The 72089-nt window shown below is 41.1% G+C and overlaps 4 non-coding genes across 4 annotated transcripts; 1 reads left to right on the top strand and 3 right to left on the bottom strand.

Annotated features, from left to right (window-relative positions):
• The first annotated feature begins 18863 nt into the window (after positions 1-18863).
• Positions 18864-18971, top strand: LOC120268798. The gene has a single exon (XR_005539036.1). It is a non-coding gene; the product is annotated as a small nucleolar RNA R71 (small nucleolar RNA).
• A 14175-nt stretch (positions 18972-33146) lies between these two features.
• Positions 33147-33253, bottom strand: LOC120265909. The gene has a single exon (XR_005537801.1). It is a non-coding gene; the product is annotated as a small nucleolar RNA R71 (small nucleolar RNA).
• A 5736-nt stretch (positions 33254-38989) lies between these two features.
• On the bottom strand, positions 38990-39095 carry LOC120267335. Its single transcript, XR_005538441.1, has one exon. It is a non-coding gene; the product is annotated as a small nucleolar RNA R71 (small nucleolar RNA).
• A 15269-nt stretch (positions 39096-54364) lies between these two features.
• On the bottom strand, positions 54365-54471 carry LOC120267742. The gene has a single exon (XR_005538553.1). It is a non-coding gene; the product is annotated as a small nucleolar RNA R71 (small nucleolar RNA).
• Positions 54472-72089: the final 17618 nt, after the last annotated feature.

Here is a 72089-nt window from a genome sequence, read left to right as displayed (position 1 = left end):
AATAAAAAGGTTCAATGAAACGATTATATCGTACGATTCACAAATACCCAAGCACCCACTACGGGGTTTAGCTCTCCATGGAGCTAATTACAATCAATGAAATCAAATGTACAAAGAATCCATAGAAAACCCCCTCGGTGTTCATGGCAATGGTCTCGTGGAGAGTCCTCTACTCGTCCAAGGGTCCCTTTGTCCGGCCTAGGATACACCTCGCCAGATCGGTGCCGACGAAAGCTCTCCCACTAACCTTCTTCCAAACAGAGCGCGATGTCAGAGCCGTAGAACCTCTCCCAATCCTTAGCCAATACCTCTCTAAACCCTAGCCGCCACGTGAAATTTCCAGAGGTCCGTGTGGGTACCCGTGTGTATTTTTCACACGGCCGTTAGGGAAAAGACAGAGAAAAGAATCCTGAAATCGGGGCTGAAATCAGTCTTAAATAAGGCTGGAATCGGGAATCCAAACGCCCATGTGGGTACATGTGTGTATTTTTCACATGGCAGTGTGGAATTTCCAGAGGTCCGTGTGGATTCTCTGTTTTCATCCTTCTTCGGCCGACTGTGAATAGTACCTGCTGCAATGTTCTGCTACAGTGTTATGCTACTGCATCATCCACGAAACACTCCGAATCCATACTTTCATCGAAAGTAACATAAGCGGGCACTGCGTTTATGTCATAGATCGCTTTGCTTCTTCAACAATGCACATGTTGGTGGATATCTTACTATACATGCACATGCCTGAATGCTTGATGTGATTGCCTTGTGCCACTCCAAATCGTTATTCTAACTTGAATACAAGGAGGTTGGCACACATTTCTATATTTCAAACCCGACTTATGTTGTCGCGTTTGAACCTTCTCAAGATTTTCTCCAAATGGTTCATTTACGATCCACATTGGCTTCTTTCTCTAATACTTGGCCTCACAACCCTATCTGCATGAAAGTAACATAAATACACACATATTAGCATTAAAATCCAATAAAAGTATTGCTCATCATAAGGAAAGAACACTTCATATTCTTATCGAAGAAGCACTTATCACGGACAAGTACATTCTTTCTGTAGACTTTGCAGTGTTGGACGTCGATGAGGATGCGGATGTACCACTACATGAAAGTAGCAATTTACCCACGGACAATTTTGTCGGTAACACTATAAAAATCCCTGGGTAAATCTGTTTACACAGGAAATACGCAGGGATTTGATGCCTTAGCTAAATCGCTCGTGGGTAAAACATTACCCACGAAATTTCATATCCCTAGGTAAATTACTCACAGATCAATCTCTGGGTGCATAATTGATATCCCTAGCTAATTAATTCCTGGTATTTAATAAAATAGTAGGAATTACCCATGGATTAATCCCTGGGGAATCGCTGGGTAAATGTTCCCACGAAACATCCCTGGGTAACTACTAGGTAAATATATCGTTAATAATAGAAAATCCCTGGATAAACACTAGGTAAATATCCTATTAATAATATAAAATCCCTGGGTAATCCCTAGGTAACGGTTTTGTGAATTATATAGATTCCCTGTGTAATACCTGGGTAATTCTAATGTTAAAATTTTAAAATTCCTGGGAATTCGATGAGCAATTAATTGAACCTACATCCATTCAATCCCAAATTCAATATAATTTAAAAATAGCAATCTCCAATATTTTTATAAATTATACTATTAATAAAATATAGGAATCTATAAGTATTTAGGATATCAATAATACCACTACATAAGAATGTAAGACATCAACAACAAGTAACAATACAAAGAAATACCAAAAGTTAGACAAGCAAAAAAAAAAGTAGCAATTAAAGCACTAATATTTATAAAAGTCAAGGATCTTCACCACCATCTCCATCTCCATCTCTTGTGCCTTCACTCTCCTTTGGTTGATTGTTACTTGCATTTTGTGTTCCATGTAGAGGAGGCATACCGATGTGATTACACAACATCTCAATTGTTCTTTTCAAATCAACTATCAAATTATCTTGAGCCTCTATCTTCTTCTTCATAATTGCCAACTCATTTTGAAGCTTTTCTTGATTTTGTGATTCAAAAGAGCTAGTACTTGATTTGCTTGCATTTGTATTACCACCACAATAATAAGATGCTTGAATTCCAAGACCATACACCCTTCTCTTTTTTTCACAACCAACTGTCTCATAATAAAGTGCAACCTCATCTATTGGTTGAGAATTATCATTTCTAGATCCAGAAATTGTTTGAGGTGCCTCTCTCAAGCTCAATACTTTATCCTATATGCATAATATAAAATATGTAAATAAATAATTACAAATAAACTATGGAAAATGAAAAATCTTAATGATTTAAAAGACTTTAAAAACTTACATTGAGTGATTTTGATTTTTCATCAATAAAAGTTTGCCCATCATGCTTCTTAGTATGAGTAAAAAGAAACAACTCATGTGGTGTAGGCATACGGCCTAATGAAGATGCCTATTACATAAACAAAATATACGCTTTAGCTATGATTATTTAGTTAAGAATAAAAACATATGAAATTTTAGACATTAATAAAAAAGAAATATGTAAACAAGGTTTGTCCATCATGCTTTTTAGTAGTAATAAATGATAAAAAAAAATAACCACTCATGGTGTGAACACATTCATCCTAATGAAGATGCTTATAACATTGACAACATATACATTTTGACTAGATATAATCATTTAGTTAACAATAAAAGCAAATGTAATTTTAGACATAAATAAAAATAAAGTACTTTACCTTATACTACAACAATTGTAAACTCATATAACATGCAAGTTAATTTTATTATATTGCCATGTTCAACATTTGATATTGACCCTCCAGTATGAGATGATGGTCCTCGCAATGCTCCTTCGGGTTATTTGAATTTTCTCGTTTCATCTTAAATTCAGGTTTTATCCCAAGAGGCTTTCCAATGTCTCCAAACATCATTATACATGTATTCTGGTTTCTTTTCAGAATTTCTTATATCTCACAAAAAATCACTGTATCATTGTGAAGCTTTCACAACCCATGCCACCTTCACTTGAGCCTCCATTGAAGAATTCCACACACAATGCTTCTACAAAACAATAAACTTATTGATATTCCACAATGAAAATGGAATGAAATAAATAACTTGAATTCAAAATAAAAATACCCTAAACTCCTCAAAATAAAAATCTTTTGTAGCTTGTGAAATTGTTTTCCATATGTAGCCATTAGTGTCCACCTTTTGCTTGAATACCTTTGTTACCACACGTGAACATTTGCTAGAGGGTTCTAACCTGATTATAATTATAAACATGTAAATGTGTTCATATATTATAACATATAATCATATTTGAAAAAAAAGAATACTTACAATCCATTCACAACCACGATGCGAAGTCTACCTCCATTAGCTATTGCATCAAATGGATCATTACTAACTTGGGATATAGTAGGAGTTGAAATTATATGGTGTCACAATAATAGGCCAACAAGAATATTGCTTTCCTGATTGCCCAAATGGTTGAAATCCATCACGTACATAATCCAGCTCTTACATTTCGAGCCTCTAATGCAAAAAGACGGATTTGTTCGATCAAAAATGTTTCCATGCCTCGCAGTCGAGATGGATGGCATATAGCACCATCTTTTTTATTGTGTTCATCATGCCACCTCATATACTTAGCTGTAACTTCTGAAGCATACAATCTTTGTAGTCTGGGTGTAAGAGGAAAATAGTACATATTTTGATATGGTATATCAATTTTCTGTCTTGGAGATGCTCTTTGTCTATTTTTATATCGAGGATGATCACAAAACTTGCAAATTCTTCTATCAATATCGCTATTCCAGTATATCATGCATCCATTAATACAACAATGAATCTTCTCACAAGGAAGACCTAACTCTGAAGCAAACTTCTTAGTTTCATAAAAACTACCAACCAATTTATTATCCGTTGGTAATTCTTCATTCATTAATTGCAATACTGCATCATAACAGTTCTCAAACATATGAAACTCAGATTTGATATTCAACAATCTTGTCATAGCTGACAACTGTGAGTGCTTAGAACAACCTGCCCACAATGGCTCGTCGGCTGCTTGAAGCATGGCATATAATCTTTGAAATTTTGGATCTGGTGTTTCCTCCTCATTTTCATCATAATTTGGGTCAAAATTAGAACCAATGGCACCCATGACCATGTTGCGATATAGATTTGATCCTTCTACTTCTCCTGTAAAAGATGAATTACATTGTGTTTGCATAGGATTTGATATATCTAAAGGTTCCCCATGGTAAACCCATTCATAGTAATCCTTGACAAATCCATCTCTAGTAAGATGCAACTTGACTTCATCAGTTAAAAGATACCTTCGGTTTTGACATTTACAATAGGGACACCTTATTTTATCACAATCCATAAATGCTGGTTGATGACAAGCATATTCAACAAATGTCTCAACTCCAACCAAAAATTCAGGATTAATGTATCTATGCCCATCTACAAGTCTGTTATACATTAAGTCTTGATCAGTTCTCATTTTATTTCCTCTACAAATAGGGCAAAAATCAACATAACATTAGTAAATTCCATCCTAATAATGAAAAATAGTCCTTATGTAAATCATCTAAAGATAGATGCCAAAAATACATGAACATAGCATTAATTAGTACCACTTTGATTATAATAAAAAGCACATTTATTAAAAGAGGTCAAAAGAATGAACAAAGAAGAGGCTGGGTTTTTCATATAAAACCCTGTAAATGGATTAATACCCTGTAAAAATGGGTATTTTGCCTACTTACACTCTTACACTTGTTTGTAAAATAATTGTTTTTCCATGGGTTAAAGTGCAAACTTTTGTAAAAACATAAAAATTAAATAAAAGATCAAATCTTTTTGGAAGAACTCCAAATATTTCTCCGGAATTTAAGATCAGAATTTTTTTTTCAAATTTTAAAGTCATTGGAAAAAATATAATATAATATCAAGTTAAAAAAAATCTCATACCTTTTCTTTTACTACAAAATTGTTACAATTCAATGTTCACACACGCACTCATATAATATTATGTAAAATATTAAAAACTATATGAATGTATATATTTAATATATATTATGTAAAATATATTCGTGATTTGAGTGCAATTGCAATTGAAATTCTGAATTCTTTTTGGATGAACTTTTAGGATGTTACCAAACTGGTTGTATTATGGGCAGTGAAGATGCTTGACAATACCCATAAGAAGAGGCTGGAATTAGAATACTGAGAAAAGGAAAGGCAAAATGTTGAAAAGTGATATAAAGAAGCCATGGGACCTGTGTTTGTGTGTATGTCCTTGATCCATTTAATGGGGATCAAACCTTAGAATAAAGTGGAACCTCTAGTGCTTTCCCAATTCAACTTGCAGAAAAGGATGCCACTTCTTTACTATAAAGAAAGTGAATTGTTTTGTCACACTAAACTTTGGAAAAATATAAAAGTTTGGATAAATAAATAAAAAAAACAACAACAAAAAATAATAATAATAATTAATAAATAAACATCTAGAACAAATTGGACATTAAGCTCACTAGGCAGCCATTAATCTGGTAGGCACTCCTATATAGTTGCCTAATCTTTCTCTTGTAGATGCCTTCAAGCATGTAAATCATGTTTTAGCAATGACACTCCTAAGATAAGATATAAGATAAGTAGGATTCAAAAAATCATTAAAGATTTAAGAGTATCTAGAAGATAGGTAAAAGATAATAAAGAGTCTATTTGAAATAATAAAGAAAATTGATAAAAAAAGTATAAAGAAGATTGATAAAGATTTAAAAAGATAAAGAAAAAAATTAAAGAAATGTTCAGAATTAATCAAGTTAAATAAATGCTATTGATTGGTTCTCACAAATCCAGTCATCCATTTCGCTTTTCTTTCCTTTTCCCTCAACTTATTTTAATATTATATTCAAATCCATTACATCATAGCTAGGATACAACCAATGAAACTAAAGTATTAACAAATATAAAACCCCAAATGAAATGAAAAATCCTTTAAAAAGAGATGATGATTTGTCCTTTATTTCATTCCTATGTTAAATCAAAACCTAAGGTACCAATCTATGGTTTATCAATATTTAATATCAAAACTAAAAGATGAAGATTATCTCACCAATCTCAATTAATTAAATATAATAATAAACATTAAATAACACCATCATTAATTATAAAATATAGATTTACTTTTTAAAAATATTTTAAATTAATACCAACTCAATCAAAATCATATGATACTTTTCTTCGAAAAACAAATTCAACCGACCAATTGAAAAACCTATTTAACCAGATCAAAAAAAAAAGCATGAGAAAAATTTAGTGATTTGCCTCACAATAATATGAAGCGATATAGTTTTAAGTTCATGTGATGGTAAAACTATATTTATATATGAAACGTATATTATAATATATTTATTATGATATATATCATAATAATATGAAATGTATACCACCAATTTAACCAGATCAAAAATATATTTTTTCTTTGTTATTGGTCAGTGATGTTAAATACTAATCAAACAAATACTTTTCTTGGTTTACTTGTTATCGGCCACCACTTCCAAGTCCCAAGGTGGGAAATGGAACCCTATGCAAGTAAAGAAAAAGCTGTTCCACACTTGGTCCTCTCTTCCTAGACATTCATTCGTAAGTTTGGTAAATTAAACCAGTTTAATGTTCACTCAAAGATATAGACATCTAGCTAATCATATCATCACTTTGCCTTTCATCATCACCATCATGTAAAAGAAACAAAAGTAAAAACAAATATTTTCTTTCTTAAAATTTCAAAATACAACGAAAACATGTTAAAGAATTTTAGTAGGTCAGGTATTGCAATTTGGGGTTAAGATGATTGATTTTATATGGGAATTCCAAATTGGATTTAAATTGATATATAAAAAGAGCAGCAGGTTTATATCATAATCTGACACGTACAAAAGCCTTATTAAGGCTAATCAATTTAGTTTCACTACATCTCAAGCTTGGATGAATGAAATCCTTGCTTGGATATGTATATTTGAGAAGTTCAGTACAGGCATTGTTATTGGGGTTGGATCTACGCTAGCTATTACATTGTTAGAATGAAAATACAATTTCAAAAACTCAGGTTATGAATCAGAATGATAGAGAAAAAAAAAGGATGTATTAATATCGAGTAGCATGATGTGATAATACCTGCTATTGAACCTAGTGCTTTTGTAGCTTCATGTTTGACCATGGGGTGCTCATTTGCATTTCTGAGGATCTCGGATAATGCAGCAGAAGCAGCCTTGTTCTGCAATTGACCTAATACATATGCTACCTGCATATGAAGACAAGAATGTATCAATATATTTGATTTTTGTTACAGGACTAATCTCAAAAGTGAGACAAAACAATAGTATATGGGCACAATGAATCTTCCGTTAACACTGAAAACTTCAGTCTAGAGAATATTCTGAATTTTATAGACAAGTGTCTCGATATCGTCAACTATGCACATGCAAGTACTAAGCGATATCTCATAAAGTACAAATGTTTACTGCCAGACATTTGGCAACTGAGTAGATGAATTGAGTTCTATAAAACAATTAAAGCAATTGAAATCCATGAACTTTGTAGAACAGAAGAAACTTTACTAAAACAAATCCATGATTTCTCTTTGCTTGTTATCTTGGCAAGGATATTTTGCATTGACAAGTTGATCTCAAGCCGAATAGGTAAAGAAAGAAGAGAAATGGGAGTTAGCATAACAATTTTATGGTTAAGATATTGAGGAGGGAGCATGAGTTGTTTCCTTCTTAGAGGTAATTACTACTTGCTCATATTACAGGCCTACCTAATTTGAATTTTACTCTACTTGTTTAGATGCTAGAAAGATTACAGGTGTAAATTACAGTTGTGGTCATTCTAATTCTTAGGTTACCTGCTCAGATTACAGGTATATCTGCATTAATTCTCATGTTACCCTCCTAGAGATGTCCATTATCCGCCTGTCAGCTATGCCAAGTACTTGTTCAAATTGTGTATGTGTCCACTAAGAATCATGCATATATTTAGAAGATAAGAATAGTGGGTTCAAATATATAAACATTTAATTTTACTCATCACAAATAGTTGAAATGTTGGGTATCATCATCCAATCATGGTTCAGATCTCCGCAGTAACCATGACACTGACAACGTTTAAGACCTATTAAAAAATCCACCTCAACCATGACCTCCTACTTCCAAGTGATTTTAGAAGTGGGGCACCATTTATGATTTTTTAAATCCTAAGCAGACAATTACTCTACTACCATAATTTAGTCACAAATGAGATCTAAAAATATAAGTATTTTCTTGATCTGTTGATTTACTCGTGTCAATCGTGCATGACATGGGCAGCCATAAAACTAGTATAATATGTTTGATTTTGCATGTGCAATTTATTATGACCAAATGGTCAAAGACCGATAGACTAATGATTGGGTGTGTATTATGGAATTCTTTTGCAAGAGTTGAGATCTGTAGGTGGAGAATCTTCATGGTATTCTTATTTAAGCACTGCAAATTGTACATCTGAGAGTGTTTTCTTTATCCATGCACTCTCTCCATTCTCTGTGTCACTAATGATTCAATTGTCATGTATACATTGCAACTTTTTTATAATTTAATAAAAAGACTTGCAACCGAACAAGGTAAATATGTGGGTTGATCTTGCTTGAAAGCATTACGACAAGTTATCGACAGTTAGGCGTGAGCACTTCTATTTACTATTTAGAAGTATGTTATTTGTCACCTCCGGACCAACACCGAAATTACTCCTATAATTCTCAAAAGTGTCTTTCTCCATATTAAGCTTTATTTTATGTTTGACCTTCCGAGTAAGTTTTTATGGTTTAATTTGGATCATTAAACTATATGTAAATGATTTTCTGTTAGTCTTTATGAAGCCTACTAGATTATATGCTTCAGAATCCTTCCATATGATAATTAGAGTGCAATCAAAATACTAAAAACCAACATTTGAAACAGCCGTTGTTATGGTACAAAAAGTTTTTTTATGAAACAAAGAAAAATGGCTGCGAAGAAGCTATAGATTTATAATGTGTGTATATGTATATTAGAAACAAATAACCTTGTATCCTTGATTCCGAGCAACTTGAATTATACTTTTTCTTGTGATTCTAGGCAAGATTGTCCCAAGAAGCTCTGGAGTTGAAATAACATTGCCCTGTAATAAAATAAACCCAGAAATTTATTTCTTTGCAAATCTAAAAGGGAACAATAAACATATTTCCTTTCCAACAAAAATGACAAAATTTATGAAAAACGCAACTTCAACAAGCTGTACAATGAAATAAAGAATTCAGCTTGAAGTTAAAAAAAAAAATAAGAACAAATAAAGAGACTTGCTATTGACTGTTATCATAATGTTTACAGTCATTTTGATAGCATTGTTAGCACATTGGTGAGAGGATTTGAGCTTTCTTGACTTTTTTCTATCTAGCAATTGTTAGAATCGATAGTTAATTATGAAAAATTTTCTTTTAAAAATAAAGATTAGAGGATTGTTGTGGCATGTGTCCTATTTCTATGCACCATAGCACATGAAAAAGCCATTCAAGAACTAATGAAATGTTTAGCATGAGGAAAATGTTTTGAAAAAAGTCCTGAAAAAGCTTAAAGTGGCCAGAAGTCTTAAAAAAATTTATCTTCAATTGCGTATTGGAATATAATCTAGAAATTTTTTAAGGAGACCATATCACTTGGTAAAAAGATTTATACAAAGTAAAGATTGACTGCATTATACATTTCAGTAACCCTTTTGGTAAATCCATATACTAAAAATATAATGAGAAAACATGAGAAAATATTCCCTAAGTATATAAATTTTGGAAGATTATGATGAAATCAATCCATGAAGAATGATTGTTTTTACAGAATAGACAGGAGATTTTTCTTTAAAAGTAAAGCTAGAAGGATCACTATGTCATGTGGCCTGTTTTTGTGCATCATAGCATATAAAATTGTTATTCACGGGCTAGTAAAATGTTTACTTTTAAAGGAAAATCCTCCATAGTTAAATGTGTTGACTATGTATAAAAGTGGTCTTCATGGACTAATTAGACCATAGTCTCCCTAAATTATTTACCTAGAGAAGTTATACTTATGCCTTAGTTGTATACAAAATAGACAGGAGATTTTTCTTTAAAAGTAAAGCTAGAAGGATCACTATGTCATGTGTCCTATTTTTGTGCATCATAAGATAATAATTGAAGTTAAATAAACTAAGCTTTCTCATATCATATTAATTAATAATCATATAAAAAATATGTCCCAAAAAACACTAAATTTTGCATCATGGAAAGAATAGTTGAAGATAAACAGACAGTGAAGTGATTCATGTACAAAAACAATTGTGCCTATGCATCAGCAAATTAGCAAATTGAATACCATCATCTTCATTCATTATTGATAAAGAACATTGCTTTTCCAAAATCTCCATTGTATTATATGAATTAAAACATCAAGAAAACAACTACAGTAGAAACTACTAGCTCTGTTCATCCATTAAAAACATATGAATATTCCACTAAGCAGACGCAAGTCACACAACCAATGAACATAAATCATACTAGCAACAAATAATCAGGTCACATTGCTAGAATGTCGGAAACAAACTATCTTAAATCAACCCAAAATTCAAGAAAGAACTTTCTATTCTTTAATATAACACAACAAAGCTGAACTTTTCATCAAGCCAAAGTTGAGTGGTTTCTCAATCGGGTCAAGTTCTCGTATCGAAAAATGAACAATAGCAAGTAAAGGGAACAAACATCAAACAGATAAACTTCATAATCGAAAAAATTAACAATTAATAGTAGAGCATGAAAATATTCAATGAAAAAATCAAACAGATATACTACAACTAGTCCCTTTAACATCGAACATGAGTTTCCAAACGAGTTTAAAGAGTGAATAGTGCACTGAGTGTAAATCGGGCAAAAATTCCTAGAAATTGAAGCAAAACTAGAGCATGAAAATATTCAATGTTAAAAATTCTCCTAAACATAAGAATATGATCATTGCAACTAGGGTGAACCGCCATTTGCTATGTGAGCATATTTCAATCAAGAACAATAGAAAAGATGTGTGCACTATGAAACTCCCCCCCACACTTAAGATGTACATTGTCCTCAATGTACACATGCAAGCTCACTCACAATGTATATCATTCAAAAGCAAATGTGGGAGAAGCAATCAAAACAATACTCCCCTGACTCCTAGTGTTGCGTTTGATGAAGCTAATTCCATTGGAGTGGTGTTCCGAAGGGTTGTGAAGCTCACACGGCCAAGTGCCTAAGCACCTTGGCCGTGCCCATGACTAACTCTCAATTCCAATGATGACAAGACCATCTGCACGCATACACGAGGGGGTTCAGTGAAGTTCAATAAAAACAAAAACAACTCGAGTACATATAAAAGATAGACAATGAATACAACTCAAGATGCAAAATGAAAATAAACTCAGAAGAAAAATCCTTTCTGAGTGAAAAAGTCCGAAATAAAATGCAAAATAAAGAAAAATAAAGTCAAGTCAAGTGTCGGTGTCGCCCTCGGGCTCCGGTGCTGCTGCTGGTGAAGACGCACATGGTGGGTTGACACGTCCGAATATGCGTGCGTAAACCGCAAGTGTACGGGTGTCGAAGTAATAATTACCCGGTGAGTCGGGTAGTCGAATCCACAGGGAACAGGGCTACTAGTACTAACTTCTTCTCTGCTATCTAGCCTAATGATAATGGGATAGTGTGGTGATCTAATGTGCGAAGAGATGAACACCGGAGACGAATATGCAAGGGTAAAATGGAAGAAGAATCTCAATCAGTAAAAGTGGGGCATTCGGGCATTGCTCCCCCTAGGATTCAGGTATTAGGTACCGGATAAGCAAAGTGTTTCTATGATGAGTAAGTTAAGTCGTGGAAATCCAAACATAATCGGGTCTATCTCTAGATCACCGATACTAGTCCCCTACGAGGTCCCGGTGGAGAAATCGCTCAATCTCAACACCTCACACCACATATGACCGCAAAGCACTCTAGGGATTCCAAATTGTGTATCCAATTCCTAAAGATTGATCCAACCCTAATTCCCGGCGAAGGATCCTAACCCCCTACAAGGTCCCGGCGGAGAAATCGAGCAATCTCACGCCTCACACCAAATATGGTTGCATAGAGCTTAGGGAATGGAGATAGAATACACCAATCGGAGGGGAAAGGGGATACTTCACTATCTCATGATTTACCCTCTCAACCCTCTTCAATCTTGAGGTTCTAACCCTAATGGAGATCTCTCTCCCACCAAGGCAACAAATCATGCAAATCCAATCAACCACAAGGATTAATTAAACAAGCAAGCAATGAGAATACAAGATTAAAACTTAATCAAACTCGGATTAAATAGAAACACAAAGCAAATCCACAAAAGATGAGAATCCTAGGGTTCACAAGCCCAAATACCCTCTAGGGTTTTAGCCCTCCATGGAGCAACATACAAAAACACACCATCAATGAATGAAAGTACATTAAAACCATAGAAATAAACCCCTTATATATGAACCGATGGCCTTGATGGAGAGCTTCGACGCCTTGAAGGACCCACTCGAAGCTAGGTTCACCGGTGGCTTCCTTGATGCTATGACGGAGGAGGAATCGATCAAAGTTGGTGATGAAGCGCCTCCAAAGCCGCAAAGACCTCCTCTCCAAACCCTAGCCGCTCTCACCCTCAAGAGCCGCACAAAAGATGAGAAAGAATAGGGCAAAACGGCTATTTATAGGCCTTAGATCGCATCTGTCACGTGCCCTCACGCGCCCGTGTGGATTTTCCACGCGCTCGCGTGGGTCGCAAGAACTTTCCACGCGCCGCGTGAGCATGAATCTCGCTACGGATTGATACGAGTGAAATTGCTACGAGTACTTTTCACAAACCGCGATCCGAACACTCTTCTCTTAAGGCCACATGTCCGGGCACACGTCCATGTGGTAGGCTATAAAACTTTTCTTCATCGACGTATCTTTGAGAGGTCTTGCAATCTTCACAAAGAGAAGGAATATGAAGATGTGGCTGCCTTTGTGCCCTTCCAAATGGTTAATTGACTTGAATCTTCTTGAAAGTTGGCACACATCTCCACGTTTATGAACTGCTCTCGTGTCTTGGTCCTTGAATTGAACAAGAACTCCCAACATTGTGTCTTTATAGCCTATCTTTGCTTCCTTTTTACTCTTCAAGGCATTCACAACCTATATGCATAAAAGAACACCAAATACACAATATGAGACATAAACCACAGTAAAAATGATGCTCAATGCCTGTAAAACATATATAAAAATATGTCTACTCAAGCACTTATCATGGGTCCACCGGTCCCGGGGTAGAGGATGGGGGTGCAGTAGATGCCGAGGGTCTGGATCTCAATAGATCTCATAGAAAGTCGAAACGGGCCATCAGATCTGTATACTGAGCTGACTGTATAGCGCGGAGCTCCGCTATCTCGGTCTGAATCTCTCTCACAATGCTCTTAAGCCTCTCAATACGGTCATAAGCTCGAGGACCCTGTGCTGCGGGGGGTCTGGGACTCTGCTGAGAATCCTACGCAGTATCTCCTCCGCTCGTGGCGCTCTTTGGGGTAGCTGTAGCAAGAATATAGACCCCTGGCCCACATCTCCAGACCAACCCCATCATCCTGATCATCTCAAACGCAAGAGGAGTAGGCAGAACTGTCCTCTCAGCACAACGTAAAGCATCCCCCAAACCCATTCCCAAGATGAGCCTGGTGATGTAAGGGCCATCAAATAATAAACCCACTCTCACAGACTGACCCTGGTGTCTCAGAATATCCGCTAATATGCACCCCAAGTGAGTCGGCACATTGCGGGCCATGGAGTATAAAAAGAACAAATCCTGCTTGGTCAGAGCAGTTGTGCTATCAGCTTGACCTGACACAGACCTGATGATAACCGCGTATAAATACCTGTAGCTCAACCAGGATAGGCTAGTGGCCTTCGACATCCCCACTTCATACTCCCCATCTCCACACAGAATCCTATACGCATGATGTGGAGTCACTGATACCGGAAAATCCGCAGGTAAACATCCATACTCCACTGTACCTGTATATGCGACATCGTACATGCCCATCTGAATCGAAAACTCAGTGACAGTCATGGAAAATGGATGTCTGAATGCCCGAAACTGTATAGGCTCCATAGTGTCAAATCTCCCATGCATTAAATGAAACTCAAAAGAAGCTAAAACCTCAAGCGTCAATGCGCGGTAAGCTGGCTCACTGATCGTCAGTAGCCTCTTCATGCTTCCTACTGCTAGCATCTCATCAATCTCATTAGCTAGCTCGTCACCCCACTGAATATCTCTCAACACTTGCAAATCCGCGAAACAAGTCTGACCAAAACCAAGTGCTGAAAGTCTCTCAAATCGAGCTTGATGCTCGGGATTTGAGAATTCCATGTGTATTGTGATATGTGTTTAAATGTAGATATTTTCATGTATATATCATATTCACTTTGCATGTATTTCGTGAGGTTTAATGCCTGTTTTGTGCTTAATCATCTATTATTTGCTTTGTAGGGCATAAGGAAACCATGGAGAACAAGAAGATATCATTTGGGCGAAAAGAGAAGAAAACAGGAATTTAATACTACCCCCATACTACCCAATATGGGGTCGTATGCACTGTAACAGCGGAATGATTTGGAGTGTCTGCCCAGATTTCCATACTACCCAGTATGGGAGCCGTATGCACCCCATATGGATTGCGAATCTAGGGTTTTTGAGTGCCATACGACCCCCATACGACCCCCATACGATCCGTATGCCTCGGGGGGTATAAATACCAACTTTTAGGCCAGGACAAGGACTTTTCGGTGGACCTTTTCTTGGCCAACTTTGGGGAGATCACATGGGAGATTTTGGGCGACCTTGGGAAGGAGAAGAAGGCAAGGAAGCTAGAATATCATTCAAGCCCAAGGTCCAAGACTCTCAAGGCAAGAAGGCAACATCATTCAAGAGGAGATTTAACACGATTTGAATGAAAGAGACCCGCGGCTAGAAAAAGCATCATTTGGCACTCCTTTGGTGGGGAAAGCATCATTCGGCACATTCTTCACCTCCTCCTTCACTATTTCATCTAGGGAGTGTCATTTATGCTTTTCTTTCATGTCTTGTTTGTTTGTATTGCTTGTTGTGGGATGATGACACACTAGACCTCCAAGGCCACCGGGTGTTAGTGAACCTTGGGGGGTTTTATCATGTATGTTGGATGATAATTTGTTAATTCCATGCTTGGGTAATTTTGAGATTTAATCCATTGTTTCATGATAAGTGCTACACTAAGGAGAAATCCGTAGCTCTTTTATGAATGATGCATGTAGATGTAACTTGCTCGCATGTATTAGGTCATGAATGGATTAAAAGGGGATGCTTGTATCATCACGCCGAGAAATTGGGTGTTTGGTAGCCCTCCATGTAGGTTTAATCCGAAGAAGAGTAGGTTTAATCCTAAGTTAGATTTCGTCGTACTTAATGCAATCGTAAGAATGTGGATTTGGAAGAAATTCCTATCCATGTTCGTATGGGATTAGGGTTCAATCGCCGAAAAATTGGGGTTGTTCTAATCTTGGAATCTCATGGTCCATTTTACCCTTGCATCTTTAGATCATCATCCATGTTGTATGATAACACCTCAAGGGGATCCTCATCCATAGGCCTTTGCACCTCATTGATTATCTTGCTTGCTTATTTCTTGTTCTCTCTAATTTGGTCATATTCTCATTTTAGCTTTAATTACATTTAGTAGAGTAAAAATCCATCACTTGAGATCTTAGGCTAGATAATAGCTCGAGAAGGAGTAATAGGAGATCTTAGACTGGAGATGAAGAATGAGACAGATCACATGGTTTTTAAAGAAAAAATCGCGTCTCATGGAATTCTGTGCATTCACACGGGCGTGTGGAAATTACCCACACCCGTGCGCCTCATTACAAGAGAACCACAGGGGCGCACTACACGCCTGCGCCCGGAAAAACTCTCAATCGACTTTGAACGATCTCACACGCAGGCGATGGAAAAATAATACCCACGCCTGTGCGCTCGGGCCCGGAGGGCGCCCTGCACGCCCGTGGCTTCTCTGGACATCCAAGAAAAATACCAAGTTTTCTACACGCCCGTACAGAAATTTCGCACGGGCGTGGATATACACATGCCCAACTCACAAGGGCAGCCACACGCCCCTGTGTCTTCTCGGGATGGAGAGAACTCCTCTGCAGAGTTTCGCTCGGGTGTGTGGAAATTACCCACGCCCGTGCGGTTTTCACAAGGTCGCCCACAGGGGTGAGTCAACGCCCCTGTGTGCTCTCGGGATAATCTCGCTCAACTCGCAGAATTCACACGCCGCGCTGGGAAATTACCCACAGCGTGTGAGGCCGTGATGGTCGCTCACGAGGGGCCGTCGACGCCCCTATGCCTTCTCGGATGAGCTCATGCAGGCAAATCCACCGGCGCATGGAAATTTCCCCACACCCGCAGTGTTTTCTCTCGGATGCTCTTAGAGAAGTCTCGGGCAGCTCGCAGAAAAATCTCCGAACATGTTTATACACTCGAGCCCCGCCCCTATTATGCAAATTTTACTAGTGAAAAACATGAAAATAGAGCTCAAACGACCAAACTTCGCCAATTCCACATGAAAACACACGATGAATACTCAAAGCACACAAGAAAATCTCAGCACAAGCATCCAAAAATCAAGACACCAACACTTAATAGATTATTCATGCAAACAAACTAAACTAAAAGCTAAGAAAATAGTAAACACTTGGGTTGCCTCCCAAGAACCGCTTGTTTAACATCACTAAGCTTGACGTACCTTGTCTTACCTCACGAGTGTTCATAGATGAAGTTTGCCCTCTTACCCATGACTTGAAAGAATGATGAGCACAATCTCTTGAAAGTAGAGGGTGTAATATTGGGCTTGGGACCACCTAGCAATGGTTCATCCAACTCTTTCCGTTCACGGACGTCTCCAACAGCCTTGGAGTGTTTTCGGTGGCGTTTCCTAGCCATCTTCATTTTCCGGAGCATCTTCTTCAAGATCCCCGGGGTAGACGGTACTTCTTCCGTCAATCCAAGCATCATTACATTTTCATGTCCCTCCTCTTGGTCGAACAAACCTTCATACGGATCCGGATTGAACATTTCCTGCATGTATTCATCAACAATTTCATCAGTAATTTCTAGAAAGTATAAAGTATAATCGAAATCAAGAGAATGCCGCATGGCTTCTGCAAGGCGGTATGTGAGCTTGTCATCTCCAACTCTCAATGTGAGCTCTCCGTCGTCCATGTCAATCAATGCTTTGGAAGTCCGCAAGAACGCTCTCCCAAGGGTACATCTGCATCCTCATCGACATCTAGCGCTACAAAGTCAATCGAAAAAATGTACTTGTCAATCTTGACAAGCACGTCTTTAATGATGCCTCTCGGATGTCGCACTGTTCAGTCCACTAGTTGCAAAGTCATCCGAGTAGGCCTAGGCTCGCCCAATCCTAGCTTTTGAAAGAAAGTGTATGGCATAATGTTGATACTAGCCCCTGAGTCCGCCAATGCCATTTCCTCACCTAAATTGCCAATATTACACGGAATGATGAAGCTTCTCGGGTCTTTCTTCTTGTTTGACATATTCTTTTGCAACACCGCCGAGCATGAAGCATCTAGAATCACTAAAGCACTCTCCTCCAACTTCCTCTTGTTAGTCAACAAGTCTTTTAAGAACTTGGCATACTTAGGCATTTGGGCCAATGCCTCAACAAAAGGAATATTGATGTGGAGTTGCTTGAACAAACTCAGGAACTTCTTGTACTGTTCATGCCCTTGGTCATTTTTCAATATAGAGGGATAAGGGATTCTTGGCTTGAAAGGTGGGGGTGCCACCTCTTTCTCTTTGCCTGTCCCCTCTTCTACCTCTATAACCTCGGGTGCGTGTTCTTTTGGCTTCTCACTCGGAAGCCTACCTTCAACCTCATGACCACTTCTCAAAGTGATCGCCTTCACATGCTCTCTAGGGTTTGTCTCTGTATTGCTCGACAAGCTTCCATGTAGCCTTTCGGAGAGAGACTTCGCAATTTGCCCCACCTGATTTTCAAGGTTATGCAAAGAGGCGGTGTGGTTGCGAAGTGTAGCATCGACTAATTCAAACCTTGTATTTGCAGATTGCACAAATCTAGCCAAGTGCTTCTCTAAGTTAGTCATTCGGGTTTCCAAACCTGAGACTCTGTTTTCCACTTGAGGGGCTTGTTGTTGCTGTTGGAAACTTGGTGACCCCATGGCCTTTTGTGGACCCTGATTACTCCATAAGAAATTGGGATGATTCTTCCAACCCGAATTGTAGGTATTGCTATATGGGTTTCCTTGAGTTCTCATGCCATTACCTACAAAATCAAAATTCTCTACCGAAGAACCATCACAAATAGAAATCGGGCAATCGGAAGGAGCATGTCCTCCACCACACCAATTGCAATTAGTCACGCCTGCCACTCTATTTGAAGTGAGAAGATCTAACTTCTTACTCAAACTCTCCACTTGAGCCGCCAATGAAGTTACCGCATCTATCTCATGGAGACCGGCCACTTTCTTCTTCTCCCTAGCATTCCATTGGTAGTTGTTTAACCGCATTTCTTCAATCAACTGACGGGCCTCATCGGGGGTCTTGCTACCTAAGGTACCTCCTGCTGCCGCATCCAAGAGTTGCCTTGTACTCGGGTTCAAACCATTATAAAAATGTCTGAACAATCATCCACTCCGGGAATCCGTGTTGCGGGTAATTTCTCGGGGAGCTCCTTGAACCTTTCCCATGTCTCGAATAGAGACTCCAATTCCAACCGAACAAAGGATGAGATCTCATTCCTAAAGCTTTGCGGATTTTCCGGGGAGGAAAATAACGGGTAAGAAAAAGCTTCTACCATCTCCTCCCATGTGGTGATCGATGCTCTAGGTAATGAGTGTAACCATCGCCCGCTCTCCCCTTTAGGGAAAAATGGGAAGGCTCTCAACTTGATGGCATCATCCGTTACTCCGTTTATCTTCGAGATATCACACACCTCGAGAAAAACTCTCTAAATGACTGCTTTGGAACCCTCATCGGCCAAACCGTTGAACCGTGTGGATTGTCGCAACATGTGGATGAATGCCGGCTTCAACTCAAAGTTCTGAGCTGTAATCGGGGAACGCACGATACTCGATTGTGTCCCCAACACTGAATGTATGGCATAATTGGATAATGTTCGTTGTTGCTCTTTCTGTTCTGACATGTTTTCAGATCCTTCCACATCCAAATCAGCTAAATTAGATTGTTCTTGCACAGGCTCTTTCCCTTTTCTTCTAAGTGTACATTCAAGCTCAGGATCTCCTTCAATCAATATTAAGTGATTCTCTCAGGTCATAACCTGGAGCTGCACCCAAAAAGAAAGAAAAAGAAATCAGAACAATGATAGAATAAGAAGATAGGAAATAGAATGTATGGTGAAATAGCAAAGAAAACAAAGTGCAAAGTATCTCTAAACGCCTACTTCCTGACAACGGCGCCAAAAACTTGACAAGGTCCCCTTGCGTATATCCTGCAAGTGCACGGGTTTGTCGAAGTAATAATCCTGGATGAGCGGGTATCGAATCCACAGGGAGTAGGGAATAGAAAACACTTAATTCGCTTCTTAGCTATGTAAAAAATCAATAGTGATAAGTGTGACAATGATTCAATTCTCAAAGGTAAAAGCAACAAGTAAGAGAGCACGAGTAAAGGAGAAGGTAAGGCAATCGATAAAGATGGGGTACTCGGATAATGCTCCACCTAGGACGATAGCTTCAAGTGCAAGAACCCTCTATTAGTTCTCTTGTGCACTTGTGAGAGTCTTGCTAGCGTAATAGATCGGTTGAAATTGCTTGCTTCTTCTCTGACCCAAGACCGCTCCCACTGCATAATCACTAGCATCACACATTACTTCGAATGGCTCATCCCACTTCGATGTTGTCAGGATTGGTGCTTGCACTTATTTTTCTTTCAGCACATTAAATGCATTCAGACAGTCATTACCGAAATCAAAAGGGGTATCCTTCTCCAAGAGTTTTGTTAACGGTTGGGAGATCTTCTAAAAGTCCACAATGAACCTTCTGTAAAAACCTGCATGACCCAAGAAACTGCGGATCCCTTTTACATTCGTAGGCGGAGGAAGCTTTTCAATTATCTCAATCTTCGCCTTATACACCTCCATACCTGCCTGGGAAATCTCATGTCCAAGGACAATACCTTCTTGTACCATAAAGTGACACTTCTCCCAGTTGAGGATGAGATTCGTCTCTTCACATCTCACTAAAACTCTTTCCAAATTATTTAAGCAAGCATCGAAAGAGTCCCCTGAACACTTTGAAAAAAATCATCCATGAAAAACTTCCATAATATCTTCGAGAAAGTCATCAAAAAAATGGCCGTCATGCAGTATTTGGAATGTTGCGAGGAGCGTTACACGACCCGAAAGCCATTCTTCTATAAGCAAAAAGTACCATAAGGGCAAGTAAATGTGGTTTTCTCCTAATCTTTCCGGAGCTATTGGGATTTGAAAGTATCTCGACATGCCATCAAGGAAAGCAGTAGAAATGATGCCCCGCTAGTTGTTCCAACATTTGGTCAATAAATGGCAAAGGAAAGTGATCTTTCCGGCGTGGCGTCATCGGTCTCCTATAGTCAATGCAAACTCGCCAACCCAAGAATGCGTCCTAGTGGGCATTAACTCATTCTTTTTCATTCTTCACTCATCGCTATTCATCCTTTTTTCGGGATAACTTGGGTCAGGCTCACCCACTTGCTATCTAATATGGGATAGATGATTCCTGCATCCAAAAGTTTTATTACTTCCGCCTTAACAACTTCCTTCATATTCGGGTTCAATCTTCGCTGAGGTTGGATCACAGATTTGTAGTCATCCTCCATTAGGATCTTATGAGTGCAGAATGATGGGTTTATACCCCTAATGTCGGAGATCTTCCATGCAATAGCTGATTTGTGCTTTTTCAACATGCTAACAAGCTTATCCTTCTGCTCCGCCGACAAGTTTGAAGCTACAATCACAGGGAGTTTAGAGTCCTCCATTAAGAATGTATATTCCAAATGTGTTGGAAGAGTTTTAAGCTCAAGTTCTGGTGGTTCAACAATTGATGGGTGCAAGCCGCCCTCCTTCAATTTATCAATCTCCTCGAAATCATTTGCCTCATGTTCACAGTTATTCTCCTCCTGTTCTAACTGGGTACCTATTTCTTTACAATCGGCAACAGATATCAACGTGTCCATTCCATATAGTTCTACTTTTGAAATAGCAACCCCAACTGAAAAGAGTTCCTGCCTCTGGTCTTGATAGGTAGAATCAAACTGAGCAAGTATTCTTTCTACACTTTCCTGTAACTGGTCGCTCATTGACGCCGACGTGGATTCCTCAAACTGCTTTATCACATTATCTAATTCACTGTTTTGCCCTTGAATCCTGGCGATGTACTCTTCAACTGATTTTTCTACTGGCTGTTGAGTTGTACATTGCCCATGGTGAGAATAACACGGCATGTCATGCCATGTAATTGTTTGAACATTCTGCTCCACGTGTTCAAACATTCTCATGATAGTGTCAAATGATTCAAACATGTTAGTCATTTCCTAGAATAAAAAGAATAAGGAAAAGTCAGAACAATGATAGAATAAGAAGATAGGAAATAGAATATATGGTGAAATAGCTAATAAAACAAAGTGCAAAGTATCTCTAAACGCCTAATCCCCGGCAACGGCGCCAAAAACTTGACAAGATCCCCTTGCGTATATCCCGCAAGTGCACGGGTTTGTCGAAGTAATAATCCCGGGTGAGCGGGTATCGAATCCACAGGGAGTAGGGAATAAAAATACTTAATTCCATTCTTAGCTATGTAAAAGATCAATGATACGGAGTGTGACAATGATTCAATTCTCAACAGTAAAAGCAACAAGAGAGCAAAAGTAAAGAAGGGGGTAAGGCAATCGATAAAGATGGGGTACCCGGATAATTCTCCGCCTAGGATAATTGTTTCAAGTGCAAGAACCCTCTATTATTCTTCCTAATTAATGCAACGGTGAGTCGTGGAAATCCATAATTACATAGTCCCAAATCTAAGGTCAACTATGCCTAACTCTATACATGTCCCGGAGGAGAAATCGAACAATCTCAACACCTCGCACTCGCATAGAGTTATAATGAGCTCTAGGGATCCCAAGTGATAAATCTCTTCCTTATTATAGACCTAACCCTTTGGTCTAGGTGGAAGGTCCCTAACCACAATTGAGCCCTAGATACTAAAATCACCTCAACGCTTCACTCCGTTGCACGCGCAACTAAGCCCCAGCGGAAGTTCATCCCTTAGACCATTCACTCTATTATGACAGCAAAAAACTCGAGGAACGGAGGTAGAATCTATCACGCCGGAGGGGAAAGGGGACGCTCTTGTACCTCTCGACTCACCCTCTCAACCCTCTCCAACCTAGCTTTGTCTAACGCTCGTGGTGTGTCATTCACTCACAAGGTTACCAACAAGAACTCTCAACCCTAGTGTCACTCGAGGGGAAATGTTCACACCATCAAGTATTCAAGGTTGGAACTCACAATAAACATCAATTTATTGACAGCATAATAAAGAGGTTCAAAGAAACAAATACATCCTAGGGTTCACAATACCCGAGTACCCACTAGGGGTTTAGCTCTCCATGGAGCTAAGTACAATCAAAGAAATAGAATGTAAAAGCAATGAATCTATAAAGAAACCCCCTCGATAGTCGTGTCGATGGTCTTGTGGAAAGTCCTCTACTCATCGTCCAAGGATTCCCTCGTCCGGTATAGGATACGCCTCGACGGAAGCTCCCCTACCAACCTTCTTCTTAAGGAATGACGATGTCGGAGCCATAGAACCTCTCCAAAACTTTGGCCAATACCCCTCAAAACCCTAGCTGAAGCCATCTCTCAAGTTGGGGAAAAGATGGAGAAACAAATCTTGAAATCGGGGCTGAATCGGCTTTAAATAGGGATGGAATCGGGCGATTGCATGGCCGTGGATGCTTCACGCGCCCGTGGGGAATTTCCACACGGGCGTGGATAATTTCCATACGCCCGTGTGGATTCTCTGAACTCCTATTTTTTCGGCCGGCTGTGAGCGGTCTTGCGTCACGATGACTCGCGGCCCGTGTTGCTGCGATGCTTTCTGCTATATTATCTGGCCTGAATAGCTTCCCGAATCCATACTTTCATTGGAGTAACGCAAATGGGCACATGTTCACGTCGTGGATCACTTGCTTCTTCAATGATAGGCGAGTTGGTGGAGCTCCTATTCTATGTGCATAAGTCGGAATGCCCGAGTGTGACTGCCTTTGTGCACCTACAAATGGATGTGCCAAACTCAAATACGAGGAGGTTGGCACACACTCTAGCATCTCACAACGATCTATGTCTTCGCGTTTGAACCTTATCAAGATTTCCTCCAAAATCGCTTCATTGTAATCCACATTGGCTTATTTCTTTAATACTCAGCCTCATAACCCTACCTGCACGAAAGTAACATAAAAACACACATATTAGTGTAAAAACCTGAGAAAAGTAATGCTCAACATAACGAATGAACGCTTCGCATTCTTATTGTACAAGCACTTATCAAATACGAAAAGTGAAATGAACTATAAACTAAAATACGAAAAATGAAAGAAAACACCACCGAAGGCTTGGTTTGCCTCCCAAGAAGCGCTTGTTTAACGTCACAAGCCTGATGTACCTCATTCCTTACATCATGGGGGCTCAAAGAGTTTGAAGCCACCCCCGGTTTCTCTTGTAGTGTTGTTATTGAAGTATAATTTCAGTAATTGCCCATTGACCTTAAAAGTGCCATTATCCGGGTGGGTTACCTCAACCGCCCCATATGGGAAGACTTGAGTGACCTTGTATGCACCTGACCAACATGATCTTAACTTCCCTGGAAATAATTTCAACCTAGAGTTGAACAGTAGGACTTGATCTCCCTCACGAAATTGTTGAGGGGTGCTTGATGCGTGCAGTCGTGGTACTCTTTTTACTTTTTCTTTATAGAGCTTCGAACTCTCATATGCTATGGAGCGCCACTCATCAAGTTCATTTAGTTGGAGTTTTCTCTTGCAACTTGCAAGAGAAGAATTGAGATTTAAAAACTTGATAGCCCAATAAAGCTTTTATGCTCAAGCTCAGCAGGGTACATGGCAAGCTTTTCCATAGACTAGCCTATACGGAGTGATTCCAATAGGAGTCTTGTAAAGGCGTTACTGCAGAGCCCGGAGGGCATCATCTAGTTGTTCCGCTAATCTCTTGGGATTCGAGATCACGATTTTCTCCAAGATTCATTTTAAGTCCCTATTGGACACTTCTACTTTCGAGCTAGTTTGTGGATGGTATGGTGTTGCCATTTTATGGGAGACTCCATAGCGCTTCACAATTTTTGCAAATTGGGTGTTACAGAAATGAGTGCCCCTGTCACTAATGATCGCACGTGGTGCACTGAACCTGGAATATAATTTCTTTAAGAATTTCATGACTACCCTCGCATCATTTTTTTGCAAGGCTTGAGCCTCCACCCATTTAGACACATAATCGACTGCCACGAGTATGAACTTGTATTCATGGGAGCTCGGGAAGGGTCCCATAAAATCAATTCCCCACACATCAAAAACTTCACAGGCTTGGCTCCAATTTTGGGGCATCTCGTCCTGGCGAGATATGTTGCCAGACCCAGCTGACATCTATCACAAGCTTGAATGAATTTTTGGGTGTCTTGGGAACTATCGATGGTCAATAGAAACCTGCATCAAGAATTTTCTTTGTTGTTCTATTTGCATCATAATGGCCACCAGTGGGTCCTAAGTGGCAATGCCTCAAAATGCATACACCCTCTGCCGTAGAAACATATCTTCGAGCAACCTCATCGCAACAAACTCTGAATAGGTATGGGTCTTCACATATGTAGTGCTTAAGGTATGAAAAGAATTTCTTCCTTTGTTGATACCTAAACCATTTCGGGATGACCACCCCCAACCAAGTAATTAGCAAAACTGGCAAACTAGGGTGGTTCCTTCTCTTCCACTACCAGGATATTTTACAAGTGTTCTTCAGGGAATGAGTCGTTAATGTCCTGTTCTCTTATAGTGTTTGTGTCGGAGCCCTCTAAACGAGATAAGTGATCAGTTGTGAGATTCTCTGCTCCCCGCTTGTCCTTAATCTCAAGGTCAAATTCTTGAAGTAATAAAACAGACCTTATCAAACGTGATTTGGCATCTGATTTGCTAAGTAAGTTCCTCAAAGCCGAATGATCGGTGTACACCACCATTTAAGAAAGAACAAAATATGACAAGAATTTATCAAAGGCAAACACCACGGCAAGTAGTTCCTTTTCAGTTGTAGTGTAGTTCTCTTGGGCTCCCATTAGAGTCTTACTTGCGTAGTAAATGGGATGGAAATGTTTGTCTGTCCGCTGACCAAGCACCGCCCCAACTAAAAAGTCACTCGCATCGCACATCAATTCGAATAGGGTGTCCCAATTTGGAGCTACCATGATGGGTGCTTGAATTAGTTTCTCCTTGAGTGTCATGAAGGACGTCATGCAATCATTATCGAACTCGAATGGGACATCCTTTTCCAACAACCTTGTAAGGGGTCTAGCAATTTTAGAAAAATCTTTGATGAATCTTCTATAAAACCTGGCATGTCCCAATAAACTTCTTATGGCCTTCACAGAATTTGGAGCTGGTAACTTTTCGATGGTGGAAATCTTTGCCTTGTGGGCCTCAATTCTTTCTTTCAAAATTTTGTGATCCAAGACTATCCCCTCTTGGACCATGAAATGGCATTTCTCCCAACTTAGCACAAGATTAGTCTCTTCACATCGAATGAGGACCCGCTCAAGGTTATTGAGGCACACATCGAATGAATCACCAAAGACGGAGAAATAATCCATGAACACTTCCATAAAATCTTCCACCATGTCCTCAAAAATTTCCGTCATGCATCTCTCAAAGGTAGCCGGGCCGTTACATAGCCCGAAAGGTATGCGGCGATAAGCAAATGTGCCATACGGACTAGTGAACGTAGTCTTCTCTTGATCTTTGGGGGCGATGGGAATTTGGAAATAACCAGAGAACCCATCCAGAAAGCAATAGTAGGCATGTCCAGTTAGTCTCTCCAGCATCTGGTCAATGAATGGTAGGGGAAAATGATCTTTTCGGGTGGCATCATTTAATTTCCTATAGTCGATGCATACCCTCCACCCGGTAGTTGTAGTAGTTGGGATTAATTCATTTTTTTCATTGGTGATCACAGTATTTCCTCCCTTCTTTGGAACCACTTGCACGAGGCTTACCCACTCACTGTCTGATATCAGGTAGATAATGCCCGCATCGAGAAGCTTAGTGATTTTTGTCCGAACCACTTCCTTCATATTTGGATTGAGTCTTCTTTGCGGCAAGCTTTGGGTCTGTGTTCATCTGTCATTAGAATTTTGTGAGTGCAAACAGAGGGGTTTATCCCGTTTATGTCAGCAATCTTCCAAGCAATCACTCTCTTATGCCTTTTTAGAACATCCACCAATCCTTTCTTTTGTTCAACTGTTAGGTTTGAAGAGATGATGACTATAAGATGTGTACCTTCTCCCAAAAAGGTGTACTCAAAGTGTTTAGGTAGTGTTTTCAACTCCAAATCTGGTGCTTCCTCAGTTGATGGCATCAAACCTCTGTTCCAAATCCCATCACCCTGTTCGCACCGCATTCTCATCGGAACTGTTGTCTATACCATGGACAAGAAACTCAAAACATTCGACATGATATCCTAGACCTGCATGTAGCCCATACTGATGCTCCAAGCCAGCCTCCTATACCTTTGCTAACATCTGGCCCATTTCAACATGGTCCTCTAGGGTGAGATTCATAGTAGCAGACTGTCGGTCCTCGGTAGTCAAAACAAACTATTCAATTGGTGATCCGTTTCCTCCTCCTACTGACGGTGTTCCACTTTCCATAAAGGCCTCAAACATTGTGTGGCAGCTGCCACCGTCATAAGATATGCTAGAACCACCTGATAGTAAAAGTGTATATAAATATTTGCCTGGAGGGTGTGAAAAATGTTGCTGAGTTTGACAATTAATCCAGCCTTCAAATCTGTGTACATAACCTTCCAACTTGATGTTCGGATTTGCTATGTTGCACTCACAAGATGAACTATACAGAAAGGAATAGAGAATGAATTCAATTATTAAGATCAAAGGAAAATAAAAATAACAATAACAAATGAGTAAAGAATTGAATGGCTAGAGTAATAATCTAAAAGTTTCCTAGAATTCCTTAAATGTTCCCTGCAACGGCGCCAAAAACTTGATTGCTTCCCCTCAAGTGTACACGATCGCAAAGTAATACCTCGTGTGAAGACACGAGGATCGTATTCCACAGGCCTAAGGATCTCCTATTACTCCTTCTTGAGCTATTATCTAGCCTAAGATCTCAAGTGAGGGAACTTACTCTACTAGGTGCAATTAAAACTAAAACAAGATTATCAACACATTAGAGAGAACAAGCAATAAGCAAGCAAGAAACTCAATGTAATGCAAAAGCCTATGGATGAGGATCCCCTTGAGGGGTTATCATGAAACATGGATGATGAATAAAAGATGCAAGGGTAAAATGGCCCATGAGTTTCCAATATTAGAACAACCCCAATTTCTCGGCAATTGAACCCTAACCCCATACGAACATAGATAGGAATTTCTTCCAAATCCACATTCTCACTTAGGAGTAAGCCTACTCTTCTTCGGCTTAAACCTACATGGAGGGCTACCAAACACCCGATTTCTCGACGTAATGATACAAGTATCCCCTTCTAATCTATTCATGATCTAATACATGTGAGCAAGTCACATCTACATATATCAATCATAAAAGAGCTACTGATTTCTCCATAGTGTAGCACTTAGCATGAAAACGATGGATTAAATCTCAAAATTACCCAAGCATGGAATTAACAAGTAATCATCCAAAATACATGATAAAACCACCCAAGGTTCACCAACACCCGGTGGCCTTAGGGGTCTAGTGTGTCATCATCCCACAACAAGCAATATAATCAAGTGAAACACAAAAGAAAAGTATAAGTGACACTCCCTAGATGAAATGGTGGAGGAGGAGGTAGAATATATGCCGAATGACGCTTCCCCCACCACAGGAATGCCGAATGATGCTTCCTCTAGCCGCGGGTCTCCTACCTTCCAATCGTGGTAGATCTCCCTTTGAATGATGTTGCCTTCTTGCCTTAAGAGTCTTGGACCTTGGCCTTGAATGACCTCCTAGCTTCCTTACCCTTCTTCTCCTTCCCAAGGTCCTCCTAAAGCCTCTCAAGTGGTCTCCCAAAATAAGCCCAGGAAAAAGCCCCTTGTTATGCCCTAAAAGTCAGTATTTATACCCCCCACGACATACGAGCCATATAAGGGTCGTGTGGGGGTCGTATAGCACTCAAAAACCCTAGATTCACGTTTCATACGGGGTGCATATGGCCTCCATACGACCCCATATACTGGGTAGTATGGAAATCTGGGCAGAAAACTCCAAATCATTCTGCTGCTACAGTGCATACGGCCCCCATACTGGGTAGTATGGGGAGTGGTATGAAAATCCTGTTTTCTTGTCTTTTCGACTAATGATATCTTCTTATTCTCCATGGCTTCCTTATGCCCTACAAAGCAAATAGTAGATGATTAAGCATAAAACAGGTATCAAACCTCACAAAATACATACAAAATGAATACGATATATATACGAAAACACCTACATTTAGACAATTATCAATATCGAGACACGTTATTACTTCTGTGTGGTTCAAGACATGTGTTGTGTGAACCTCAGCTAAATTTGAATATAGTACCCCACAGCACCACTAGAGGCTCTCAAAATGATGATGGGCTCAACTCGGCAAAAAATACACACTGGAGGAGGCTCCTGTGTTGTTGGGGGTGCCTCGGTCTCCACCTGCTTAGGCTATAACCTCTCTGCTTTCTCTCTCTCCCTCTTGGTTGTCTCTGGGGGGCATGATCATCACATAGACACTGTCTCTGTACCTCTAGATTATGATCATGAGTCTCATCATCTCAAGTATGAGGGGAGATCATACAATCGTCTTCTCGGCACCTCTATTCGCATCTAATAGACGCATATCGATGATGAGTCTAGTAATGTATGGGCCTGAGAAGAGAACTCTAACCTTGTCCTACTGACCCTGCTGCCTCATGTTCTCAACCATAATGTGGCCAAGATAGAGTGGTGACACACCCCTTGCATGTGACCCGCAAGTGCACGGGTTTGTCGAAGTAATAATACCATGGTGAGTGGGTAGTCAAATCTATAGAGAATAGTGATTAGAAACACAAATATTGCTATTTCATTAAAGTCAAGATGAATCAATAGTACTGTGAACAAAATCAATATGAAAAGAACTAAAGAAAATAAGAAAGAGATGCACAATAAAATGAGAGGAAGGCAATCGATAGAAAATAGGACACTCAGACATTGCTCCGCCTAGGATTATTGCTTGAAGTGCAAGACCAAATATTATGTCTCCTAACTGATGCTTAATCAGTCGTGGAAATCCTGACATACACGGTCCCAAACCTAAGGTCAATCTTGTTTAACTCTACACTATGCCCCGGCGGAGAAATCAGTAAGTCTCAACACCTCACATTATGTATAGTTGCAAAAAGCTCTACGGATTCCAAGTGATAAACCTTATTCCCTAATATAGGTCTAACCCTTTGGTCTAGACGAAAGACACCTAGTCATTATTAAGCCCCAGTACTAAGAATTACTTCAACGTTTCACTCCGTTGCTAGCGCAACTAAGTCCTAGTAGAGGTCCTCTCTTAGCACTTCACTCGATTGTGACTGTAAAGAATCCTTGGAACATGGAGGTAGGATAAATCACACCGAAGGAGAAAGGTGATGTTCTGCTACATCTCGACTCATCCTCTCAACCCTCTCTAGTCTTGCTTTGGCTAACCCTCATGGTGTGTCACTCACTCACAAGGATTACCAATGTAGACTCTTAACCCTAGTGCCACTCTAAGAGAGAAATCATTCAACAAGCATTAAAAATAAGAACTCAATTAAAGTCATCAATTAAAGAAACATAATAATAGGTCAATGAAATAATAACATCCTAGGGTTTACAAGTCCAGGTACCCTCTAGGGGTTTAGCTCTCCACAGAGCAAGATACAGTCAATAATGAAATCAAAAGGAAAAACATGCAATCCATAAGTAAAACCACCTCAGTATTCGTGTCGATGGTCTTATTAAGTAAAACATTCAAGTACTATAGTAGTTACTGTTCACAGCCAGACGAAAATAGGATTTCCAGAGAATCCATACCGGCGCATAGAAATTCCCCACGCCAATGTGGAAATTCTACAAGCTCGTGGGAAAAATCCACAGGGCCGTGTGGATTCTAATAAGTGCTTGTGTGATATGAATGTGAAGCATTCTTTCCTTGTGTTGAGCATTACTTTTCTCGGGTTTTTACACTAACATGTGTTTTTTATGTTGCTTTCGTGCAGGTAGGGTTATGAGGCCGAGATTGAAGGAAAGAAGCCAATGTGGATCATAATGCACTGATTTTGGAGGAAACCTTGCTAAGGTTCAAACGCGAAGATATAGGTCGGGTGCGAGATGCTAGAGTGTGTGCCAACCTCCTCGTATTTGACTTAGCACAACCATTTGGAGGGGCACAAGGGCAGTCACACTCAAGCATTCTGACTTATGCACATAGAACAAGATCTCCACCACTTGTCCGTCATTAAAGAAGCAAAGTGATCCACGACATGAACGTGTGCTCGTTTGCATCACCTCGATGAAAGTATGGACTCGGTAAGTATTTTAGGGTAGGTACTATAGCGGAACATTGTAGCGAAAGCACTGTTGTAGCACTATTCATAGTCGGCCGAGAAAACAGGAATTAATAGAATCCACACAGGCGTGTGGAAATTATACACGGCTTTGTGGAAATTCCACATGGGTGTGTGAAAAATCCACAAGCCCGTGTGGTCACCCGATTCTAGCCCTATTTAAAGCCGATTCAGCCCCGATTTTTGTATTCTTTTCTCCATATTTTCCCCAACTTGAGAGAGGGTTTTGGCTAGGGTTTTGAGAGATATTGCTAAGGTTTTGGAGAGGTTCTACGGCTCTGACATCGTCATTCCTTAGGAAGAAGGATGGTAGGGGAGCTTCCGGTGGGGCGTATACTATACCGGACTAGGGAATCCTTGGACGATGAGTAGAGGACTTTCCACAATACCATCAACACGACTATCGAGGGGGTTTCTCTATGGATTCATTACTTTTACATTCTATTTTTTTTATTGTACTTAGCTCCATTGAGAGCTAAAGCCCTAGTGGGTACTTGGATATTTGTGAACCCTAGGATGTATTTGTTTCATTGAATCTCTTTATTATGCTTTCAATAAGTTGATGTTTGATGTGAGTTCCAACTTTGAATGCTTCATTGTATGAACATTTCCCCTAGAGTAACACTAGGGTTGAGAGTTCTTGTTGGTAACCTTGTGAGTGAGTGACACACCACGAGCGTTCGACAAAGCTAGGTTGCAGAGAGTTCAGAGGGTGAGTCGAGAGGTACAGGAGCGTCCCCTTTCCCCTTCGGCGTGATAGATTCTACCTCCGTTCCTCGAGTTCTTTGTGGCCATAATAGAGTGAATGGTCTAAGGGATGACCCTTCACTGGGGCTTAGTTGTGCGTGCAACAGAGTGAAGCGTTGAGGTGATCTTAGTATGTAGGGCTTAATTGTGGTTAGGGACCTTCCACCTGGACCAAAGGGTTAGGTCTATAATTAGGAAGAGATTTATCACTTGGAATCTCTATAGCGCATTGCAACTCTATTCTAGTGCGAGGTTGAGAGGTTATCTAATCTCTCCTCTGGGACATGTATAGAGTTAGGCATAGTTGACCCTAGATTTGGGACTATGTATTTAAGGATTTCCACGACTCGCCATTACATTGATTAGAAAGCATAATAGAGGGTTCTTGCACTTGAAACAATTGTCCTAGGCGGAGCATTATCTCAGTACCCCATCTGCATCGATTGCCTTACCTCCTCCTTTACTCGTGCTCTCTTACTTGTTGTTTTTACTTTTGAGAATTGAATCATTGTCAGACTTATCACTATTGATCTTTCACATAGCTAAGAAGAAGATTAAGTGTTTTTATTCCCTGCTCCCTGTGGATTCGATACCCGTTCATCCAGGATTATTATTTCGACAAACCCGCGCACTTGCGGGATATAAGCAAAGGGACCTTCTCAAGTTTTTGGCACCGTTACCGGGGAATAGGCATTTAGAGATACTTTGCACTTTGTTTTCTTAGCTATTTCACCATATATTCTATTTCATATATTCGTATTCTATCAACGTTCTATTTTCTTTTTCTTTCTTTTTTGGGTGCAGCTCCAGGTTATGACCAGAGGGAATCCCTCAATATTGATTGAAGGAGATCCTGAGCTTGAACGTACACGTAGAAGAAAGGGAAAGAGCTTGTGCAAGAATAATCTAATTTAGCTAATTTGGAAGTGGAAGGAGCTGAAAACATGGCAGAACCGAACTAGCAACAGCGGACATTATCTGATTATACCAGACCTTCAGTGTTGGGGACACAATCGAGCAATGTGCGTCCCCCGACTACAACTCAGAACTTTGAGTTGAAGCCGGCATTCATTCACATGTTGCAGCAATCCGTACAGTTCAATGGTTTGGCCGATGAGGATCCAAACAGTCATATAGAGAGTTTTCTCGAGGTGTGTGATATGCTGAAGATAAACGAAGTGAGGGATGATACCATCAAGTTGAGAGCTTTCCCATTTTCCCTAAAGGGGAGAGCGAAGCAGTGGCTACACTCATTACCTAGAGCATCAATTACCACATGGGAGGAGATGGTAGAAGCTTTTCTTGCCCGTTATTTCCTTCCGGGAAAATTAGCAAAGCTTAGGAATGAGATCTCATCCTTTGTTCAGTTGGAATTGGAGTCTCTATTTGAGACATGGGAAAGGTTCAAGGAACTCCTGAGAAAGTGCCCGCAACACGGATTTCCGAAGTGGAAGATTGTTCAGACCTTTTACAATGGTTTGAATCCCAGTACAAGGCAACTCTTGGATGTGGCAGTTGGAGGTACCTTAGGTAGCAAGACCCCCGATGAGGCCTGTCAGTTAATTAAAGAAATGGGGCTAAACAGCTACCAATGGAATGCTAGGGAGAAGAAAAATGTGGCCTGTCTCCATGAAATAGATACAGTAACTTCGTTGGCGGCTCAAGTGGAAGGTTTGAGTAAGAAGTTAGATCTTCTAACTTCAAATAGAGTGGCGGCCGTGACTAATTGCACCGGGTGTGGTGGAGGACATGCTTCCTCCGATTGCCCGATCTCTATCGGTGATGTTTCTTCGGTGGACAACGTTGATTTTGTAGGTAATGGCATGAGACCTCAAGGAAACCCATATAGCAATACCTATAATTCTGGTCGGAAGAATCATCCCAATTTCTCATGGAGTAATCAGGGTCCAGAAAAGGCCATGGGGCCACCAGGTTTCCAACAACAACAACAAGCACCTCAGGTAGAAAACAGAGTCTCAGGTTTGGAAACCCGAATGAATGACTTAGAGAAGCACTTGACAAGATTTGTGCAATCTGCAAATACAAGGTTTGAATCAGTCGAGGCTACACTTCGCAACCACACCGCCTCTTTGCATAACCTTGAAAATCAGGTGGGGCAAATTGAGAAGTCTCTCTCTCAAAGGCCACATGGAAGCTTGCCGAGTAATACAGAGACCAACCATAGAGAGCACGTGAAGGCGATCACTTTGAGAAGTGGTCGTGAGGTTGAAGGTAGGCTTCTGAGTGAGAAGCCAAAAGAATACGAGGTTATAGAGGTGGAAGAGGAAACAAGCAAAGAGAAAGAGGTGGCACCCCCACCTTTCAAGCCAAGAACCACTTATCCCTCTAGATTGAAAAATGACCAAGGGGATGAACAGTACAAGAAGTTCCTGAATTTGTTCAAGCAACTCCACATCAATATTCCTTTTGTTGAGGCATTGGCCCAAATGCCTAAGTATGTGAAGTTCTTGAAAGACTTGTTGACTAACAAGTGGAAATTGAAGGAAAGTGCTTCAGTGATTTTAGATGCTTCATGCTCGGCGATATTGCAAAAGAACATGCCGAACAAGAAGAAAGACCCGGGAAGCTTCATCATTCCGTGTAATATTGGCAATCTAGGTGAGGAAATGGCATTGGCAGACTCAGGGGCCAGTATCAACGTTATGCCATACACCTTCTTTCAAAAGCTAGGCTTGGGTGAGCCTAGGCCTACTCAGATGACTTTACAACTAGCGGACCTAACAGTACGACATCCGAGAGGCATCAATGAAGATGTGCTTATCAAGGTGGACAAGTACAATTTTCCGGTTGACTTTGTAGTGCTAGACGTTGATGAGGATGCGGATGTACCTTTGATACTTGGGAGACCGTTCTTGCGGAATTCCAAGGCATTGATTGACATGGACGCCGGAGAGCTAACTTTGAGGGTTGGAGATGACAAGCTCACATACCGCCTTGCTGAAGCCATGCAGCATTCTCTTGATTTCAATGATATTTTATATTTTCTAGACACTACTGATGAGATTGTTAATAAATACATGCAGGAAATGTTCAATCCGGACCCATACGAGGGTTTGTTCGACCAAGAGGAGGATTATGAAGAAGTAATGATGCTTGGTTCGACGGAAGAAGTACCATCTAACCCGGGGATCTTGAAGAAGGTGCTCCGGAAAATGAAGAGGGCTAGGAGACACCACCGGAAACACTCCAAGTCTGTTGGATACGTACGTGAACTGAAGAAGTTGGGCGAATCATTGTTAGGTGGTCCGAAGCCCGATAATTCACCTTGTACCCTCAAGAGACTTTGCACATCATGTTTCAAGCCATGGGTAAGAGGGCAATTTTCATTCATGAACAACCGTGAGGTAAGACAAGGTACGTCAAGCTTAGTAACATTAAACAAGCACTTCTTGGGAGGCAACCCAAGTGTTTACTGTTTTCTTATCTTCTAGTGTAGTTTGTTTGCATGAATAAATTGTTAAGTGTAGGTGTCTTGATTTTTAGATGCTTGTGCTGAGATTTTCTTGTGAACTTTAAATATTCATCGTGTGATTTCATGTGGAATTGGCGAAGTTATGTCGTTTTAGCTTTATTCCATGTTTTTCGCCGGTAAAACTCGCATACTAGGGCAGGCTCTGACTGTGTAAACATGTTCAGAAACTTTCTGCAGAGCATGCAGGTTTTTCTAAGGCATCAAGTGAAGAAGCACAGGCGTGTGGAATTTCCGCACGCCCGTGGATTTGTATTACGAGCTCATCCAGAGAAGGCACAGGGGCGTGCGGCTGCCCCTGTGAACGACCATGCGAATATCGCACGCCCGTGGGTAATTTCCACACTGTTCACAGCCAGCCGTGAAAATAGGAATTCAGAGAATCCACACGGGCGTGTGGAAATTATACACGGCTTTGTAGAAATTCCACATGGACGTGTGAAAAATCCACAGGCCCATGTGGTCACCCTATTCCAGCCTTATTTAAAGCCGATTCAGCCCCGATTTCAGTATTCTTTTCTCTATCTTTTCCCCAACTTGAGAGAGGGTTTCGGCTAGGGATTTGAGAGGTATCGACTAAGTTTCTGGAGAGGTTCTACAGCTCCGACATCGTCATTCCTTAGGAAGAAGGTTGGTAGGGGAGCTTCCGTCGAGGCGTATCCTATACCGGACGAGGGAATCCTTGGACAATGAGTAGAGGACTTTCCACAAGACTATCGACATGACTATCGAGGGGATTTCTCTATGGATTCATTGCTTTTACATTCTATTTCTTTGATTGTACTTAGCTCCATGGAGAGCTAAACCCCTAGTGGGTACTTGGATATTTATGAACCCTAGGATGTATTTGTTTCATTGGATCTCTTTATTATGATTTCAATAAATTGATGTTTGTTGTGAGTTCCAACTTTGAATGCTTGATTGTATGAACATTTCCCCTAGAGTGACACTAGAGTTGAGTGTTCTTGTTGGTAACCTTGTGAGTGAGTGGCACACCACTAGCGTTAGACAAAGCTAGGTTGGAGAGGGTTGAGAGGGTGAGTCGAGAGGTACAGGAGCATCCCCTTTCCCCTTCAACATGATAGATTCTACCTCTGTTCCTCGAGTTCTTTGCGGCCATAATAGAGTGAATGATCTAAGGGAAGACCACCCGCTGGGGCTTAGTTGCGCGTGCAACAGAGTGAAGCATTGAGGTGATCTTAGTATCTAGGGCTTAATTGTTATTAGGGACCTTCCACCTGCACCAAAGGGTTAGGTCTATAATTCGGAAGAGATTTATCACTTGGAATCCCTAGAGCTTATTGCAACTCTATTCGAGTGCGAGGTTGAGAGGTTATCTAATCTCTCCTTCGTGACATTTATAGAGTTAGCATAGTTGACCTTAAATTTGGGACTATGTATTTAAGAATTTCCATAACTCACCATTGCATTGATTAGGAAGCATAATAGAGGGTTCTTGCACTTGAAACAATTGTCCTAAGCGGAGCATTATCCGAGTACCCCATCTTTATCGATTGCCTTACCTCCTCCTTTACTCGTGCTCTCTTACTTGTTGTTTTTACTTTTGAGAATTGAATCATTGTCACACTTATCACTATTGATCATTCACATAGCTAAGAAGCGGATTAAGTGTTTTTATTCCCTACTCCCTGTGGATTCGATACCTGCTCATCCGGGATTATTACTTCGACAAACCTGTGCACTTGTGGAATACGCAAGGGGACCTTGTCAGATTCCCAATCCAACCCTATTTAAGCCGCGATTCCACCCGATTTTTATGGTCATTTTTTCCCCTTTTCTCCAACTTTCATCCATCTTTCAGGAGGCCGTCGGCTAGGGTTTAGAGAGGCTTTTGGTACATCTTTGGAGTAGTTTTAAATATTCAACACTGTGTTCCACTTGGAAGAAGGTTATTGGGGGAGCTTTCGTCGGCACCGATCCAGCGAGGTGTGCCCTAGGCCGAACAAGGGGCCTTTGTAGAAGACTTGGCTACTTCACAAGACCATCGACATGACTACTAAGCGGGTTTTCTTATGGAACACTTGTTTTTACTTTTGATTTCATTGTTGATTGTAATGTGCTTCATGGAGAGCTAAACCCCCTAATGGGTACTTGGATTTTGTAAACCCTAGGATGTTATTGTTTCATTGATCTTTTATTATGCTTTCCTTAATTGATGTTTCAATTGAGTTCCAATCTTGAATTCTTGTTGAATGATTTCTCCATTAGAGTGACACTAGGATTGAGAGTCCATCTTGGTAACCATTGTAGATGAGTGACACACTATGAGGGTTAGACATAGCTTGATTGGAGAGGGTTGAGAGGGTGAGTTGAGAGGTAGCGGAGCATCCCCTTTCCCCTCCAGTATGATTTATCCTACCTCTATTTCCTTGAGTTCTTTGCGGTCACAATAGAGTGAAGTTCTAGAGGATGAACTCTGATGGGGCTTAGTTGCGTGAGTAATAGAGTGAAGCATTGAAGTGACTCTAGTGTCTAGTGCTCAAATGTGACTAAGAGCCTTTCGCCTGGATCAAAGGGTTAGGCATATAAATAGGAAGAGGGTTTATCACTTGGATTCTCTAGAACACCATCCAACTTTACACAGTGTGAGATGTTGAGACTTAGCGATTTTTCCACCGGGACATAGTGTAGAGTTAGCTACGGTTGACCTTAGATTTGCGACCGTATGCTTAAGGATTTCCACAACTCAATAAGCATTGATTAGGAAGTATAATAGTGGGTCTTGCACTTGAAACATTAATCCTAGGGGGAACATTGTCCAAGTACCCCACTTCTATCGATTGCTTTATCTCTCACTTACTTGTGCCTCTCATTCTTATTCCTTTTATCTTTGTTCACATTACATTTTATTGACACTATCATTGTTCACTTTCATGTGGTTAAGTAGCAATTTATGTATTTTTACTTTCTCCTCCCTGTGGATACGATACCCTACTCACCTGGGAATTTATTACTCGACAAACCCATGCACTTGCGGGTCACACTCAAGGGGCGTTATCAAGTTTTTGGCGTTGTTGCTGGGGATAACCGTTTAGAGATACTATGCACTTTGTTATCTTAGCTATTCATTCATTCTATTTCATATCTTCTTATTCTATCATCTGTCTAATTTTGTTTTCATTATTTTGGTGCAGCTCCAGGTTATGACCCGAGGCAAGCCTTTGACATTGCTTGAAGGTGATCATGAACTTGAGCATACACTCAGAAGAAGGGGTAAAGAACCTGTACAAGAACCAATGAATCTAGCTGAAGTGGAAGTTTAAGGATCTGACAACATGGCAGAACAGAATAAACAACAGAGAACAATCTCTCTTTATGCCAAACCATCAGTATTGGAGACACAATCGAGCATTGTGCGGCCCCCAATCATAGCTCAGAATTTTGAGCTAAAGCCAGCATTCATCCACATGTTACAGCAATCTGCACAGTTCAATGGTTTGGCCGATGAGGATCCAAACAGTCACATAGAGAATTTCTTGGAAGTGTGTGATATGCTCAAGATCAATGGTGTTACGGATGATGCCATCAAGTTCAGAGCCTTCCCATTTTCCTTAAAGGAGGGAGTGAAGCAGTGGCTACACTCATTACCTAGTGCATCGATCAGTACATGGGAGGAGATGGTAGAAACTTTTCTTGCCTGTTATTTTCCTCCCCGAAAATCTGCAAAGCCTAGGAATGAGATCTCGTCCTTTGTGCAAATGGAAATGGAGTCTCTATTTAAGACATGGGAAAGGATCAAGGAACTCCTGCAAAAATGTCTTCAACATGGGTTTCCAGAGTGGATGATCATTCAGACTTTTTACAATGGTTTAAACCCAAGTACAAGATAGTTACTTGATGCAGTGGTAGGAGGTACCGTAGGTAGCAAGACCCCTGGAGAAGCCTGGCAATTGATTGAAGAAATGGGTTGTACAGGTACCAATGGAATGCTAGGGAGAAGAAGAAAATGGCTGCCATCCATGAGATCAATGCGGTTACGTCATTGGCAGCACAAATGAAGGCATTGAGTAATAAGTTTGGCACTATAACTTCTTCGAGATTGGCGGGCGTAACGAGTTATGATGGATGTGGAGGGGGATATGCCCCATCTGATTGCCCGATAGGTATTGGTGGTACACCATCCGTTGAGCAAGTTGACTATGTGGGTAATGCAATGAGAAACCAAGGCAATCCTTATAGCAATACCTACAATTCGGGTTGGAGGAACCACCCAAATTTCTCATGGAACAACCAAGGCAGCAAAAGGCCACCGCACCACCAGGTTTCCAACAACTTGCCCTGAACATGGAGAATAGAGTTTTAGACATGGAGACCCAGATGACAGATTTGGAGAAAGCCTTGACTAGATTTGTACAATCATCGGATACAAGGTTCCAATCAGTCGAGGCTACACTTCGCAACCATACCCCTTTATTGCACAAAGTAGAGAATGAAGTGGGGCAAATTGGGAAGTCTCTATCAGAGAGACCACAAGGTAGTTTGCCTAGTAATACTGAAACCAACCCATGTGAACATGTGAAGGAGATCACTTTGAGAAGTGGTCATGAGATGTAGGGCAAACTTTATAGTGAGAAGACCAATGTTGAGGAACCGGATGTCGTGGAGGTTGAGGAAAGAGTTAACAAAGAAAAAGAGGTGGCACTCCTACCTTACTAGCTAAGAAGCCCTTATCCTTCAAGATTGAAGAACGTCCAAAATGATGAGCAATACAAGAAGTTCTTAGGTCTTTTTAAGGAATTACACATCAACATTCCTTTTGTAGAGGCGTTGTCTCAAATGCCTCGGTATGCTAAGTTGTTGAAAGATTCTTTGACTAATAATAGGAAATTGGAAGAGTGCATTGGTGGTCTTAGATGCATTTTGCTCGGCGGTCTTACAAAAAAATATGCTGAACAAAAATAAAGACCCAGGAAGCTTTATTATCCCGTGCAACATTGGCAATTTGGGTGCTGATAAGTGCTTGTGCGATATGAATGTGAAGCATTCTTTCCTTATGTTAAGCATTACTTTTCTCCGGTTTTTATACTAATATGTGCGTTTTTATGTTACTTTTATGCAGGTAGGGTTGTGAGGCTGATTATGAAGGAAAGAAGCCAATGTGGGTCATAATGCACCGATTTTAGAGGAGATCTTGCTAAGATTCAAACGTGAAGACATAGGTCGGGTGTGAGATGCTAGAGTGTGTGCCAACCTCCTCATATTTTAGTTAGCATAACCATTTGGAGGGGCACAAGGGCAGTCATACTCAAGCTTTCCGATTTATTCATATAGAATAAGATCTCCACCAACTTTTCCATCATTGAAGAAGCAAAGCGATCCACGATGTGAACATGTACCTATTTGCGTTACCTCAATGAAAATAAGGATTCGGGAAGTATTTCAGGTGGATACTGTAGCAGAGAACTGTAGCAAAAGATTGTAGAAGCACTGTTCACAGCCGGCTGAGAAAACTGCAGAACAAAGAATCCACACGGGGCTGTCGAAATTCCACACGCACGTGTGAAAAATCCACAGGGGCGTGTGGATCCCTGATTCCAGCCCTATTTAAGGCCGATTCCGCCCCGATTTCAGCATTCTTTTCGCCATCTTTTCCCCAACTTGAGAAAGGGCTTCGGCTAGGGTTTTGAGAGGTATTGGCTAGGGTTTTGGAGAGGTTCTATGGCTCTAATATCGTGCGTCATTTGGAAGAAGGTTATTGGGAGAGCTTTCGTCGGCACCGATCCGGCAAGGTGTATCCTAGACTGGATAAAGAACCCTTTGAGACGAGTAGAGGACTCTCCACAAGACCATCGACACGACTATCGAGAGGTTTTCTATGGATTCATTGCTTTTACATTCTATTTCTTTGATTGTAATTAGCTCCATGGAGAGCTAAACCCTTAGTGGGTACTTGGGTATTTGTAATCCCCAGAATGTATTCGTTTCATTGAATCTCTTGATTATGCTTTCAATTAATTAATGTTTATTGTGAGTTCCAACCTTGAATGCTTGATTGTTTGAATACTCCCCTAGAGTGACACTAGGGTTGAGAGTTCTTGTTGGTAACCTTGTGAGTGAGTGACACACAACGAGTGTTAGACAAAGCTAGGTTGGAGAGGATTTAGAGGGTGAGTTGAGAGGTACAGGAGCGTCCCTGTTCCCCTCCAATGTGTTAGATTCTACCTCCGTTCCTCGAGTTCTTTGCGGTCATAATAGAGTGAATGGTCTAAGGGATGACCTTCTACAGGGGCTTAGTTGCGGGTGGGATGGAGTGAAGCATAGAAGTGATCTTAGTATCTAGGGCTTAATTATGGTTAGGGACCTTCAACCTGGACCAAAGGGTTAGGTCTATAATTAGGAAGATATTTATCACTTAGAATCCCTAGAGCTCTTTGCAATTCTATGCGAGTGCGAGGTTGAGAGGTTATCCAATCTCTCCTCCGAGACATGTATTGAGTTAGGCATGGTTGACCTTAGATTTGGGACTATGTAATTAAGGATTTCCATGAATCACTATTGCATTAATTAGGAAGCATAATAGAGGGTTCTTGCACTTGAAATGATTATCCTAGGCTGAGCAATATCCGGGCACCACATCTTTATCGATTGCCTTACCTTCTCCTTTACTTGTGCTCTCTTACTTGTTGTTTTTACTTTTGAGAATTGAGTCATTGTCACATATATCATTATTCACTTTTCACATAGATAAGAAGCGAATTTAGTATTTTTATTCCCTACTCCTTGTGGATACAATACCCACTCATCCGGGATTATTATTTCGACAAACCCGTGCACTTGCGGGATATAAGCAAAGGGACCTTGTCAGGTGTAGAGATGGCATTGGCGGACTCAGGGGCCAGTATCAACATCATGCCATACTCTTTCTTTCAGAAGCTAGGCTAGGGAGAGCCTAGGCCCTCTTGGATGACAATGCAATTGGCAGACTGAACGGTGAGACATCCGAGAGGCATCATTGAAGACGTGCTTGTCAAGGTGTACAAGTATATATTTCCTGTAGACTTTGTAGTGTTAGATGTCGATGAGTATGTAGATGTTCTTTGATACTTGGGAGGCCATTCTTACGCACTTCCAAGCCACTAATCTACATGGATGGTGGGGAGTTGACACTGAGGGTTGGAGATCACAAGCTCACATACCGCCACGCCGAAGCCATGCGACATTCTCTTGACTTTGATGATACTTTATATTTTCTAAACACTACTGATGAACTAATCGATGAATATGTTGCAGTAAATGTTGAATCCGGACCCATACGAGAAGGAGGAGTTGATGATGCTTGGTCTAGAGGAAAAAGCACTACCTACTACTGGGATCATGAAAAATATGCTCCGAAAGATGAAGCGAGTGAGAAGATCCCACATGAAATGCCCCAAGGCTATTGGGTATGTGCATGAAAGGAACAAGTGTGACAAGTCCTCAAATGGTAACAAGATCGACAAGTCACCCTCTGCCTTCAAGAGGTTATGTTCATCATGCTTCCAAGTTATGGGTAAGAGGGAAACCTTCATCTATCAGCCACCATGAGGTAATACAAGGTACGTTAAGCTTAGTGACGTTAAACAAGCGCTTTTTGGGAGGCAACCCAAGTCTTTATTGTTTTTCTAGTTTATAGTTTAGTGTTTGCATGAATAAGGTTTTGAGTGTTGGTGTCCTGATTTTGATATGCTATTGCTATGATTTTCTTGTGGATCTTTGGTCCACACGCGTGTTTAAATGAGGATGGCAAAGATTTTGGTTGTTTGAGCATCTCGTGCATTTTTCTCTGGTGTATTTGCATAATGAAAGCAGGCTCTAAGTGTCTTTATATGTTAAGGAATTTTCTGCATAGCCTAAAGAGTTTTCTAAGGTATCCAGACAAAACACACGGGCGTGTGGAATTTTCACACCTTTTTTCCCTTCCCACATCTTTTTCCCTTCCCAAAACCTCTTTCTTCCGTTGTATGAATTGATCAATCCCAAAGAGAGATGCTTGTTCCATTACCTTAGGATTTGGTTCTTCTTGTATATTTTTAACTTAAGAATAGCATGACACTAGCAAATCCCCTTGAAAATTTTCTCGCTCACTAGCACAATCTTCATTTACACAATACAAAATCTCAAAATTATATTCAACTTCTTTCTTTTCATTTTCTACACCAATGTACTCCATTTGCCAAACTTCATCAATGTTGATCATGACCTCATCATGTCCCGGAGACACTTGCCTTGCTTTTTCAAATTCTTCTTTTTCCTTAGCAAGCATGTTCAAGATCTCTCCTAATTGATGCTCAAGGTTTTTGATGGAGATCTCGAGACAACTTAATTTGGCCTCAATATTTTGAAAACATGCATCGGTTGCTTCAATAAATCTCGGTAACACTCTTTCCAACTGAAGTGCATCTTCTTCAACTTTCTCATCCCAATGAAGTTCTTGATGAGGTGCTTCCCATTATTATCCATCAATATCCCATAAGTGATTTGGGTAGCTCCTTCGAGTTGGATGATATGTGGTGCGACATAGATTGTATTGTTGATGAACACTAACAAGTCAATCAATTTTTCTAGTGACAGCATCAACCTGTGAACATAATTCCATAAGTGGATCAATCATCATTCAAGTTCCATGCAAGAAAAAAAGTAAATAAGACAAAAATAAAAACAAAAATAGAGACGGTGGAAAAAGATAGAGTGAAATAGATAAAAAAACAAAAATAAAAAAATCGATGAGAATGATGGAAGAAAAAAAGAAAGTGTGGACTAGACAAAAATAAAGAAAAAGATAAGTGGCTAGAGCCATAAAAGTCCTAGCATTCCTAGTATCCCGTTTCCCCGACAGCGGTGCCAAAAAAACTTGACACGTCCGAATACGGCGTGTAACCCGCAAGTGCACGGGTGTCGAAGTAATAAAAATACCCGGTGAGTCGTGTGAGTCGAATCCACGAGGGAACAGATACTACTAGTACTAACTTCTTCTACGCTTTCTAGCCCTAATGATAAATGGAAAGGTGTGGTGATCTAATGTGCGAGGAAATGAATACGGGAGATGAACATACAGGGGTGAAATGGAGGGAGAATCTCAATCAATAAAGATGAGATATCCGGGCAATGCTCCCTCTAGGATCTAACATGAAGTTCCAGATTCGCTAAATGCTTCTAAGCCGAGTCTAATAAGTCGAGGTAATCCAAAAACAACCGGCCCTTTCCTCGAAGCCACTGGTACTAGTCCCCTACAAGGTCCCGGTAGAGAAATCTCTCAATCTCAAGACCTCATACACAATATGACCACAATACGCTCTAGGGACACCTAAGAGTGAAACCAATTTCTAAAGATAGATCCAACACCAATTCCTTGCGAAGGATCCCTAAACCCCTACAAGGTCTTGGCAGAGAAATCTCTCAATCTCACACCTCACACCAAATATGGTTGCATAGAGTCTAGGGAATACAGAGATAAAAAACACTCAATTGGAAGGGAAAGGGGACGCTCCACTATCTCATGACTCACCCTCTCAACCCTCATTAACCTTGAAGTTCTAACTCTAATGGAGATCTCTCTCTCATCAAAGTAACAAATCATACATATAAAATCAACTACAAGGATCAATAAAACATGCAAGCAATGGGAACACAAGATTAAAATTCAAATCAACTCGGATTAACTAGAAACATAAAGCAAATCAATACAAAAGAATAGATCCTAGGGTTCACATGCCCAAGTACCTACTAGGGTTTAGCGCTCCATGGGGCACGTTACAAGACAATGATTAATACAATGAAAAACAACAAAAACCATAGAGAAAATCACCTTGAATTCGTGATGATTGGCCATGGTGGGTAGTTCAATGTCTTGAAGGATTCCTCTCTGAAGCTAGGTCGCCGGTGGTTTCCCAAGTGCTATGACGGTGAAGAAAACTATCAAAGTTGGTGAAGAACAACCTCCAAATTGGCAAAGACCTCCTCTCTAAAACCCTAGCCATCTCACCCCTCAAGATCCGCACAAAAGATGTCAAAGAATAGGGCAAACGACCTGTTTATAGCCCAAAACCGCGCAGTCACGTGCCCCCACGCACCCATGTGGATTTTCCACTCGCCCGCATGGGTTGCAGGAATTTCCACGCGGGCGCGTGAATTTCCACGTGGGCGCATGAACATGGTCCAAACACTCTTCTCTTGAGGCCATATGTCTGAGTACAAGTCCATGTGGTAGGCTATAAGACTTTTCTTCATCGATGCATCTTTGAAAGGTCTTGCAATCTTAACAAAGAGAAGAAACATGAAGATGTGCCTGCCTTTGTACCCTTCCAACTAGTGGATTGACTTGAATCCTCTTGGATGTTGGCACACATCTGCATGTTAATGAACTCCTCTCATGTCTTGGTCCTTGGAATTGAACTAGAACTCCCAACATTGTGTCTGTATAGCCTATCTTTGCTTCCTTTTTACTCTTCAAGACATTCACAACCTATATGTATAAAAGAACACCAAATACACAATATGAGACATAAACCATGGTAAAAATGATGCTCAATGCATGTAAAATATATATAAAAATATGTCTACTCAAGCACTTATCAGTAGCGATAATCACAAGTTTTCAGGGTTGTGGGGTTCGCATATGCCATCCGATTGTCATATCTCGATTGCTACTCTAGACTCAATTGAACAAGTAGATTTTGTGGGTAATTTGTAAAGTGGACAAGGTAATTCTTATAGGAACACCTACAACCAAGGGTGGAGGAATCACCCAAATCTCTCATGGGGCACTCAAGGGCAACAAAAGGATGCTGCACCACCAGGATTTCAACAAACTCCTTCGATTCCAGAGAGAGTTTCTGAGTTAGAAAGGGTTTTGTCAAAGTTTATTCAATAAACCGACACAAGGTTCCAAAACATAGAGGCAACACTCCGTAATCACACCGCTTTCTTGCATAATTTAGAGAATCAAGTGGGACAAATAGGGAAGTCACTAGAGGAAAGGCCTCCAGGAAGCTTGCCAAGTAACACTGAAACTAACCCAAGAAGGCAAGTGAAGGTGATAACTTTGAGGAGTGGACGAGTGCTCTAAGAAAAGCTCATTGCTGAAAAAAATTCTGAAATTCTTCGAGCTAAAACGCACACTGGTTTCATCCGTCCAACTAAGTGACCTCATTGTTTTGTACGGCTGGACAAGATGCAACAGATGATGTTATCAATACTCCTCAATTACCGGATGGATGCATACGTATTTTACAAGTTTTAATTTGTTTATTTTTTGTTACTGTTTTTTATTATGTTGTTTCCTGATAAGTGCCTGTGTGTTAAGAATGCAAAGTGTTCTTTCCTTACAATGAGCATTACTTTTATCAGGTTTAAGAGTTAATGCATGTGTATTTGTGTTCTTTTGCGGATTTAGGGTTGTGAAGCTGAGTATTAAGAAAAGAAGCCAAAAGTAGATTGTGAACGCACTATTTAGTGGAATCCTGGAAGGAACAAACGCGAAGACATAAGTGGGGCTCTAAGATATGTGAATGTGTGCCAAACTCCATGTAGTCAAAGCATTACAATGAGTTGGAGAGGAACAAAGGCAGTCACATGTGAGTATCCCGACTTGCGCATTGATAGCAAGATGTTCACCAATAAGGACTTTCATCGAAGAAGAGTTGCAATCTATGGCATAAATGTGTGCCCATTTATGTTGCCTCAATGAAAAGTGTGGAATTGGGAATATTTTGGTGGACCACTATAGCAGTTTACTGTAGAAAATCACTATAGCAAAATACTGTAGTAGTTATTGTTCACAGCCGGCCGAAAATCAGGTTTCAGAGAATCTACACTGGAGTGTGGAAATTTCCCACGCCCATGTGGAAATTCCATAGACCCGTGTGGAGAATTGACAGGGGCGTGTGGATGCCCGATTCCAGCCCAATTTAAGCCGTGATTCAGCCCGATTTTTGGAGAATCTTTTCATCCTTCTCTCTAACTTCTCCCCATCTTTTGAGAGGCCCTCGGCTAGGGTTTTGAGAGGCTTTTGGCAAGTCTTTGGAGTGGTCCTACGGATTCGACACCACGCTTCTCTTGGGAGAAGGTTATTGGGGTAGCTTTCATCGGCACCAATCCGGCGAGATGTGCCCTATGCCGAACAAGGTGACCTTTGGAGAAGAAGAGGCTACCCCACAAGACCATCAGGTTTTCCTATGGATTACTTGATTTTACTTTCGATTTCATTTTTGATGGTGTCTTCCTCCATGGAGAGTGTTGAGAGGATGAGTCGAGAGGTAGCGAAGCATCACCTTTCCCCTACAGTGTGATTTATCCTATCTCCAATTCCTATAGTTCTTTACGATTACAATAGAGTGAAGAACTAAAGCATGAACTCTTCTAGGGCTTACTTGAGCGAGCAATAGAGTGAAGCGTTGAAGTGACTTTAGTATGTATGGCTTAATTGTGATTAGGGGTCTTTCGCCTAGACCAAAGGGTTAGATATACACATAGGAATAGGGTTTATCACTTGGAATCCCTAGAACTCCATGTAACTTTTCTTAATCGACGTATCTTTGAGAGGTCTTGCAATCTTTACAAAGAGAAGGAACATAAAGATGTGGATGACTTTGTGCCATTCCAACTAGTGAATTGACTTGAATCTTCTTGAATGTTGGCACACATCTCCACGTTTATGAACTCCTCTCGTGTCTTGGTCCTTGAATTGAACAAAAACTCTCGACATTGTGTCTTTATAGCCTATCTTTGCTTCCTTTTTACTCTTCAAGGCATTCACAACCTATATGCATAAAAGAACACCAAATACACAATATGAGACATAAACCATGGTAAAAATGATGCTTAATGCATGTAAAACATATATAAAAATATGTCTACTCAAGCACTTATCATTTACCTTTATCTTAGGATCTCCATGTACTTAATGAAAATCGTAGGGATGTTGGTTAGGGAGAAATTCCATTTAACACTCGTATCAGATTAAGGTTCAATCGCTGAAAAATCAAGGTTAATCTCATCTTGAGATCCCTCGGTCTACATCTCCCTTTCTATGTTCTATTGTACATCCATGTGTCATGATTACCCCTCAAGGGGACCCACATCCATAGGCCTTTGCATATTATTGTAGCTCTTGCAATCACTTGTCTTGTTCCTTAATTCATATAATTGTATTTTGTTTACTTTCTTGCATTGATTAGAGTAATTCACCATGCTTAAGATGTTAGGTTAGATAATAGGTCATGAAGGGGTAATAGGAGCTCCTTCACCCCGTGGAATACGATCATTGTGTTCTTACACGAGGTATTACTTGGCAATCCCTTACACTTGCGAGGAAGTGATAAGTGTCTAAATGTACATATTTGAGTACATGTATTTTATACACTTAGCATGTATTTTTGTAGGAATGGATGCCCGTTTTATGATTAATCATGTATATTTGCATTGTAGGGCATGGAGGAGCCATGGAGAACACAAGAATACGATTTGGGTGAGAAAGAGAAGAAACCAGGTCTCACATTAATATAGCATATTCATTGTAGCACATTACTATAGCTGAAGTACTATAGAAGATGTTTTATATTAAGACATGAAAAACTTATAGGCCAATTGGTAAAGGTTATGATTTCCTATTGGTGTTTCCTGGATCAAATTCCATCCATGACACCAATTTTTTAGAAGTTTAACTTGTAAAAAAAAATTTGAATTTAATAATAAACTATTACTTAACAAAATAATAATAATAATGTAGAAAACTCAGCGGGCCAAACGGGCTTGGCCTAGACCCGGCGGGTACTGTGATAAATTGGGACGGGCCCGATTCATTCTATGAGTGAACCGGACCTAGAGGTTCTGCTGCTTCAGCCCGGCCCAGCGGGCTTTCCCTGTTGCACGGGTCGGTTCTGGTTCTGGCTTCTGATGAACCAAACCCGGCGAATCTAGCCCGATGAGCACGATTAACAGACATGTGCCCCTCTCTACATATAAGTTTATACCCATCTGTGTATAACTAATCCTTACATGTATATGGAGAGAGAGAGAGAGAGAGCTGCATGAGGGTCATGGCATCGCACCATCTTTGTATAACTGATCCATACATGTATCTAGAGAGAGAGAGAGAGAGAGATGCATGAGGGTCATGCCGGCGCCTGCATGAGGGTCTTTTTCTCTTATTCATTATTATATATCCATTTATAAAAATTAAAAATATATTAAATATTTTTTAAATAAATTTATTTTTTATTTTTAATGTGTTTCCACCCTTTCCTAATATAATCTAAAAAGTGTAAAGTACCATTTTGAGATGGAATAATAGATAATTGATGTACAGATAAGTTAATGAAATTTGATGGAATTTTATATAAGGGTAAATTTAGATAGTTGGTATAATTTTTTTTTATAATATTTAAGACTTTAAACTAGTTTTAGTTAAGCTTCTTAATCAGTGTAAATCAACTAAAATTACCTTTATTTAAATATTTATAATGGCTATTCGCATATAAGTATCTAACAATCAGTGTAAAAGTAATTCATATATAACAATCCGTGTATAAGTAATCCATACATGTATCTAGAGATAATTCATAAAAACCATCCACATATAAGTATATAACAATCTGTGTATCAGTAATGCATACATGTATTAAGAGAGAGAGAGAGAGAGCAGCAGCATGAGTGTCATGGTGGTGCTTGCATTTGAACCTCCAACTCAACCTTCAGGATGGTGGGTGCCCTTGTGAATCATCAGAAGGGTGGGAGTTGGTGGCGGCATCAAAAGAATTCCGGTATCCTGCCAAAGATTATGATAACCCTTAGAGCAATAATCATATCATTTCAACCTCTCTTTTGAAGATAAGGTAGGTTAGGTGACGTACTTGTGTTATGATCAATGAGGTTGGGGAAAGAGGGGAAGTGGGAAGGATGGAGATGGTCAAAGCGGTAGTGGGCGGGCATAGTAGATGGGGTTGGAATGTAAGTGGGGATGGCTAGGGTGGCGAGGGATTGGGCAAATGCAGCGATGGCCATGTGGATTTTTGGGCCGGAGGGGAAACGGTAGGGTTGGAAATGATCGACAAGGTAGTGGATGGCTGTTGGATTTTAGATTTTTCATTAACAGGTTGTATGTAATTATTGGGCTATAATAATTTAAATGAATGCCAATGTATGAAAACCTCAAGGTTATTTGTGTTATTCCTCTTAATTATATAAGCACAGTACACTTTTACTTTTTATCCAATGTGGAACTATCTATTATGTCACTTAATCATTCCAACACCCCACTTTTAGTTCAACTGGTTATATGGTCTTCTCTCTCTATTTTTTTATAAGCTGGAGATAGAGTTTTTTTTATACTAGTCCTTGGATTTTTATTCTTGGGTTGGTAAGCGTAATGGGCTTTGATACCATGTTGAATTTTAGATTTTATATTAGTAGGCCTTATTTAATGGTGGGGCTACGATAATCCAAATGTTTATGTCTCAGTTCTAATGCTTAAATGGGTTTTTATTGTGCAAATTCACAGTTGGTTTTGTTGTTTGTAAGGTATGTAAGGCATGAATATGCAATTAACACTGACAAAATCATTGTGTAGTAATGGTTTGGTGAGTGGAGTATAGATTATTTTGAAAAGGAAGTGGGTAATTCAGTCCTTTTTTCCCCAAGATTTATTGTATCCACAATCTTCCAGCTTCTATTCTCTCATATTCTATTTATGTCTTTATCTCTTACTCATTGTTATATTTTCATTTAAATATTTTTAATAATATTTAATATTTTTCATAAAAAAATTTATCTTTTATTTTTAATGTGTTTCTACATTTTCTAATACTTTTTGAAAATGCAAAGTACCATTTTAGATGGAATAAAAGATAATTAATATATAGATAAGTTAATTTAAATTTGATGGATTTTAAATAAGGGTAAATTTAGATTGTTAGGATAATTTTTTCATATCTTTAAGACTATAAATTCATTTTAGTTAAGCTTCTTAATCAGTGTAAATCAACTAAAATTACCATTATTTAAAGCTTTATAAAAGCCATCCACATATAAGTAGATAACCCTCTATATATAAGTAATTTATACTTGTAACTAGAGAAAATTCATAAAAGTCATCCACATATAAGTATATAACCATTTATGTATAAGTAATCCATACATGTATCTATAGAGAGAGAGAGAGAGAGAGAGAGAGAGAGAGAGCAGCAGCAGCAGCAGCAGCATGAGGGTCATGGCGACGCCTGCATCTGAACCTCCAACTCAACCTCCGGCATGGGAGGTACCCTTGTCACACATTGGAAGGTGGAAGTTGGCGGCGGCATAAAAAGAGTAACATTATACCACCCAAGATTGTGATGACCCCTAGAGCGATAATCACATCAACCCAACCTCTCTTATGAAGATAAGGCAGGTAGGTTAATGTAAGGGGGCTGTGATTGGTTCCATCAGGGATGGAGGGAAAGCGGGAAGGGTGTAGATGATCGATGGGATAGGGGTTGCTGGAGTGGTCAGGGTAGAAATGGTGGCATGGACAAACCGGCGGTGGGGGATTTGGTGGCTGCAGCGTTGAAGGTGTGGGTTTTAGAGCCGGAGGTAAAGCGGGAGCGGTGGAGATGGGCGATGAGGTAAGGGACTGCTGTTGGACTTTAGATTTTGTAGTAGTAGGCTATATTTAATGATTGGGCTATGATAATCCCAATAAAGGCCAATTGATAAGTGCTTGTGCGATACGAATCCGAAGCGTTCATTCCTTATGTTAAGCATTACTTTTCTCGGGTTTTTACACTAATATGTGTGTTTTTATGTTACTTTTATGCAGGTAGGGTTGTGAGGCCTAGTGTGAAGGAAATAGGCCAATGTGGATCATAATGCACCAATTTTGTAGGAAATCTTGCTAAGGTTGAAACGCGAAGACATAGGTCAGGTGTTAGATGCTAGAGTGTGTGCGAACCTCCTCGTATTCGAGTGGGCACATCCATTTGGACGGGCACAAATGCAGTCACATTAGTGCATTCCAACTTATGCACATAGAACAAGAGCTCCACCAACGTGTACACCATTGAAGAAGCAAGTGATCCATGACGTGAACGTGTGCCCGTTTGCATTACCCCGATGAAAGTATGGAATTGGGAAGCTATTCAGGTCGAATACTATAGCAAAGCACTGCAGCATATACTGTAGCAGCACTGCTCACAGCCGGCCGAGAAACCAGAGAAATAGAAAATCCACACGGGCGTGTGGAAATTATCCACGCCCGTGTGGAAATTCCGCAAGGGCGGGTGGAGCATCCACGCCCGTGTAGTCGCCCGATTCCAGCCCTATTTAAAGCCGCTTTAGCCCCGATTTTGCTATTCTTTTCTCCATATTTTCCCCAACTTGAGAGAGGGCTTCGGCTAGGGTTTCGAGGGGTATTGGCCAAGGTTTTGGAGAGGTTCTATGGCTTTGACATCGTCAGTCCTTAGGAAGAAGATTGGTAGGGGAGCTTCCGTCGAGGCGTATCCTATACCGGATGAGGGAATCCTTGGACAACGAGTAGAGCACTTTCCACAAGACCATCGACACGACTATCCAGGGGGTTTCTTTATAGATTCATTGCTTTTACATTCTATTTCTTTGATTGTACTTAGCTCAATGGAGAGCTAAACCCCTTGTGGGTACTCGAGTATTGTGAACCCTAGGATGTATTTGTTTCTTTGAACCTCTTTATTATGCTTTCAATAAATTGATGTTTATTGTGAGTTCCAACCTTTAATGCTTGATTGTATGAACATTTCCCTTAGAGTGAAGCTAGGGTTGAGAGTTCTTGTTGGTAACCTTGTGAGTGAGTGACACACCACGAGCGTTAGACAAAGCTAGGTTGGAGAGGGTTGAGAGGGTGAGTCGAGAGGTACAGGAGCGTCCCATTTCCTCTCCGGTGTGATAGATTCTACCTCCGTTCCTCGAGTTCTTTGCGGCCATAATAGAGTGAATGGTCTATGGAATAAACTTCCGCTGGGGCTTAGTTGCGTTGAGGTTAGGGACCTTCCACCTTGACCAAAGCGTTAGGTCTATAATTAGGAAGAGATTTATCACTTGGAATCCCTAGAGCTCAATGCAACTCTATGCAAGTATGAGTTGTTGAGATTGTTCGATTTCTCCTCCGGGACATGTATAGAGTTAGGCATAGTTGACCTTAGATTTGGGACTATGTAATTAAGGATTTCCGCGACTCACCATTGCATTGATTAGGAAGCATAATAGAGGGTTCTTCCACTTGAAACATTTATCCTAGGTGGAGCATTATCCGGGTACCCCATCTTTATCGATTGCCTTACCCCCTTCTTTAGTTTTGCTCTCTTACTTGTTGCTTTTACTGTTGGGAATTAAATCATTGTCACACTCATTATCATTGATCTTTTACATAGCTATGAATTGAATTAAGTATTTTTATTCCCTACTCCCTGTGGATTCGATACCCGCTCACCCGAGATTATTACTTCGACAAACCCGTGTACTTGCAGGGGAGCTAGGCTTTTAGAGATACTTTGCACTTTGTTTTCTTAACTATTTCACCACACATTCTATTTCACGTCTTCTTATTCTATCATTGTTCTAATTTTTCTTTTTCTTTCTTTTTGGTGCAGCTCCAGGTTATGACCCGAGGGAATCCATCAATATTGATTGAAGGAGATCCTGAGCTTGAACGTACACTTAGAAGAAAAGGGAAAGAACCTGTGCAAGAACAGCATAATTCAGCTGATTTGGAAGGAGAGGAATCTAAAAACATGGCAGAATAGAATGAGCAACAGGGAACACTATCCGACTATACCAGACCTTCAGTGTTGGGGAGACAATCGAGTATTGTTCGTCCCCCGATTACAGCTCAGAACTTCGAGCTAAAGCCGGCATTCATCCATATGCTGCAGCAGTCCGCACAATTCAACGGTTTGGCCGATGAGGATCCAAACAGTCACATAAAGAGCCGTCCCATTTTCCTTTAAGGGGAAAGTGAAGCAGTAGCTACACTCATTACGTAGAGCATCAATCACTACAAGGGAGGAGATGGTAGAAGCTTTTCTAGCCCGTTATTTTTCTCCCAGAAAATCAGCAAAGCTTAGGAATGAGATCTCGTCCTTTGTTCAGTTGGAATTGGAGTCTCTATTCGAGACATGGGAAAGGTTCAAGGAGCTCCTGAGAAAGTGTCCGGAACACGGATTCCCGGAGTGGATGATTGTTCAAACCTTTTACAATGGTTTGAACCCGAGTACAAGGCAACTCTTGGATGCGGCAGCAGGAGGTACCTTAGGTAGCAAAATTCCCGATGAGGCTCGTCAATTAATTGAGGAAATGGGGTTAAATAGCTACCAATGGAATGCTAAGGAGAAGAAGAAGGTGGTCGGTCTCCATGAATTGATGCGGTAACCTCATTGGCGGCGCAAGTAGAGAGTCTTAGTAAGAAGCTAGATCTCATAGCTTCGAATAGAGTTGCGTCCGTGACCAATTGCACCGGTTGTGGTGGAGGACATGCTCCCTCCGATTCCCGATCATTATTGGTGATGTTTCTTCAGTGGAAAACGTTGACTTTGTAGGTAATGGCATGAGACCTCAAGGGAACCCATATAGCAATACTTACAATTCAGGTTGGAAGAATCATCCCAACTTTTCATGGAGTAATCAAGGACCACAAAAGGCCATGGGGCCGCTGGGTTTCCAACAACAACAACAAGCCCCTCAGGTGGAAAAAAGAATTTCAGGCTTGGAAACCCGAATGACGGATTTAGAGAAACACTTGGCTAGATTTGTTCAATTTGCAAATACACGGTTTGAATCAATCGAGGCTACACTTCGCAACCACACCGCATCTTTGCACAAACTTGAAAATCAGGTGGGGTAAATTGCGAAGTCTCTCTCCGAAAGGCCACATGGAAGTTTACGAAGCAATACAGAAACCAACCCTATAGAACATGTGAAGGCGATCACTTTGAGAAGTGGTCGTGAGGTTGAAGGGAGGCTTCCCAGTGAGAAGCCAAAAGAACACGCACCCGAGGTTGTAGAGGTTGAGGAGGGAGCAAAGAAAGAGAAAGAGGTGGCATCCCCACCTTTCAAGCCAAGAATTCCTTATCCCTATAGATTGAAGAATGACCAAGGGGATGAACAGTATAAGAAGTTCCTGAGTTTATTCAAGCAACTCCACATCAACATTCCTTTTGTAGAGGCATTAGCTCAAATGCCTAAGTATGCGAAGTTCCTGAAAGACTTGTTGACTAACAAGAGGAAGTTGGAGGAGAGTGCTTCAGTGATGCTAGATGCTTCATGCTCGGCGGTGCTGGAAAAGAACATGCCGAACAAGAAGAAAGATGCAGGAGCCTTGCTGAAGCCATGTGGCATTCTCTCGATTTTGATGAAACTTTGTATTTTCTAGACACTACTGATGAGCTTGTTGATGAATACATACAGGAAATGTTCAACCCGGATCCATATGAAGGTTTGTTCAACCAAGAGGAGAGCAATGAAGAAGTAATGATGCTTGGGTCGACTTAAGAAGTAATATCTACCCCGGGGATATTGAAGAAGGTGCTCCGAAAAATGAAGAGGCCTAGGAGACGCCATCGAAAACGCTCCAAGACTGTTGGAGACGTACATGAACCAAGAAAGTTGGATGAACCATTGCTCGGCGATCCGAAGCCCAATAATACACCCTCTACCCTCAAGAGACTTTGCTCATCATGCTTTCAAGTCATGGATAAGAGGGCGACTTTCATTCATGAACCCCAGTGAGGTAAGGCAAGATACGTCAAGCTAAGTGACGTTAAACAAGCGCTTCTTGGGAGGTAACCGAAGTGTTTACTGTTTTCTTATCTTTTAGTTTAGTTTGTTTGTATGAATAAATTGTTAAGTGTTGGTGTCATAATTTTTAGATGCTTGTGCTGTGATTTTGTTGTGGATTTTTAAAATTCATCGTGTGTTTTATGAGGAATTGGCGAAAGTTTGGTCGTTTGAGCTCTATTTTATATTTTTCACTGGTAAAATTTGCATAATAGGGTAGGCTCTGAGCGTGTAAACATGTTCATAAATATTCCGTAGAGCCTGCAGATTTTTCTAAGTCATCCAGAGAAAAAACACGGGCGTGTGGAATTTCCACACGCCCATCGTGGTTGCACTGCGAGCTCATCCAGAGAAGGCATAGGGGCGTGTGAATGACCATGCGACTATTACACGCCCGTGGGTAATTTCTGCATGGGCGTGTGAATTCCTGCAGAGTTGGACAGATTTTCCCGAGAGCACACAAGGGCGTGGACTCGCCCCTGTGAGTGACCTTGTGAACCACTGCAGGCGTGGGTAATTTCCACTGCGCCCGTGTGAAACTCTGCAGGAGGAGTTCTCTCCATCCCAGAAGACACAGGGCGGCTGCACTGTGAGTTTAGCATGTGAATGTCCACGCCCGTGGGGAAATTTCCAGCAGGGCGTGTGAAACACTTAGTGTTTTCTCGGATGTCCAGGGAAGCCACAGGGGGCGTGCGGCTGCCCCTGTGGGTCGGGGACACGGGCGTGGGTATTTTCCGCACGCCCGTGCGAGAGAAGTCAGAGTCAAAGGAGCGTTTTCCCGAAAGAACAAAGGGGCGTGCGCACACCGCTGTAGTGCTGTTGAAGTGAGGTGTACGGGCATGGGGAATTTCCACACGCCCGTGTGGATGCACAGAACGCCAAAAGTCGTGGGCTCTGTTTAAAAGAGGATAGTTCCTCTCCCTCATCACGACTTCTATTCGCCTGAAAACACTCTCACAGTATTCTCCAAGTTCAGAGTGCTAATTTGGTGGGATTTTAGTGAAGTTTTCTGACCGGTTCTTCATTTTCTCACTCCATCGCGTCGGTAAGTTGTTTTTGTTTTTATCATCTTCCTTGCCAATTCATGGTTTCTATCGATTAACCTGGTTAATAATGCTTCATTTCTTCAATTGGAAAAATGATTTATGTTTAGAATGAAGTTAGAAGTACTATTAAGTTGTATTTTTGGATTGTTAAAGCGTGACTGTGCGGTGCTCACGCCCCGTGGATCCACACGGGCGTGCGGAAAGTCCACACGACCGTGTGGATTTCTGCAGCATTGGTTTATCAACTTGTTTGATCAATTTCATTTAAATCTTGCATATTATGGCACCTAGGTCAAAGAAGCAAGCTGATAAGAGACACGTGAGTCATCTCCTGAGCCCGAGGACATGCGGTTTGCATTTCTAGAGCATCAGATTTGCTATGAGCGCCTGTCGAGGCTCTGTTTTGGGTAGACTCGATTCTAAGACACGACTATATTGCGAGATCTGCAGCAGTGAGATGATTTTGCTGATAAGATCGAGGATCTCATCTCAGAAGGTGGTTGGCGGCAGTTGCTGATGATTAGACAGCCAGCCATCCGAGAGTTTGCACTAGAGGTGCTACCATCATTCGAGTTTGATAAATCGTATGCGAGCTTCGACAGTGTGGACACCATTCAGTTCAGAGTATTTGGACACCACCGTAGCTTGAGCATTACGCAGTTTTCAGTAGTACTTGGCTTGTACGAGGAGGCATTCACAGATACAGAGGAATATGCGCAGTTAGCGACTGATTACCCTGGAACCTTGACCCCGCAGAGAGCTTACAGAGTGTTATGTGGTCATGGTCAGTATGAGTAGGGGGTGTCCAAGGCCACGTGCCTTTCCCGACCTGCATATAGATACTTGCATGCCATTATGAGTAGGTCGGTGAATGGCCGTGGTGATAGCACTGGTGTCCTAAGCCGTCAGGAGCTACTATACTTGTAATGATGGTATAACGAGTACCGATTCACTTAGGGCACATCCTGGCAGAGTACATCAGACATCAGAGATACTATGCTAGACTGGGAGCGATCTTCTCGGGCCCCTACATTACGAGATTAGTGCTGGGCATGGGTCTCTTGGATTCGATTCACGGGGCAGAGAAGATGAGTGTACCTACTCCCCTGAGTCTAGAGTTGATGGGCATGGTTCGCAGGGTTCAGACAGGGGTTTTTGCTTTAGTACTACCAGCTCCAGAGATAGCCGGAGATGAGGGTGATGAAGCCGGAGCATCTCAGCCCGTTCTCGAGCCTCAGCCAGCAACGATGGAGATAGAGGCACCTCCAGTTGCAGAGGAGCCACCCCTAGTACATATGTTTTCACCATCTCGAGCCAATGATCGCTTTGAGAGGCTCAAGAATGCTATAGGGGTGGTCCGAGCTAAGGTTGCTGAGATTAGGACTACGCAGGCTACTTAGTACACAGAGTTCATGGCGGCGTTTCGACGTGTTACGATGAGATTTTAGAGCGAGACATCGCCTCATCATTTGTATTATGCGGCGAGGATTTCTCGAGGCCCCCTCGGTTACATCCGAGCACCTCCATCCTCGACCTCGAGCACCCGGGGTGGACCCACCGAATCGTCTCCGAGCAACAAATGCTGAAAGACAGGAGCCCCGAGGCAGACCGACATTTGACTTCTCCTTTACTTTCTTGCATTTTTATTTTATTTTTTTCTTGTTTTTTTAGACTTGTTCACTCGAGAAAGGATTCTCCTTCACGAGTTTATTTTTCATTTTTCGCATCATCGAGTTGTATTCATTGCTTCATCTTTTATATACACTCGAGTTATTTTGTCTTTATTGAGCTTCACTGAACCATGTCGTGTATGCGTGCAGATGGTCTTGTCTTCTTGGGAATTGAGACTTAGTCATGGGTACGGCCAAGGTGATGAGGCACTTGGCCATGTGAGCCTCTCAACCCGTCGGAACACTACTTCCATGGAATTAGCTTCATCAAACGCAACACTAGGAGTCTGGGGAGTATTGTTTTGATTGCTTCTTCCACATTTGCTTTTGAATGATATATATATTTTGAGTGACCTTGCATGTGTATATTGAAGACAATGTACAACTTAAGTGTGGGGGGGAAGTTTCATAATGCGCACATCTTTTCTATTATTCTTGATTGATATATGCTTACATAGCAAATGGCGGTTCACCTTAGTTGCAAATATTGTATTCTTAAGTCTAGGAGAATTGTTAACATTGAATGTTTTCATGCTCTAGTTCTTGCTGGAATTTTTAGGAATTTTTGCCCCATTTACACTTAGTGCACTACTCACTCTTTGAACTCTATTGGAAACTCATGTTCGATGTTAAAAGGACTAGTTAGGTTTATTTTATTGTATGAAATTCTAAAAATAAAAAATAAAATGATGAAAATGAAAAGAAGGGACAAAATAGTTTTATTGTTTATTTATGTTTGTTGGGTGGAAAGAGCTACGACCTATGAAGTATGAAGCTACTCTCATAAGTCGGATATTAGTTATGCCCTAATGAGAGAAAGAGCTATCTCATAGGATGAGTGAAAGCTACCACTCGGGTAGAAAGAGCTACCACCTCGAAAGTGTGAAAGCTACCTCAGAGGATGTGTGAAGCTACTACCATCTTTGAAATTGTTATCACTTTTGTAGATAAATAAGTCCCTTGCACTTAGAATTTTAAGAAGTACACCTTGGGTTGTTTTGAGTGAGTTCACACACATACACGAAATTTGGGTTTGTTGTCCTTTTTGATTCAAGTTTTTAGCTAGGGCATTGTTTTTTTTCGTATTTAGTGTTGAAATTTTCGTTAATTGTAGAATACTTTCGTTGTATACCTTGGTGAACCTAAGGCCAAGCACTTTCAATATTTTCTTCATTAATGCACAGAATGTTTTAATGTTTGCTTGAGGATAAGAAAAAGCTTAAGTGTTGGGGAGTTTGATAAGTGCTTGTGCGATACGAATGCGAAGCGTTCATTCCTTATGTTGAGCATTACTTTTCTCAGGTTTTTCCACTAATATGTGTGTTTTTAGGGGAGCATATACTGTAGCAGCACTGCTCACAGCCGGCCGAGAAACCAAAGAAACAGAGAATCCACACGGGCGTGTGGAAATTATCCACGCCCGTGTTGAAATTCTGCACGGGCGCGTGGAGCATCCATGCCCGTGTAGTCGCCCGATTCCAGCCCTATTTAAAGCCGATTTAGCCCCGATTTTGGTATTCTTTTCTCCATCTTTTCCCCAACTTGAGAGAGGTCTTCGGCTAGGGTTTCGAGGGGTATTGGCCAAGGTTTTGGAGAGGTTCTATGGCTCCGACATCGTCATTCCTAAGGAAGAAGGTTGGTAGGGGAGCTTCCGTCGAGGCGTATCCTATACCGGATAAGGGAATCCTTGGAAGATGAGTAGAGGACTTTCCACAAGACCATCGACACGACTATCGAGGGTATTTCTTTATAGATTCATTGCTTTTACATTCTATTTCTTTGATTGTACTTAGCTCCATGGAGAGCTAAACCCCTAGTGGGTACTCGGGTATTGTGAACCCTAGGATGTATTTGTTTCTTTGAACCTCCTTAATATGCTTTCAATAAATTGATGTTTATTGTGAGTTCCAACCTTGAATGCTTGATTGTATGAACATTTCCCTTAGAGTGACACTAGGGTTGAGAGTTCTTGTTGGTAACCTTGTGAGTGAGTGACACACCACGAGCGTTAGACAAAGCTAGGTTGGAGAGGGTTGAGAGGGTGAGTCGAGAGGTACAGGAGCGTCCCCTTTCCCCTCCTGCGTGATAGATTCTACCTCCGTTCCTCGAGTTCTTTGCGGCCATAATAGAGTGAATGGTCTAAGGAATGAACTTCCGCTGGGGCTTAGTTGCGCGTGCAACGGAGTGAAGCGTTGAGGTGATCTTAGTATCTAGGGCTCAATTGTGGTTAGGGACCTTCCACCTTGACCAAAGGGTTAGGTCTATAATTAGGAAGAGATTTATCACTTGGAATCCCTAGAGCTCATTGGAACTATCCGAGTACGAGGTGTTGAGATTGTTCGATTTCTCCTCCGGGACATGTATAGAGTTAGGCATAGTTGACCTTAGATTTGGGACTATGTAATTAAGGATTTCCACGACTCACCATTGCATTGATTAGGAATCATAATAGAGGGTTCTTGCAGTTGAAACAATTATCCTAGGTGGAGCATTATCCGGGTACCCCATCTTTATCGATTGCCTTACCCCCTTCTTTACTTTTGCTCTCTTACTTATTGCTTTTACTGTTGAGAATTGAATCATTGTCACACTCATTATCATTGATCTTTTACATAGCTAAGAATTGAGTTAAGTATTTTTATTCCCTACTCCCTGTGGATTCGATACCCGCTCACCAGGGATTATTACTTCGACAAACCCGTGCACTTGCGGGATATACACAATGGGACCTTGTCACCAATGTACCAAAAACCTCAAGGATATTGGTGTGATTCCACTTGAACTATATACGCCCAATACACTTTTATTTTTTAATCGATGTCAGATTATTATCTCACTCAATCATTCCAACAACGATCAGAGTGGTCTTTTAGGAAATGCGAGTAGGTAAGATTGGTGGTTGAGGAGATGGCGGCGGGGGATTGGTTGGCTGCAGCGACGCTGAGGGAGATTAGCAAGCAATGATGATGTAGAGGCATGTCATTCCGTGGGGTTCTTGTTCTTGTATGCATAAGACGGAAAGCTCGAGTGTGACTGCCTTTGTGCCCCTCCAAATGGATGTGCTCACTCGAATGCGAGGAGGTTGGCACACACTCTAGCATCTCACACCTGTCCTATGTCTTTACGTTTGAAACTTAGCAAGATCTCCTCCAAAATAGGTGCATTATGATCCACATTGGCCCATTTCCTTCATACTCGGCCTCACAACCCTACCTGCATAAAAGTAACATAAAAACACACATATTAATGTAAAAAACTGAGAAAAGTAATGCTCAACATAAGGAATGAACGCTTCGCATTCATATCGCACAAGAACTTATCAAACTCCCCCACACTTAAGCTTTTGCTTGTCCTTACGCAAACATTAGAGCATTCTGTGCATCAATGAAGAAAATATTGAAAGTTCTTGGCCTTAGGTTCACCAAAGTATACAAAGATAGCATTCTACAAGTAAGGAAAATTTCAACACTAAATACGAAAAATCAATGCTCTAGCTAAAAACTTGAATAAAAAAGGATAACAAACCCGAATTTCGTGTAAGTGTGTGAACTCAATCAAAACACCCCAAGTTATAATCCTCAAAGTTATAAGTGCAAGGGACTTATTTATCTACACAAGTGATAAAAAATTTAAAAGATGGTAGTAGCTTCACACATCCTCTAAGGTAGCCCTTTCCAAAGTGGCCACTAAGGGGGCTTTCACACTTTCGAGGTGGTAGCTCTTTTTACCCAGGTGGTAGCTTTCACTCATCCTATGAGATAGCTCTTTCTCTCATTAGGGCATAACTAGTATCTGACTTGTGAGAGTAGCTTCATACTTAATAGGTGGTAGCTCTTTCCACCCAACAAATACAAATAAACAAAAAACTATTTTGTTCCTTCTTTTCATTTTTCCATCATTTTTCCTAACTAGTCACTTTAACATCAAGCATGAGTTTCCAATAGAGTTCAAATAGTGAGTAGTGCAGTAAGTGTAAATCGGGCAAAAATTCCTAAAACTTCAAGCACGAACTAGAGCATGAAAACATTCAATGTTAAAAATTCTCCTAGACTTAAGAATACAAACATTGCAACTAAGGTGAACCGCCATTGGCTATGTGAGCATATATCATTCAAGAACAATAGAAAAGATGTGCGCATTATGAAACTCCCCACACTTAAGTTGTACATTGTCCTCAATGTACACATGCAAGCTCACTCAAAATATATCATTCAAAAATAGATGTGGGAGAAGCAATCAAAACAATACTCCCCAGACTCCAAGTGTTGCGTTTGATGAAGGTAATTCATTGGGAGTAGTGTTCCAACGGGTTATGAAGCTCGCATGGCCAAGTGCCGAAGCACCTTGAACGTGCCCATGACTAAGTCTCAATTTCCAAGAAGACAAGACCATCTGCACGCATACACGAGGGGGTTCAGTGAAGCTCAAGAAAAACAAAAATAACTCAAGTGTATAAAAGATGAAGCAATGAATACAACTCGATAATGCAAAATAACATAAACTCAGAAGGAAAATCCTTTCTGAGTGAACAAGTCTTAAAACAAGAAAATAAGATAAAGTAAAATGCATGAAAGTAAAAGAAAGGTCAAGTGTCGGAGTCGTTCTTGGGCCCCGCTACTGCTGCTGCTGAAGTGGAAGCATATAGTGGGTCCTCTGGTGCTGGGGTCAAGGATGGAGGCGCTGGAGGCACTGATAAGGCCTGAAGAGTCCTCGACTGTAAGACAAATGATGAGGCAACGTCTCTCTCTAGGATCTACTGTAATATGTCGAAACGTGCCATGAACTCTGTGTACTGAGTGGCATGTGTAGCACTAATCTCGGCTATCTCTGCTCGAGCTTCAGCCACCTCTGTCTGTACCATTCCCAAGGCGCTCTTGAGCCTTTCAAAATGATCATGGGCTCGAGATGGTGGAACTATACGCACGGGGAGTGGTTCCTCTGCCGCGGGAGGTGTCTCGGTCTCCATCGGTGTTGGTTGTGGCTCGGGGGCTGACTGAGATGCCCCAGCTTCATCTTCGAATGGTATGTTCAGCACGTAGACACCATTTGAATATTTTTGGATCAACCCCATGAGCCTCATGGTCTCTAACCCAAGTGGTGCTAGTATTATCACTTTCTCGGTTCCGCTGATTTTGTCTCGCAAACCCATCCCCACAATGAGTCTGGTAATATATGGACCCGAGAAGATGACACCCAATCGAGGATATTGTCCTTGATGCTTCAAATACTCTGCTAAAATGTGTCCCAGATGGACCGGTTTGTTCCGAACAATGGAGTACAAGTACAAAAGCTCTTGCTTGTTGATGACTCCCGTACTATCACCACGCCCATTCACTGACCTGCTTATGATGGCGTGAAGATATCTGTAACTCGGTCGAGATAAACATGAAGCCTTAGACACTCCTGGTTCATAACACCCTTTTCCACATAATAATGAATACGCCTTAATGGGAGATAAACCCGTCATGTCAATTGGGAGGTTCTCATACTCCTCAGTTTCAGTATATTTGTCATCATATAGACCAAGTCTAGTGGAAAACTGTGTGACACTCATACTGTGATGCTGCCCAAAAGCTCTAAACTAAATCGCGTCCACACTATCAAAATGAGCATAAGAGCGGTCGAACTCAAATGAAGCAAGCACCTCCAAAGTAATTGTGCAGTTAGCAGGGTCACGAATGTTCAGTAACTTATGCCAATTACCGACCAATAATAATTTCTCGACCTCGTCAGCCATATCATCCGCTAGTTGTACCTTCCTAAGTAACTCAACATCTGGGATTCGCGTTTGACCAAACTTAAGCTTCTCTAACTGCTCAAATCTAGCTTGATACGCCGGTAGTGTGAATTCCATAACTTCCGGTTCAGGGGCAGGCTTTCGAGGCCGCATAGCAACTGTTTTCTTTGATTTGGTAGCCACGCCTGAATGTATTAGAAAAGGAAAATCCATCAGTTCCATTCAGACTGCAGAAAAATGAGAACACACGGTTGTGCAGAAATTCCGCACGCCCGTGCGCATCCACGGGCCGTGGAAACCGCATGCCCCTTGTAGCTAATCTCCATGCCACCGCTCTATTTCACTTCCATATCATCTTAGAAATAAATTATAATCAGTTTAGCAAGAAAACGATGCGTATTAACCATTTCAATCGTAGATAATCAGTTAGAATCCAACGAAATCGAAGAAGAGAGAAAATCAAGGCTTACCGATGAACTGCACATAAACACTCCTACAATCCACACAATGCTCTATCAATCGACTCGAAGACGACAGTAGCAGGGGACAAGAATGTCAGAAAAATGCTCTTTGGGTGGTTTAGGGTTATTTGAGGAGAAGGGTGTGACTCTTGTATTGGGAGAGCGAATGGTCCTTTAAATCCTGAGGAACCACACGGGCGTGCGGGAGTCATCCACGCTCGTGTACCCGCAAATGACGGGTTCACAGGGGCGGACGCACGCCCCTATGGCCTTACTGGATATCCGAGAGAAATGTATACACGCCCGTGTTGAAATTCCGCACGGGCGCTGCCATTCACATGCCGAACTCACAGGGGGTAGCCGCAAGCCCCTATGTTTCTTTGGGATGGAGGAAGCAACCTGCAGAGATTCGCACGGGCGTGCGGAAATTACCCACGCCCATGTGTGGTTCACAAGGTCACCCACAGGGGCGAGTCCACGCCCCTATGTGTTCTCAGGAAAATCCACCCAACTTAGCAGGAAGGCACACGCCCGTGCGGAAATTACCCACGGGCGTGCGCCAGTCACATGGTCATCCGCAGGGGCAGCCACAAGCCCCTGTGCCCTCTCTGGATGAGTTCACAGTGCACATCCACGGGCGTGCGGAAATTCCACACGCCCGTGTGTTTTCTCTGGATGACTTAGAAAAACCTGCAGGCTCTGTAGAACTAGTCTGAACATGTCTGCACACTCAAAGCTTGCCTTATTATGCAAAATTTACCATATAAAAACACAAAATAGAACTCAAATGACCGAACTTCGCCAATTCGCAGCAAAACACACAATGAATACTTTTTTTTTAAAAATCCAACATAGAATCGAAGCACAAGCACTCAAAAATTTCAGCACCAACACTTAACAATTTATTCATGCAAACAAACTAAACTAAAAGGTATGAAAATAGTAAACACTTGGGTTGCCTCCCAAGAAGCACTTGTTTAACGTCACTAAGCTTGACGTATCTTTTTTACCTCACGGGGGTTCATGGAGGAAAAACACTTCTCTATTATCACTGCAAATCTCTCCGCCATGGTATGGTTTCAGTCTATGTCCATTCACCATGAATGTGCCCTTCTCTGAATGACTAATCTCAATGGCTCCATGAGGTGAAACTTCTGTTACGGTATACAGACCAGACCATCTTGATTTAAGTTTCCCCGGGAATAAACGTAGACGGGAATTGAATAGTAGCACCTGATCGCCGACTTTGAAGTCTTTTGGGATTTTAATATGTTTGTCATGCCACTTCCGAATTCTTTCCTTATATATCCTTGCATTCTCATATGCCTTCATCCTCCATTCATCTAGCTCATTGAGATGTAATATTCGTTGCTCTTCAGATTTGCACAAGTCAAAATTCATCAATTTAATTTCCCAATACGCTTTGTGCTCTAACTCCACCGGTAAATGGCAAGATTTTCCATACACTAAATTATAAGGAGTGGTCCCTATTGGTGTTTTTTATGTTGTTCTATTAGCCCAAAGCGTATCGTCCAACCTTTCAGACCAATCTTGTTTACCTTGTTCCACTGTTTTGGTCAAGATTCTCTTGAGCTCTCTTTTTGTAACCTCCACTTGCCCACTCGTTTGTGGATGGTAAGGTGTCGCAAGACGATGATGAACTCCATAACGCTTTAACACTTTCACTAATTGTGTGTTACAAAAGTGTGTTCCCCGATCGCTAATGATAATTCTTGGAGTTCCGAATCGAGCGAATAACTTCTTAAGAAATTTTACCACAGTTCTTGAATCATTAGTTGGAAGAGCCTGGGCTTCCACCCACTTGGAAACATAGTCAACTGCTACCAAAATGTATTGATTGCCATTGGACTTTGGAAATGGTCGCATGAAATCAATTCCCCATACATCAAACACCTCGCAAAATTGCATAGGATTTTGAGGCATCTCATCCCTTCATGATAAGTTTCCAGCCCTTTGACAACTATCACATCGTAAGACGAATTGATGAACATCTTGGAATAAAGTCGGCTAGTAGAACCCAGCTGCTAGAACTTTCTCTGCAGTTCGACTTGACGCAAAGTGCCCCCCCACTGGGCCTGAGTGACAATGCGCAATGATGTTCCACCCTTCCCCCCCTAGAAACACACCTTCGCACCACTTGATCTGTGTAAATACGGAACAGGCACAGATCTTCCCAGAAGAAATTCTTTAGATCAGTGAAACATTTCTTCTTCTGTTGAAAGCTTAAGCCCTGCTTCAATACCTTTCCTGACAGATAATTTGCAAAATCCGCAAACCACGGGGTATCTTCCGATTCTGATTGCTGTACCGCATAAAGGTGTTCTTCGGGGAAGAAATCATTAACTTCCTTGCTTGTTGGTTCTTGCCCCTCACAACCTTCTAATCTCGATAAATGATCAGCAACCACATTCTCTGTCCCCTTTTTATCTTTTGATTTCCATATCGAATTCTTGAGACAACAATATCCACCGAATCAATTTTCGCTCGCGATCCGCTTCTTGTTCATGAGATAACGGAGTGCGTAATGATCCGTGAACACGATGACATTAGATAGGATGAGATATGGTCCGAATTTATCACTAGCATACACTCATCGCTAATAATTCCTTATCAGTAGTGGTGTAATTATCTTGTTCACTTGTGAGGGTCTTGCTAGCATAATAGATCGGTTGAAATTGCTTATTTCTTCTCTGCCCTAAAACTGCCTCCCACTCGCGATAATCACTAGCATCACACATTACTCGAATGGCTCATCCCACTTCGGTGTTGTCAGGGATTGGTGCTTGCACTAACTTCTCTTTCAATACATTGAATGCATTCAAACAGTCATTCCCTCAAGTCAAAAGGGGTATCTTTTTCCAGAAGTTTGGTCAACGGTTGAGAGATTTTTGAAAAGTCCTTAATAAACCTTCTGTAAAAACCTGCATGACCCAAGAAACTGCGGATCTATTTCACATTCGTAGGTGGTGGAAGTTTGTCAATTATCTCAATCTTCGCCTTATCCACCTCCATACCTACCTGAGAAATCTTATGTCCAAGAACGATGCCTTCTTGCACCATAAAGTGACACTTCTCCCAGTTAAGGACGAGATTCATCTCTTCACATCTCACTAATACTCTTTCCAAATTGTTTAAGCAAGCATAAAAAAAGTCCCCGAACACTGAAAAGTCATCCATGAAAACCTCCATAATATCTTCGAGAATGTCGTCGAAAATGGCCGTCATGCAATGCTGAAATGTTGCAGGGGTGTTACACAACCGGAAAGGCATTCTTCTATAAGCAAAGGTACCATAAGGGCAAGTGAATGTGGTTTTCTCCTGATCTTCTGGGGCTATCGGAATTTGAAAGTATCCAGACATGCCATCAAGGAAACAATAGAAATGATGTCCTGCTAATCGCTCCAACATTTGGTCAATGAAGGGCAAAGGGAAGTGATCTTTTTGAGTGACATCATTTAGTCTTCTATAATCAATGCAGACTCGCCAACCAGTCACTGTCCTCATGGGGATTAACTCATTCTTTTCATTCCTCACTACTGTTATTCCTCCTTTCTTCGGGACAACTTGGGTCAGACTCACCCACTTGCTGTCGGATATGGGGTAGATGATTCCTGCATCCAAAAGTTTTATTACCTCCGCCTTAACAACCTCCTTCATATTCGGGTTCAATCTTCGCTGAGGTTGGATTACAGATTTATAGTCATCCTCCATTAGGATCTTATGAGTGCAGAATGATGGGTTTATACCCTTAATGTCGGAAATCTTCCATGCGATAGCCGATTTGTGGTTTTTCAACATGCTAACAAGCTTATCCTTTTGCTCTGTAGATAAGTTCGACGCCACGATTAAGGGGAGTTTAGAGTCCTCCTTTAGAAATGCATATTCCAAATGTGCTGGAAGAGTTTTAAGCTCAAGTTCTGGTGGTTCAACAATTGATCGCCGCAAGCTACCCTCCTTCAATTTATCAATCTCCTCGAAATCATTCGCTTCATGTTCACACTTACATTCTTCCTTATCTACCTGGAGATCTATTTCTTTACAGTCTGTAATGGATATCAACTTGTCCATTCCACAGAATTCCAAATGTGAGATAGTAACACCAACTGAAGAGAGTTCTTGGCTCTGATTTTGATAGGAAGACTCAAACCTAGCAAGAATTCTTTCTATACTGTCATCAAATTGGTCATTCATTGACACTGACGTGGATTCCTCAAACTGCTTTATCACACTATCTAACTCACAGCTTTGCTCTTGAATCCTGGCGATGTACTCTTCAACCGACTCTTCCAAGGACTGTTGAGTTGTACATTGTCCATGATAGGAATAACATGATGTATCATTCCATGCTACTGTTTAAACTTTCTGCTCTACGTGTTCAACCATTCTCATGATAGTGTCAAATGATTCAAATATGTTAATCATTTTCTGCAACAAAAAGAAATAAGGAAAGATTAGAGCAATGATGGAATAAGAAGATATGAAATAGAATGTGTGGTGAAATAGCTAAGAAAACAAAGTGCAAAGTATCTCTAAACGCCTAACTCCCCGGCAACGGCGCCAAAAACTTGACAAGATCCCCTTGCTTATATCCTACAAGTGCACGGGTGTGTCGAAGTAATAATCCCGAGTGAGCGGGGTCGAATCCACAGAGAGTAGGGAGTAAAGACACTTAATTCGATTCTTAGCTATGTGAAGTATCAACAATGATAAGTGTGGTAATGATTCAATTCTCAGAAACTAAAAGCAAAAAGTAAGAGAGCAAAAGTAAGGAGGAGGCAAGGCAATCGATAAAGATGGGGTACCCGGATGATGCTTCACCTAGGATAATCGCTTCAAGTGCAAGAACTCTCTATTATGCTTCCTAATCAATGCAATGGTGAGTCATGGAAATCCTTGCATACATAGTCCCAAATCTAAGGTCAACTATGCGTAACTCTAAACATGTCTCGGAGGAGAAATCGAACAATCTCAACACCTCGCACTCGCATAGAGTTGCAATGAGCTCTAGGGATTCCAAGTGATAAATCTCTTCCTAGATTTAGACCTAACCCTTTGGTCCAGGCGGAAGGTCCCTAGCCACATTTAAGCCCTAGATACTAAGATCACCTCAACGCTTCACTCCATTGCACGAGCAACTAGGCCCCAGCGGAGGTTCATCCCTTAGACCATTCACTCTATTATGGCCGTAAAGAACTCGAGGAACGGAGGTAGAATCTATCACGTCGGAGGGAAAAGGGGACGCTCCTATACATCTCGACTCACCCTCTCAACCCTCTCCAACCTAGCTTTGTCTAACGCTCGTGGTGTGTCACTCACTCAAAAGGTTACCAACAAGAACTCTCAACCCTAGTGTCACTCTAGGGGAAATGTTCATACAATCAAGCATTCAAGGTTGGAACTCAAAATAAGCATTAATTTATTGAAAGCATAATAAAGAAGTTCAATGAAACAAATACATCCTAGGGTTCACAATCACCCAAGTACCCACTAGGGGTTTAGCTCTCCATGGTGCTAAGTACAATCAAAGAAATCGAGTGTAAAAACAATGAATCCATAAAGAAACCCCCTCGATGGTCGTGTCGATGGTCTTGTGAAAAGTCCTTTACTCGTCCTCCAAGGATTCCTTCGTCCGGTATAGGATACGCCTCGATCGAATCTCCCCTACCAACCTTTTTCCTAATGGAATCATGATGTTAGAGCCGTAGAACCTCTCCAAAACCTTGGCCAATACCCCTCGAAACCCTAGCCGAAGCCCTCTTGCAAGTTGGAGAAAAGATGGAGAAAAGAATGCCAAAATCGGGGCTGAATCGGCTTTAAATAGGGCTAGAATCGGGCCACTCCATGGGCGTGTACGGTACACGTGCCCGTGCGGAATTTCAACACGGGCGTGGATAATTTCCAAAGTGCTGCTACAGTATTTGCTTCAGTGTTGCTACAGTGCTCTGCTATAGTCTTCGACCTGAATAACTTCCCAATTCCATACTTTCATCGGGGTAACGCAAACGGGCACACGTTCACGTCGTGAATCACTTGCTTCTTCAATGATATATATGTTGGTGGGGTTCTTGTTCTTGTATGCATAAGACGGAATACTCGAGTGTGCCTGCCTTTGTGCCCCTCCAAATGGATGTACTCACTCGAATGCGAGGAGGTTGGCACACACTCTAGCATCTCACACCTGTCCTATGTCTTCGCGTTTGAAACTTAGCAAGATCTCCTCCAAAATAGGTGCATTAAGATCCACATTGACCCATTTCCTTTATACTCAGCCTCACAACCCTACCAGCATAAAAGTAACATAAAAACACACATATTAATGTAAAAAACTGAGAAAAGTAATGCTCAACATAAGGAATGAACACTTCGCCTTCATATCGCACAAGCACTTATCAAGAGGACTTTCCACAAGACCATCGACATGACTATCGAGGGGGTTTCTTTATGGATTCATTGCTTTTACATTCTATTTCTTTGATTGTACTTAGCTCCATGGAGAGCTAAACCCCTAGTGGGTACTCGGGTATTGTGAACCCCAGGATGTATTTGTTTCTTTGAACCTCTTTATTATGCTTTCAATAAATTGATGTTTATTATGAGTTCCAACCTTGAATGCTTGATTGTATGAACATTTCCCTTAGAGTGACACTAGGGTTGAGAGTTCTTGTTGGTAACCTTGTGAGTGAGTTACACACCACGAGCGTTAGACAAAGCTAGGTTGGAGAGGGGCTGAGAGGGTGAGTCGAGAGGCATGGGAGCCGCCCCTTTCCCCTCCCTCGCGTGATAGATTCTACCTCCGTTCCTCGGGTTCTTTGCGGCCATAATAGAGTGAATGGTCAAAGGAATGAACTTCCGCTGGGGCTTAGTTGCGCGTGCAACGGAGTGAAGCGTTGAGGTGATCTTAGTATCTAGGGCTCAATTGTGGTTAGGGACCTTCCACCTTGACCAAAGGGTTAGGTCTATAATTAGGAAGAGATTTATCACTTGGAATCCCTAGAGCTCATTGGAACTATGCGAGTACGAGGTGTTGAGATTGTTCGATTTCTCCTCCGGGACATGTATAGAGTTAGGCATAGT

The sequence above is a fragment of the Dioscorea cayenensis genome, chromosome 1 (genome assembly GCF_009730915.1).
Source record: "Dioscorea cayenensis subsp. rotundata cultivar TDr96_F1 chromosome 1, TDr96_F1_v2_PseudoChromosome.rev07_lg8_w22 25.fasta, whole genome shotgun sequence".
NCBI lineage: Eukaryota > Viridiplantae > Streptophyta > Magnoliopsida > Dioscoreales > Dioscoreaceae > Dioscorea > Dioscorea cayenensis.
The sequence above is the reverse complement of the archived record's forward strand: the minus strand, read 5'-3'. Positions and strand labels throughout refer to the sequence as shown.